Consider the following 60,948-nt stretch of genomic DNA (forward strand, 5'->3'; position numbering starts at 1 on the left):
AACAAGAGCTCGTGCGCGACAATTAAATTTAGAGGTGAGCTCGTTCCTATGTTCTTCTTTATATGAATTCGAGAATAGATTGCTACCTAATGATTATATTGTGATTAGGAACAAATGGAGGGGATAAGGAGACACTTGGAGAAGGACTTAGAGCCATAGAGGATCATCGAGGACATCTAAGTCAAGGTGGAGACCCAAACCAAGTCGATGTCGGGTGCAATTCGGAATCCAGGACCAGTCTGCACTAAAACGGACGCCTAGGTCGCATACGTGCTCGGATTGGGGCGTTCTTTATATGTATGGAAAGCTAAGAAGATAACCTTTCCAATGATTTTGGTCCCACGTCCAAATTCTTTCCGAGTCAATGGGAATTGACCAAACAAGTTGACGTCCAGAATCTGTTCCGGTGTTGCGTCACCGTATTTGGGCCTTTGGCCCGTGTATCGTGTTGGAACCCATTAAGGTTGCGTTGAGAAGGGGTTGCACGACGCTAAACTTTATATATAAGTACCCACCGCTATCTTTAGGTTTTTGGGTTTTGCTTGGATTAATCTGTCGAGAACAGTTTCGCCGCTAGATCGGTTTGTAAGACCCCAACTCGTGAGCTTAATCATTCATCTGCAATTTTGGTTGTTTTCTATCTTGTTCTTGTTTGTGTTCTTCGATTGGCAAACAGGGATTAGCCTTCTCGGCGAGGTCATCCGCGTTTCGGCACGGGTGATAACCAGAGGAGACGTGGTGCTGCGATTGCGAGGCTCAAGAGCGTACGCGTTCAAGAAGCCGGATCGATTTGTGTCGCGACTCCGCCCAAATCGTTGTTTATCAGAACCTTTCGGAAGATCAGGAACACTAGTGCACATCAGTGTATGTGAATGAATGTATATGAATGAGGGATGTTGTAGTGTGACATCCTGGCGTAGGACTTAATAGGATTAATAGAATACTCATACCAACAAGTCACTACTACTCTTCCGGAAGCCGATCTCCAAAGAACTTTGATGTTAATCGTGCTTGGCCTGGAGCAACTTCCCGATGGGTGACCAATCGGGAAGTTCTTCCCGGGTGCACACGAGTAAGGGCAAAAAAGGCCCTCCTGAGAGAGGCGGGACGTCATCTATGACGGGCATTAACTGGCATTAACTTAGGCCCGATTGAGATGACTCATATGTGACGGGCATTAACTTAGGCCCGATTGAGATGACTCATCTGTAACGGGCTATAGTTAATGCCCTATCCCGGGTGCACACGAGTAAGGGCAAAAAAGGCCCTCCTGAGAGAGGCGGGACGTCATCTATGACGGGCATTAACTGGCATTAACTTAGGCCCGATTGAGATGACTCATATGTGACGGGCATTAACTTAGGCCCGATTGAGATGACTCATCTGTAACGGGCTATAACGGGCTATAGTTAATGCCCGTCATAGGTAAGGGTCATCTGTGACGGGCTATAGTTTAGGCCCGATTGAGATAGGTCATCCGTGACGGGCTATAGTTGGACTGATCGTCTGGGTCAAAGCTATCGGTGACAAGCTTTAATTATGGCCCGATTGAGATAGGTTCATCCGTGACGGCCGTTTGCCCGATTGAGATAACTTTTCACATCAGTGACTTCTAGCCTGTGACGGACGTCATGCCCGATTGAGATGGGGGTTGCCACCCGATTGAGATGATGGTATCTGTTCTAGTGGTAGTTTCAATGAGATCGGTCGTTGCACCCAAAAAAAAATACTGGCTGCAACTCAACTGGGACAAGAAAAGAAGGGTTTGGAAGCATGAGCTGTCGTACATCAATATTCAGTAGGGAAATATGAGAGACATCTATGGCTAACTACAAAGGAAGAAAGATGGCCATGGAAAGTTGGAAACTGATGAACGATGTTAGGTCCCGATCTTCCGATAGGTATTGATAAACAACAATTTGGGCGAAGTCGCGATACAACTGGATCCGGCTTCTGAACGAACATGCTACTGAGCCCCGCAATCGCAGCACCACGTCTCCTCTGATTATCAACCGTGCCGAAACCCGGTTGACCTCGCCGAGAAGGCTAATCCCTTATTACGAATCGAAGAACACAAGCAAGAACAAGATAGATTGCAACCAAATTACATATGAATGATTAAGTACATGAATTTGGGGTTTCACAAACCGATCTAGCGGCGAAACTATTTTTGACAGAATAATCTAAGCAAAACACAACTCTAAACGATGAAGGCTACTGAATTAATATGATTAGGGACGTCCTAGGGTTGCCCTAGGGCTCACACCCCCTGAGGCTAAGCCCAAAACACAATTACAAGGCCCAACACATTTACATGGCTTGTTTTGCAGATTCCCGGCAGCTCAGTAGGAATTTTGATGTGGGACCAAAACCATATGAAATTTGCCTCCATAAGCTTTTCAACAAGTACTCATGGGCCCCGAAATTCCTTCTATATCAGTGGCTAGGTCCGTTTGAAGTTGATGCTGTCAGGAGGCCCGAATCCGAATCCAAAACGTGTGGAACTTTATCTCTTGTCTTCTATGGACCAAAAGTGACGTGGTGAGATGAAAGAAACTTGGAGAAGGTCTTGGTTTGGTCCCCAATCAACTTCTTCAATCATCCATGCTTTCCTTACGCTCGGTCTCTTTTTCTTTCGTCCAAGCAAGTATCTCTGCAAACGAAAATAGCAACGTTTGTTCAAATATATAACAAGTAAATTTAATGTAGAACATATACACCTTTGGTTTGTTAATACATAAGGTAGTCATGGTTATATCCGAGCTAGTTGTGTCCTCATCAGAAACAGAAGCTTTGACCACATATCTAACGACAAAATACTGAGGAGTAGGTAAGAAGTATGTATATATAAGAAGGCGACATACTATCATCGCAAGATAAAGTCGAGAAGAAAGCTATGCACACCCATCGACTTAACAGATAGTAAAAGGAATTGTTATAACAATTGGTAGTTATAACAATTGTGACCATTGTAACTTGTAACGTCTCTCTTTTCCTACTAATACCCAAAACTATAGGGGGAAGGAGGGATCACTTTCACTATATGCACACAGCACCCAGAACCATCTAATTATATAACAAAATGACAAAGCTAGGGAGGAACTGCAGTTGCACACACATAAACTTACAGGGGTACACATATACCATATAATATCATGCAAAGAATTAAACTACCAGAGAAAAATAGGAATGCACAAAAATAAAGAAGAAGAAAATACCTTCAGCACAAAGGCAGACCGAACTAACAGGGAGGGGAAAAAGCAGGGAAACCTGAGCAATATCAACTCCTAATTAAACAATAGACTAAAACAGCAAGCTTCACAGCAAGGAAAGAGAGCCAACACTGTCGTGCACGAATAAACAACCAGAGCTGCATGGTACATACATCATGGTTAGACACTAACAAGTTTAAATCTAACGCGTAACAGTAGAAGAACTCCTCAGAGAAATGCCAGACTGAACAGAAGGATGAACTGAAATTACCTGCCAAGTATTTCCAGCAGCTCTTGCACATCTGACTAAAAATAATTAAGAACCTTTGAAGCTCCGATGCAACCCATGCAGATCTTAACAAAATAGGAAAGATCAAAACAAGTCAATAAGCAATCAAGATTGAACACCATTGAAAGGAAGAGCAGCAATGAATCTTAATTTTTGAGGATTTTACTTTAAAAAAATATGCTCCTATAGACTTCCAAGTCTCCACTGCTAGCATGGAGCCTCATCTCGTCGGCCCTCTCTTCCACGTCCACTGGGCCTGCGCCGATCTGGACCCGCCTTTTTCCCTAACGTCACTCTAGCCTCCTGATTCGCCTCGTCTCTTGATTTTCGCCGCCGCCTGGGCTGCTACTACCTTCGTCTGCAGGCCTTCACCCCGCCGCCGAGGGGATGGCGCCAGCTCCTCGCCGTTGGCCGGGGAACGCGCCTTCTTTCTCATCGCTACTGGTCGAGACCCACCTCATACAGGCGTCACCATCAAATCGACTCCGCCGCCAGAAACCATGTCCCCTTCGCTGCCTCACTCCCAGTGGCAAGCACTCCAGGCCAGACACCTCGAGCGAACAGGCCTCCTGCCGTCCTGCCTCGTTGGTTCCTATGCTATGAGATCTTTTTTTTCTCTGTTTATCTGGTAAGAATGAGGAGGAAGAGAGGGTCTAGCAGCCTAGCACGGTGAGAACTGAGAAGGGGTTGACCTGTTTGTGTGGTTATGCTAGCTTGGAACCTGCTATGCGTTGGACATATATCAAAGTATTGCTAATGTATCAGCTTTTTTTCTTGCTCAGAGAGCGTTAAGTCACCCATGGTCTCATGGACCTCTACACGTCAACAATATCGTCGGCACGCAGCAGGACAAATAAGCTGATTTCTATTGGTAGCTTTACATCGGACTCACTTTTTGGTTGTAGGGATTTAATCTTACCTAATCTCTTGGAGGAATAAAAAATTTTACACACTAAATTTCATTTAGGATTCCCAAGATCAGTTTTTTTGGATGGAATTTAGCAAAACTTTTGGTGATGCATATGTACAACAATGAAAAGAACACACATCGAACCAGCTTTTACCTTGCCATGATGGATGGACGATTGAGTAGAGGCAAAATGGATAGAGCTTTGGCACGAAATAAACGGAGAACAGCAAATGTGAAGAAACCAACGAGACTGGAAAAGCGAAAGGGAAGGAAAAAAATGAAAAGCAAGCAACAATTTTCTAGTGCCGTGGAGCAAGGGAAAAAAATTAATTCAGACCCTACAAATTTACACCCACCAATAAGCAACAAGCACCTAAGCGTCCAATGGCTGACCGGCCCACCAATCAGCCAAACAGCTGTGTCTACTCAACTGTAGCACCGAATAAAATCGATAACGTAAACTGTAGCATATATCGTCCCTAGACCAACACCAATAGAGTAGAACACAGTTCAGGCCCACAATACAGAGACGAAGGATGTATAGGCAATGTCCACCGTATAGGAACGATATGACTGAGAAGACCAGGAGTAATCCAGCCAATAGCATCTTGCATACTCTTGCAGTAGTGGAGTGGGCGCACAGTGCTTCCACTACAAACGTGGTCTTCGAAGCACCCATTAAAATCCACCCATATACAAAAAAAAAATGCTGTCACACAAGGACAAGGGAACGGCATGGACATATTCTATCACTGTGTGCATCAAACACTGGCTGGCTGTACACAGCAACAGCGAGAGCGAGCCATACACCACGCCCACCCAAAAACAAAGCAACAACTTATTAGCTGCTTGTGTTTTTGGTCGCCTGCTTGCGTGCTCTTTCGTCAACCATTCGCCTGCCATGGTGGGCCTTGCTGAGTACGTCTGCCATTGGTCAATTGCGCTGCCTGTATCGATGATTGCCAGAGCCACACGATGATGATCGAACGGCGTATGAACCAAGCAACCACATGACTCGAAACCCAGCCAAAAAAATTGTGCTCTAGGTTGATCTCGAGGGAGCACGTGCACGGATATCTCGATGAGAGACCCATCATTCAAGGCAGTAGGGTAAGAAAGTCTCGATGACTATGACTAGCTTCACCCAGCATTCATATTTAACTTTAATGTTTTAATTTTTATGGTGATGGTATAATTTTAATGGTGTATCCTTTTATATGGAACTGGGACTAGGTGTGAAAATGGTACGGAAACGGACGGAAACCATCTTTATCGTTTTTGTTTTCATATTTTTTTCGGAATCGGAAACCCCGGATATGATGGAGGTGCCTCGACTTTGAGTATGAACAATGGGACTAACGGCTCTTTCATGTCTCTCTCCTCCTTGTTGCAGTTGTTCACTTCCTGCAAAATATTAGTAATAGGAGGTACGTGCACAACTTGTTTCTTGTTCACATCCTCAATTTGTTTTTCCGCATGGCAAGCAAGTTGTAACAAATGAGCAAAAGAGCTATAACTTTGACAAACAAGCATGTCCTGAATTTCTTTATTAAGCCCACGTAAAAACCTCAACTATGTAGCTTCTTCGCACTCATCTAAACCACAACGTAATAAATAAGCATGCATATCATGATAGTATGAAGTAACAGTTCTGGTATCTTGTTTTAGACATTGCAGTTTGTTGAACAAAATGTCAGCATAATACATGGGAACATAAACATCTCTCAAATATCGTTTCAGGTCTTTCCAAGATTGAGGTATTTCATTATGCCTACAGAGATGTTTCCAATTATTAGAAGCTTGATTAATTAAAACACTAGAGGCACAGATAACCTTTTGTTTCTCAGACAACACATGCTTTTGAAATTCACTATCAACCGCTAGCTCCCAATTAATGTAAGCATGAGGATCATAGTTTCCCTCGAAATAAGGCAGTGCAGATTTGATCTTACCTAGAACATCGTCACTTACCTCATAAAGGTCATGTTGATCACTCCTCATGTCTCGACGAAGATGTCGATGTTGAGCACAGCTATCCCAATTATCTTGCGTATCCCTGCCATTGTTAGTAGAAAATAAGAAACATACACAAAAATATGCGCGTTCCTATTAACTACTAAGTAGTGGCAGCTCAAAAATCACACACACCCAAGCTTTTAACCAAGCTCTTACAAGATCTTACCAATACAAGCGGAATGGTGACATACACCGACTCAACCAAGCACCCCAATGGAGGTTGGATGTATCGATGCCTTCGCGAACACCTGCTGTACGGCTGCAATCAAATCTGTGGAGCTCTAGGTAGGCTTAAATATGTAGCAAATGAATAGCAAATGCTCAAATCAGAGAATGCAAAGTTGAATAATTGTTCGAAGTCAAGCACCGTGCTGGTCCTAGGCTAGAACGTACTAGAGACGCGAGCCTAGACACAAACGATACCATAAGATAGCACTAGGAACAACTCATGCACAACTCTGATCGATATATGAAGTTCAGCTCAAACATAACAATATTTTCTCTTTTCTTTCTTTCTTCTTTCTCTTTTTTTTTCTTTCCTTTCCTTTTCTTTTCTTTTTTTTTGGGGGCGGCTTTTCTTTTCTTTTTTTATGCACCTTTCTGCCTTTTTTTTTCTTTCTTTTTTTTTTGATTTTATTTTACAAAAACAGATTTAAGGACCTCAATGTAAGATTACAGGGACTCAAACGTAAATACAAAATTTACAGGGACTCAAATGTAAAAGTTCAAACCCAAAATTAGAACTATACAAAAATGGAATCCTCTCGTCCTGTAGGTTCCATTTTTGCAAATGGATTTTCAATCCGATACTCGAAAAATTTTCACCAAGCAGTATGCAAGATCACGGTATGTGTTGAAACTGAGAGTAGAGAGGGAGGGAGTCGGACTCGACCCTGTAGCGGTAGTGGTGGGCAGTGGTGGAAGGATAGAGTCCGGATCTAGAGAAAAATAAAAGGAAAACTGATCCAATCTACTATTTTCTTTCCAAACCCAACAAATAACAATCTAATCTAATCTCCTCCTTCCATCTTTCTCACACATCTTCCTTGTGCGCAACAGCACGGACATGACCACGGCACATGGCAGAACCACACGGCACATGACAGAAACCTAGGTGCAACTCCAAACTTGACCAACAAAAACATCCGAAAACTAGAAAAATGGAACCCGGGCGGAAAGACGATTCCGTTTTTTAGGTCCCGACGATAACAAAGACACGACAGCAGCGGCGACAGTGGTACTAAACGTGACCATAACTCGAAACTCTAAACGGACTAAACGCTAAGACCAGCAACATGACTAGACGATGCAACTCAAACTCAACAAAGCAAAAACTGAAATGAACAATGCAATGGCACAAATATGGCTAGGTAAATGATGCAAATTTTTTTGTATGGCTATTTTCTGGTTATGGGTAGATAAAAACTCACCGAGCAACGAAAGCTCTGATACCACCTGATGAACCCTGAGTTCCTCTCGACACTCAAGGTTGTTGTTGGCCCGATCTTTCGGTGAGTTGTGATAACTACGATTTGGGAAAAACGTTGACGATCCGACTACAACCGTACGAGACGTTGTGTTGCGCCTTAGCGATCGATACACCTCTCCGTGGGTTGTTGATCTTGCCGGTGCAGATCAACCCTATTCCTGCAAGCAAATCGAAGAAACAAGTAAGAACAAGATAAAAGCAATCTGATATTGCAAATAGGAATTTAATACAAATGATAAGTTGGGTTCCGAAGAACAAGCAGACGGACGGTCTAGCCGACACGCGCGCTGCAAACAAGTAGCAATGGCTAAACTTTAATTTATCAAAACCCAAGAAACCCTGAAGGGGTACCTAGCTATATATAGGGGTGGGAGGACGACCTAGGGGTGCCTAGGGTCGTGCTCCACCTGGTTGGGGCACACCCCACATGGGCCCCACCTGGGCCGGGGTCCCAAATGAAGTTACAAGCCCATAGGCCCATTATAGGTGACGCAGCACCTTGTGCCTGTGATTCTGGCCACATGAGATGGAATTCGGAGATGAGGCTGGATCCGTTGGAAAGAGGCCTCCGAGAGCTTTCCATCGAGTACTCATGGGCCAAAAACGGAGGTCGTTTGCAGATTCGGCGGCCGTTTGAAATCAGCAATGTAGCAGGTGGCCGAATCGGATTCTAGCACTTGGAGGACTTGAACTTGATATCGTGCTGTTCATCCATGATGTGAGCAATGGTTGTGTCCGTAGTAGTCATGGTCACATCAGGATACGAAAACGGAATCGAATATTATCGAAACCGAAAACGGAGCGAAAACGAACCGGCACGAATACGGCAACGAAAATTTATCGGAATAAAAAACCCCTCAAACTGATAAATCCAATTGAATAAATTATCTATGTTTAAAAGAGTAATGTTGTTGATAAATCCCAATGTAAGACAAAAAATTATTATGTAATTTTAGATTTGCATAACAAATATTTTTTTAACAAAATAATAGCCAAACACTATGGTATTCGCTAATTAGTGCTTAAAAAACGAATCCAAGGTATTTCAGTCACAAATTTTTTGGTAATTCCGAGAAAATTTCCGGAAACTCCGAGAACATTTCCAGAAAGTTTCCGACCATTTCCGAGTTCCGACGGAAACTGCCCTTATCATTTCCGATTCCGTTTCCGAGAAAATATTTTCGAATTCGTTTCCGTTTCCGAAAAATCCGAAAAAATTCTGACCGACAGATTCCGTTTCCGAAAATAGGTCCGGAATCCGGAAAGTTTCCGTACCGTTTTCACCCCTAACTGGGACAAAATGATTATTTTAGTCTAACATACATTGTTAAGTATATTAAAGTCTACGGTCTATCTCACAGCTTACAAATGGTGAGATATGATATCTTTTAACATTATTTCATAAAACAGTAAATAAGATGCCCGGCATCAAGGGGTGAAAACGATATTGAAATTTCCCGACCATACCGATACCGTTTTCGGAAATCTAATATAATAATAATATTTTTACCAATGGCTACCATTTTCAAAATTTAGTTTTTTTCTAATTTCTATCAGCGTGGCATTGAAGTTAACACTAAATATATGAATTCGTAAACATTAAAATTTTCCGACCGTTTCGGTTCGTTTTCGAAAAAATAATAAAATAATGATATCGTTTCCGACCATTTCTGATAGTTTTCATCCCTAACGGCATCCACGTGGGCTTTCTTCCTAGTTGAGTAAAAAGTGGAGTATTGAGAGTTTACACGAGAGAATTATTAGTGAGATTAAGATGGAAATTTGATTTTTAGTCCTAATATCTTGTTTAGTAAATATGGCGGAAATTGACAGGGAGTTTCGTTGGAGATTATGTCATTAATAAAAACGGATGGCTGAGATTTGTTTATGCAAATTAAAGGAGGAATTCCCCCTATCCACGTATTGAAAGAGGTGTTCCTTACTCAATTCTCCATTCCCATCTCATTAAAATTATCGTGTTTTCCAACTAAACAAAACAAACAAAACAGATAACTTATCCATCTAAAGTTCTAAACACCTAATCACTCCTCAAAAACTACCTCCAACCAAAACAGGGCCGTAAAGGAAAATCTTCCGTGTCGTCGTCTCCTCCGCTCCTTGCGCCAAGACGAGTCGCGGCTCAACAGCGGAGAGGCGGCGATCTCCCATCTGGCGAGCAGAGCAGGGGAGGGGAAGGGATCTTGGTGAGCATCCACATCCTCTTCCTGACTCATCTCTCTCCCACCGGGAGTACTTCTGTCTGGAATTTGCTTGCGTTAACCCTAGCTTCTGTTCTAGGTTTGGAAGAAGCTCTTCTCTTAATTTCAGAGCCTTAATCTTAATACAAGTGACAGTTTGTTTGTTCCCCAAAAAGCTGAATCCGCCCCTGTCCAGTGGTACGAATTCAGTTTCTGTAGCTGCCAGAAGAAGTAAATTAAATTTCATGTTATACCATGTTCTGAAACTCTCAAGAATGTTGATGGAAGTTGATGGGGTTCTAGTGTATAAAACTGGATCAGTATTTCTGGTTATTGATTGGGTTTCACAAACTGTGGAAGTATAAATTGGATATTATAGAGTACAAGGAGCAGAGATGGGGCCTAACACATGACACGTGCGTTACAAAGGAGAACTGGAGAAGAGGTGGATTCCTTCTCAAATTCCCCGCCCACAGATTCCCATCTCCAACCTCCATCTCCGTCTCCTCAGAGATCCACATAGCGACTCCCGATCCAGACTAAGCTTGCAAAACTCCCTTGCCCCAGCAGCGTCGACAGTGTGGTGCTGACCGGCGGCTTCTGATCAAAATAGTCAGTTGGATTGGTCCTGTCCTGTCCTGTCCTGGTCCTGAACCTCTAATCTCTTCATTTCAAAACGAATAGATGACTGGATTCATTTTCCTGCATTTTAAACTACTGGTTTTTCTTTTTGTTGTTTTTGACATTGTTCATTGCTGATATAAGTATCAGGGGTATAAGATTATGATGGATTTATGGCATTATGGGTTCATCTGAGTTGATTTTTTTCTATCTGCAGTTAGAGTGGCATGGCTGCTGAATGTGGAAGTGGCAACTGTGATGCTTGGGCAGCGAGAGATCCTTCAGGGATCCTCTCCCCGTACAAGTTCAACCGCAGGTTAAATCACACTACACTCCCTTGTGTATTGATTTTCCTTTTTATTTTCTTGATATGAATGTCTTTCCAGCACTGTTAAGAAATCTTCCTTGTTTCCAAGTGTTTTCTCTAACTGCAGAATGCACTATTCTGGCAACTAGAATCATCACGATTGCAGTTTCAGTTAGCTGTGTGCTTATCTGGAACAAGAATGTGAACTTGTCAAGTTACCTGTTTTGAATTTTCTAACTTTTGCGCAACATGATAAACTGGATTACAAAATCTCTATAGTACTTTGCTGAATGTTGTGATTAACTACTCACAGACAAGATTTTAAAATGATCTTTTCCATTTTTAGTACCTATTCTTATGAATTGTTAATAACCTGGTTTATTATTACCAGGGCTGTACAAAGTGACGATGTTTCCTTGAGGATCACACACTGTGGTGTTTGTTATGCTGATGTTGCATGGACAAGGAATATACTCAACAATTCGATGTACCCTTTAGTCCCTGGGTAAAATTATTAACTTTGTTACTTGAATTTTAACAAAAGTATGGAAAAGAATAAACTTCTGTTACAGACTATAAATTCATCCATTTAGCTACTGTATTTGTTGTAAAGATAAAAGTTCATGAAATTGTGTCTAAATTTCAATATGAGTAGGCATGAGATAGCAGGAGTTGTAACTGAGGTTGGTGCAGACGTCAAGAGCTTCAAAGTGGGTGACCATGTAGGTGTTGGCACATACGTGAATTCATGCCGGGACTGTGAGAACTGCAATAGCTCTCTAGAGAACTACTGCTCACAACATGTCTTCACTTTCAATGGTGTTGACACTGATGGGACTGTCACAAAGGGAGGATATTCTACTCACATAGTAGTACATGAGAGGTATGGATTTTGACCATGTTTTCTTCTGAAAGTTTTCTGACAAGACAACGAAAAATTTCATATACTTATTTCTAATGGTTGCTCAACAATGTTGTCACAAAATCATCCTACATTCTGCTATGTAAATTTTATATAGGAAACAAATCCCATGATGTTCTGCTAATGTCTCTCTTATGAATATAGCAGCTATTAGTTATTCCTGTTTACTTAATTCAAAAAAGAACCTATGAGAAAATTGCATCTTCCTTTGGAATGGCAGGTATTGCTTTAAAATACCTGATGGCTACCCTTTGGAAAAGGCAGCACCTTTACTTTGTGCTGGCATCACTGTATATAGTCCGATGATGCGGCATAATATGAACCAGCCAGGGAAGTCACTCGGCGTCATTGGACTTGGTGGCTTGGGTCACATGGCAGTAAAATTTGGGAAAGCCTTTGGACTGAAAGTCACAGTTATTAGTACTAGTGAATCAAAGAGAAAAGAAGCTATTGACCTTCTTGGTGCAGATAATTTCGTGGTGTCATCGGATGAAAATCAGATGGAGGTAATACACATTCTACATTATGTTTTACCCCATTGTTCACAGTTATCTACTATGACCATACCATGAGTCTTATCAGTCAAATGCCATTTGGTAAAGATAGCTAACCTGTACTTCTCATTTATCTTACGTACTGAAAGTGGTAATGACAGATTCTTCATTGTTGCAGACCTTGAAAAGCTCTCTGAACTTCATTATTGACACAGCCTCCGGCGATCACCCATTCGATCCTTATCTCACGCTTCTGAAAGTTGGTGGTGTAATGGCACTACTTAGCTTCCCAAGTGAAATCAAAGTGCATCCTGCAAACCTTAATCTCGGTAATGCACGTTTCTCATACCAAAATATATATGGCTTTTTCCAGAGAGGAAATATATCTGTCTGCTAGGATGGGGAGAAAATTAATTAATTACAACTAATCTGGACTCATGTAGGTGGGCGGAGTTTATCTGGTAGTGTAACTGGAGGTACGAAGGACATCCAGGAGATGATAAACTTCTGTGCGGCAAACAAAATCTACCCAGATATCGAGATGATCAAGATAGATTACATCAACGAGGCTCTTCAGAGGCTTGTTGACCGGGATGTCAGATTTCGCTTTGTAATCGACATTGAGAACTCGTTCAAGTAGTATCTTGATATCTTCAGTACACCATTAATGATAGAAGTGTATGCAATAATAATAAGTTTAAATGTCCTACAAGATGATGAGACCATGAGACAGTTCCAGAACAAAATGTTCCATTTTAAGAAGCAATTTGGTTCTGTTTTCAGTTATTTTCAGGAGTAAATTGTATTGGTGGTACACAAACTTATTTGGTGGGTGTAATTTAATACATAAACTTGTTTGTTGGGTGTAATTTAGTATATAAATTTGTTTGTTGGGTGTAGTTTAGTACATAAACTAAACTTGTGAAGTACTTATTTTGGTACATGAACTTATCTAATTCGTATGAATCACAATCAAAATGGCTTGGCAAAGTTGATCCTTCAAAGTTGATTTTGATTAGGATATAGCATGCACAAGTGGTGAGTACGCATAAGATATGCTATATTTATAAACTTTGTTTCTACTTTTCATCATCATTAAAATGATGAATTTCCTATGTTTCTATCTCTTGTTAAATGGTTTTCATATATTTTTCTATAATCATTATGTCTCGATCTATCTTTTTATTGAACATACTAGAGAAAATGCCTGTGCGTTGCAACGGGTGAAAATGTTTGTGGATCGCTATATATTATACTTCTTTTAGGTTTTGGGTCGAAAGCTCATCCCATCGGCCCCAACCCAGGCTTTGAGCCGAAAGCTCATCTCATTGAGCCCAACCCAATCCAATATTTCCCTTTGGGCCTCATCGGGCCGAAAGCTCATCTCATCGGTCCCTACCCAGGCTTTGGGCCGAAAGCTCATCTCATCGGTCCCTACCTAGGCTTTGGGCCGAAAGCTCATCTCATCGGGCCCAACCCAGTCCGATATTTCCCTTTGCTCGACTTCTCTCTTCGGCTGATATTTCCCTTTGTTCGACTTCGGTTCAAACCTGGAGCTACTGGCCCGACTATTTCCATTTGTTCGACTTCGGTTCAAACCTGGAGCTGCAGGCCCGACTACGTCCATCAATACCCATCTCTTCCTTCTTTTTCAACCCAACCCGCGATATTTTCGCTGACTATTGTCCATCAATACCCATCTCTTCCTTCTTTTTTAAGCACAACCCAGTCCGTCTCATTCCTTCCTTTTTCAACCCAATCTAGTCCGATATTTCCTTTTGCTCGACCTTTTTCAGCCGAACCCAGTTCGATATTTTCCTCTACTCAACCTTTCTCTTCCTCCCCTCCAGGCCCGACTACGTCCATCAATACCCATCTCTTCCTTCTTTTTCAACCCAACCCGCGATATTTTCCCCGACTATTGTCCATCAATACCCATCTCTTCCTTCTTTTTTAAGCACAACCCAGTCCGTCTCATCCCTTCCTTTTTCAACCCAATCTAGTCCGATATTAATACCCATCTCTTCCTTCTTTTTCAACCCAACCCGCGATATTTTCCCCGACTATTGTCCATCAATACCCATCTCTTCCTTCTTTTTTAAGCACAACCCAGTCCGTCTCATCCCTTCCTTTTTCAACCCAATATAGTCCGATATTTCCTTTTGCTCGACCTTTTTCAGCCGAACCCAGTTCCATATTTTCCTCTACTCAACCTTTCTCTTCCTCCCATCGTTAACCCAGTCCGATACTTTCCTCTGCTCGACCTTTCTCTTCCTCCCATCATTCGATCGAGCCCATCTCTCCCTTTATTTTCAGTCCAATCCAGTCCGATATTTCTGCTTGCTCAACCTTTTTCAGCCCAATCCAGTCCAATATTTCCGTCTGCTTGACCTGTTTCTTGCTCCCATCATTTGATCAAGCCCATCTATTACTTTATTTTCAGCCCAACCCAGTCCGATATTTCCCTCTACTCGACTATTTTCAACCCAGTTCGATATGTCCCTTTGCTCAGACCTTTTTCAGCCCAACCCAGTTCACTATCTCTCTTCGGCTCAAACCACAAGTGGAGCTACAGGTCTAGCGACTGTCATCTTCAACCTACGAAAGACATTCCCGTGCACATACGATGTCGAAGTCGTTCCTCACCTCAATAATTCCATGTCTTACCGTGCACATGCGATGTTGGAGCCGATCCTCCCATCAATTACGATAAAATATTTCTTGATCTCCCAAAATTGGTCTCTCTTCGGCTCAAACCACAAGCCCGTGCACATACGATGTCGGAGCCAATCCTCCCATCAATTACGATAGAATATTTCTCGATCTCAAAATTTTACAATTGAATATTTCTCGATCTCCAAAATTGGTTGAGGGACTGTGATCCACTCGATCTCCTCTTTTTGTTTTTATCAAAATTACAGTAAATCCATCGATATCCCAAAATTGGTTTTCCGTTTTTATCAAAATCATAGCAAATCCATAAAACTTGGGATAAAAACAGTGACTGTTAGATGGATTGTGATCCACTCGATCTTCTCTTTTTGTTTTTATCAAAATCATAGCGAATCGATAAAACTCAGGATAAAAATAGTGACGGTTAGATGAAGAATAAATCCGATGAATTAAATTTGAATTGAGAGGGGAAATCATAGGTAAAATGACGAGGGAGTAGTAAGGAATCAATTTTTATTGAAGGAAAAGCATGGAAGTCATATTGAAGTGGTGGAAGCACTACCTTTGGTCCGGTTCAAAAAAAATGACGATGAAAAAAAGCGGATAAAATAAACCCAAAAAAAGGCGAAATACGCGAAAAAACGGTGAGAAAAAGACAGACCAAAATATCACCCGGAAGCTTTATGTATTTTTTATTAGATATAGATGTATATGTAAATAGCAACCTTCTCAAATATATATTGACGTAATATCCTAACCAACACTTAAATCAACAAGATTAGCCCTGCAGTATCATTTTTTTCTTAGTTTGCATGCACTACACAATTTCATGCAACAAAACGAACATTTTACAAATTCATGTACCAGATTGCATCCATCTAAAAAGTCCATATACCACCAATGCAATGTACTTTAATTTTTAGTCACAGTTTTCTCCCTATCCACCCTATTTTCTGCTTCTAGCCTTGTGGGTTGCATAAAGAGCCAATGCCAGTTCTATTACTACTACTTCTAGTATTATTATTTGCTTACTTTCTTTTGTTTCGTTTTTACAGTTTAGTGGCGACCCAGCAAAAACTTGCAGGTCCTCAACTGAATATAGTGACACGTTTTATGTCGTTTATGACGCCTAAACTCAGGTAGCCATCACACGTCTCCACACCAGCTAAACTGTTAAACAAATATTTATATTAGATACATGGTTAAATTCAAATGGTTAGCACTCTTCAAAGTAACTAGATTAACACTGTTAAGAGGATCGAACTTCAGATCAAATGCGAAATCAAAATTAATCTTGAAAACAAAAAAATAATAAGAACCCAGCCATCCTCCACAGCCACGCTGGCCATCTGCGCTCCCGACCCAGCGCCGGCGCCAGCGTGCGGCATGGAGCGCTGGAGCAGCTGCGAGATGGGAGAGTGGAAAGAATTAAAGGGCAAAATAGTCATTTGATACATTCCTTAATTTTCACAGACATGTCTGCGAGATGGGAGGAATGGGTAATATTTTTCAAAGTGGTGAAGAGTTGAGCCAACAAACTTATAATCAAGAAATCAACAACTAAAAAGTTGTCTAAAGGTCAGATACAAGTGAGTAAACGACATTAACCAATTCATGGCTCAGCCACCTTCCTGTCCTTGAATATTTTCATGGTCCTTTTAATGGGAGATGACCAGCGAGGACCATATTCAAGATCCCCATCACACATCCACTCGAAGATCACTTTGAAGGCTTTTTTCTCGTCGCTGTGGTCATGGAGCTGTTTATTTGTTAAGTTGCTCTGGCTCAGGGTGCACTTCATCCATCGAATTCCTAAATGCCAAGCAGATGCTTTACTGGAATAATAGTACAAAACACAAGTTCAAGTTCAAATAGTAGTAGAGAATAAAGTATGTACAAAACTGTGTAAGCAAAAAGAGTTCATGATTGCAAGACGCTACCTGCTCCAGTTCACCACTTGTAAACAGCCTTTGAGGCTGTGTTAGCATGCACCTTTTCCCATCCCCTCTCCCTCGTTTTCCGCGTGCACGCTTTTCAAACTGCTAAACGGTGCGTTTTTTTAAAAAAAGTTTCTATACGAAAGTTGCTTAAAAAAATCAAATTAATCCATTTTTGAAAAAAAAAATAGCTAATACTTAATTAATCACGCGTTAATGGACTGCTCCGTTTTCCGTGCGCAGAAGTTGGGTTCCCATCTCCCCCATCCGAACTCAGCTCAGTTCAGTTAAACCAGATTCAGTACATCAACAAATAGAAGACTATGAAAGGGGGGAGCGTATCATATACACACAGACCTTCGCGTGTACACACCGTGTACACCAACTAAAAATTATCACAAAAAATTCTAAGAAAATTCATACATGTACTTTCAATAGTATTACATCTACGTGCAAAGTCGCATCTTCAAATTCATTCTACATAGAGAATAACAAAAAAGATAAAATTCTGACAAAATTACAACCTTAGAACTGTCAGATTTTTTGTTTTTTTTGTTACGGCTAAAATATAATGAATTTGACGTTAAGATTTTAACCCTAGGTGTAATACAATTGAAAGTATGTGTATGATTTTTTCTAGATTTTTTGGTGACATTTTTTAGTTGGTGTGCACGTGTGTACACGTGAGGGCCTGTGTGCATAGGATATGTTGCCATGAAAGGGATGGTACTGCTGGCCTAACAAACATCTTTTCTATTAATCTTGACGCTTGAATTTTGACAGCATGCAACAGGTCAAATGTATCTCTAGGCCAGAGCTACAACAGTAACATCATATTGTCTGTGCCTCCTTGGACAAAATCATAAAATACTGAAATCCAAATGAAGTGAATATGCTTCCTATCTATCAATTGGGAAGCAAAAAGGTAAAAAAGAAAATTGTAAGTACATGGATAACATCAGTATCTTGAGCTAGATACGCAACGTTATGGTTGAAAACATATTGTAATCAAAGGATAAGGCGCTACCTTTTTATGTTAGCAAAGATAATAAAAATGGATAATAGAACTTCTGTCCTACGCTGTATAAGAAATCAGCAAAGGATATGTAGACAAACAAACAAAAGAAACAACATTTATCTGAAACATTATTGTCATGATGTTTTGTACATCTAGGTTTGGATTATGTATGTGGTGCTTCATGAATTACAGTGGCTGTCATCGCACCACTGTTGCCAATTAAATAAGTTGTATTGAGTATGTCTGGCATTAGGGAAATCACTTGTAATGGATCCAATGGAGATGACCCAAAATTTCCAGATTTCAATCATGATTTTTTTTGGCCAAAATCCAGAAAGTGTGGCAAGATCATCCCCAGCTGCAACAATGAGACCATAGTTAGGAAAACTAGGAAGGCACCATACGATACAGGTCACCAGGTTGATCTCAGATTGTGGCTTCTGCCCTCAGCGCAGCTGATCCACCAGGCAGCACATCCCTAGTCTTCAGTCTGCTGTAAGCCTGTAACCACCACCATTGGTGTCCCTAACACACGCTTCCGTCAAGTTGTTATAACTCTGCGGTTTTGGAACACAAATACTACTTCCAACTTATCATAAACCTGACTAATATACAATAATTGTTCAATTAATTAAAACAATATGCAATAATTGAAACAAAATGAAAGGACTACAGCAATGGAGAAAAATTAAGGAAAAAGAATTGCCATGGAGGTCCTAGTCATATTTGCTTATTTACATCACTCACCACATATGCTCTAGGGGAGGACATATGGTCCCAAGCCTCGCCTCCCCAGAGCCGTGCTGCTGGTGGATGGTGACAGAAAGAACTGAAGAACAGGGAGGAAGAATATAACCTGATTCTTGCTTGATTTGAATAGGAAATGCCCCCATACTTCTATAGGATGCCACCTTTACATTGATCTAATCTTTGAAACAAACCAGACTTTTGGAAGGGATAAAACTGAAATAAACTAATCTGGAGCATCCTGGAATTGAGCGAACCAATCACGATGTCTGCGCTGGTTCATTTTGGTCGAACAGAGCGTGCCTATTGTGCCGATGCCTCGTTCTGCTTCTTCCCGCGTTTGCTGTATGCAATTCCCCACATAGCATATGCATAATGACTTTCTGTCTAACCTAAAGTTCATCACAACCCAAATCAAAAGGAAACTTTGCTTTTATAGAGCAGAGAACCTTCATTCTAAATTTCTAATTCAAAGATAGTAAGTGAAAGTAATCGTATTCCTGGCTGGTAGCTAATATCAAGATACTGAAAATGGCCAATGAATAAACTATACAGGGGTTCTTGCAATATCAGTTTAAAAACTGCTAATATCACATTTTCATGTGCTCAGGTAACTGATAATTCCCCAGTTTAGGATTAGATGTCGTTTTGGGCCAAACAGAGTATTAATTATGTTACTCTACCAGATCAGACACAGACTTCCTTACTCCTAATTAATATTATTATCTCTAATTACTGAGGCCAGTCCTTTCCAATTATCCAATCCCATTACCGGAGCACACGAAACAAAAGGGCACATTGCTGCATGGCCGAGTAGGATTGTTCAAGCAGCCAGAATCAAGGCCTCCTCAGCCAAAGCCATTTGAAACATGTTAGATTTGTTAGAATCAAATGAGTTAATTTGAGTAGTATCATCAATATGGTCAAGTACTTTCAATATAGGTAAATTGCGAACAAACTACCTGCGAAACCTAAAACGATATCCATTCAAAGGCAAAACCAACATCCTGAAATGGCATGTAGAGAAGAACAGAGGGAGTACTTAAACACAAAATGAAGTGGAACAAAGTCAGTCTTAAACTGCATACAGACTAGTGTTTAGCTTACCTGAATAGAAAGTACTCATCCTCGAAAATTAATCCTCATCGATCAAGGTGCTCTGTCGCCTCGTGTCCAACAAAAATTAATTCACGCTTTAAATGCTGCATGGGTTGAACCAATAGAAGTTAATCTTGGTTGGCCGCATGCGTACAGTTGCATGCATGCAGGGCATTCCGCGATGCACATTTACTCTTTAAACAAATAAATAGACTTTGTTAGATGATGATCATTTTGAGAAAACTTCAAAAATCTTAGGTTATGATCAAACTAGGATAGAGGGAATACTTTGTAAGACAAATCTATATATGTTGTTCTAGTTCCTTTAAACTAAATTTTTTTAAAGTTATTGATAATCAAAGTTATAAAAGTTTGACCTCAATATTGTCCAAAACATCTAGATTTATGGTACCGGAGAGAGTAAATCAGAACCAACTGTTCATCCCAACTAATGTGACAGGTTTGTATTGTAATTGAGAGACAACCAATATAAAGTCTCTTAATCTATCCTGCCATCCAAAAGTACAGATTTGTATGTTTAGGAGCCAAAAGCAAACAGTTGTAAACAAGTGTTGAACTAGATTTTGCTTGTCTAATTTGCAACAAGCTAGAACCCTAATTCAAAAAATAAGTTGGTTTTGGAATCTACCAGAGTGAGTTTTAAGAATCAGATAGCAATACATACCTGTGCCCAATTAGTGGCTCTGGAAGTTAGATCCCTGCCACCTGCTACCAGTTGCACTTGCTCACCATGATCTAGCCAGAAGAACAGGAGGTCTGGATGGCCATCATGCGCATGCACAGCAGCAGCACAATGCAAGAGGAGAAAAGCACATGAAGAAAAGGGTGATGCGTAAGCACATCCAAGTGTGCAACAGGAAGGAGGAAGCTGTGATTTTCCACAATATGGATGACAGAAGGCTCTCCGGTGGCTTCCAGCTCTAATTATGAAATCTCCGGTGTGGGAAGGAGGGCAGGGAAAAAGCAAGAATGAGCCAAGGCTTACATAGACCAATACATGCATGGACCAAAGGTTGAGAAGCTGACAAGGAAATTAACTGAAATTGCAATAATTGAACCAAAAATAATGATAATGTTGCACTAAGAAATTGAATCTGTACTAAATATAAATAGTACCTTATGAAGACCAATGCTACTGTTGATAGAACACCTTACAGTTACAGCCAATTCGACTGATTATAACTCATAACCTAATGGAAAGTTTCGATTATGAGTACCCCAAAGTCCAAATACAGTTATTTCCATTTTTAATAAATATATACATGTAGTTGGATAGTGAGCATAGGTGGCTTTGGCCTTCAGGGCCTGGAAATAATCTTTTTAGTCTAACCAATCTGCCCAGAATGGAAACAACAAAAAATTAGTTTATGTTTTAATAAGATTAGACACGACCTTTTTTTATTGCAGAAAAACCTGTCTTTGTTATAGTTCTGAGCATAGCATTGGCAAATTGGTACGTATTGCACCATAGTTGTATAAAATAACTTGTGAGTGTTGAAAGTAAAAAAATAACTGGTGCAAAGTATTTGATAGATGGTTAGGAAAATATTAATAGTATTTTCTGAAGGCCCATATTCCACAGATGGACTTGAAAAACTCTACAATCTACATCAGGAAGCATCCATTTCATTCATACAATCGATGCTAGAGCAACCCATAGCTCCATGGTCAAAGGTTTGAATGATTCATTTTCAATGCAACCACTTCATCCTTCATTGCCTGACAATATTTTTCAGCAGCTTCTACTTCCTTCTCTAAACTGAATATAGATGAACTAGAAGCTTGATTCTTTGCGTCCAAATGCCACTCCATTGTTTGTATATTGTGTTTCAGTTTACTCAGATGGCTTGACAGTGATTGTAACCTGTTTGCTTCATGCTCTTTTTTCCGAGCATCCTCAAGCCTTGTAATAGAATCTTGAAGCAGCCTAAGACGGCTTTGTGGCTCCTTCAAGCGGGCAATGAGATGTTTCACATTGAACCCTAGTTGCTCCAATTCCTGAGCCTTTTTCATCAAACAAACAATCTCAGAAGCATCTGTATCACATGATGTCTTGAGCACCTCCTTAGCTAAACCAACCAGCAAAAACCATAGTCCACTGTAGGCTAGATCTCCTAGAGCTTCATCATTGTTCAGCAACCCTCGGTAATGTGGTTTCTGCGGAATGAACTCAAAGAACAGAGGGTATTCCCTCCTGGCTGCTTCAGAAAAAGGGTCATCTTTATTATCCTTCAGTATATCTCGGTTTCTTCTATCTTCCTCATCCTCATCAGAACATTCCTCGCGTTGTGACAGAAGCCCAGAGCGCACAAACTCTTCTAGCTCAAGTACAAGCTGCCTATCATGATGTTTGGGATTAGGGACACTTTGTTCCTCCTCATCGTCAAGATTTATTACTTCACAATTCTTAGCAGGTGGTTCAAGAACAATACATTCATCATTATTAAGTTGTGCCAGTTCATCACATCTCTTACTAGAAGAGTTGGAATCTTCCTGTGGTCCAGAGCGCTCCTGAACATCAAGTTGCAATGAATTATTTTCATTGTTACTCACAGTTAGCGGCACCCAATCATAGAATTGGGGACACTCGCCGCCCTCATTAGCAAATACCTTATTTTTCTTCTTCTTCCTATTCACATCGGTTGATTTATCTCGTATTTTTTTAATGGCATCTTTTCTTTTCACTGCATTTTGACTACGGTCAAAATCATATGCACTAAGGCCTAGGACAACTTGATTCCATTCGTTGTTGGGAGCAACATTACCCAGTTGTGTTAACTGCCTTTTTGTCATGCATTTACTGTTCTCTTGCTTGGTGCCTTTTCTAAAATGATCAACAGCCATCTGTACCACACTTATCAGACCTGTATTCAGAGGCAATGCGCTCGTCTTATTTTCCTTGTTTAACATCATCCCACAACCATGTTGATTGCCTTCCTGATGCCTCTCGAAACGTGCATTCCACCATGCAGCATAATCCTTGCTAGCAACCCCATGTCTACCAATACTTGGTACCCAAACCTCAATTCCACTGGAATCAGAACCATGTATAATAGATACAGGAAAATCCTGATCATAACCAAATTGCCTAGCAACAAGGTGTGGATTATACATTACTGAATTGGCCATCCCATCACCAAACCATCCAGTCAACACTGCTTGCGTAATCATTGCACTGTAATCATCCAACCACTTTGGCTTATGTTTACTTTCCGAACTCGCTGTAGTGGTTTTCTCATTGAACCACTCAGGTTGCGTCCAGTTCAGCGAGTTGTACTGGTATGGCCTCCACAGAAAGCATGCCTCATCCTGGAAAACCTGTTGAGCCTCCTCCGATGTGGTTGTCCTCTTCCTCCGGCTCCAAAGGTGCACTCGAGCATTCGAGACAGGGAACGGTGGAGCCTTCAGTGGCGGTGGGCGCAAGCAGTCGAAACGTTCCCATATCCACACCTGAAGAAGCAAGAGAGGGCCCCAGGTTTCAACACGCCCGCTGACCCCCTCCATTACCCCAGAAGCAACAATCCTATCCATATCGGCATACAGATTCGCTACCATTGCCGGGCCAAGGGCAATACGCTCTCCAAGACTAAGACGAGCGGCGAGCGCAAACGTGCAATCCGGCAGCTCCCCGCTCCTTGGCCGCAGCCGCGGAGTAACGAAGAAAGCAAGCCAGTATGCGAGGAACCCAAGCCGCCGCAGCTCATCATCCTCGCCGGGGCGGATGCTGCTGTCGAACCACTCGAGCCACAACTCCGCCGACACGCGGCGGGCGTCGCGGGCGCAGGGGTGGAGCTCCCGAATCTTCTCCTTCTCGATGACGAGGCGGATTCGGAGGTCGTCCTCCTCGGGGGTGAGGGGCCGGTCCAGCGGGGCGCCGGTCGGGGGCAGGCCGGCGAGGAGGAGCGCGTCCTCGAGGGAGAACGTGGCGGCCCCGGCGGGGAGGCGGAAGGCGTGGGAGGCCGGGTCCCAGAACGAGAGCAGCGCCGCTAGGGCGCCGCGGTCGGGATTGACGGTGGCGGCGGACGCCCCGACGGCGTCGGCGATGCCGGCGGAGCGGAGGAGCGGCGCGAACGCGGGGTCGCGGAGGGCGGCGGTGACCCAGGCGGACCACCGCGCGCAGGGGGAGAGGTGGCGGAAGGAGAGCGGCGGGATGGGGTGGGGCGGCGAGGAGGGGGCCGGCGGAGGGAGGGTCGTGACGCGGGAGAGGAGGGGGATGGGGAGGAAGGAGGGGTCTCCTCCGTCGTCGGAGGGTGGCATTCTCGGTTGGGATGCCGTACCGCCGGCGGCGCGGCGGAGGCGGGCGGCGAGGTGGAGGGTTTGGAGGGAGAATGCGAAATTTTGGGGAGTTTTTGCGGGGGTTTGTGGGGGGTTTTTGGACAAATTTTGGAGGGGAGTACGCGGTGGTCAATCGTCGGGGCGCACGGGTGCTGTGGGTTGAAAGTGGTAGATTGCCCGCTGTGAATGATCGATCCAACAGACGCGAAAACAGGAACGCATGCAAGTGGGGGGTATTCTTTCTATTATAATTGTCTTTTTTCCTTAACCCCTCTAATGTATTTATACATATAATTACGTAGAGTCATGTTATATACAAATATTAGGAAAGAACCTAATATCAAATAATTAGAAAGAGTAAAGCTTCGAACCCAGATCGTCTAGTCCACCACTTTATGGGACTAGCCGGAATACCTCTGGGCGTTTCTCCATAGTTATGTTATAATACACAGAATTCCATAATACACACATGTATATTTGCATATATTAGGTATAAGTCCACTCTATCTCTAAGGAAACCGAAAAGGAGGAGGAGGAGGAGGCGGTCAAGCGTCGGGGGTAGGGATGGCATTGGGGCCCTGAACCCCGAACCCCGACGGGGAAATCATCTGTTAGGGGCTTTAAATGGGACAACATAAGCCCCCATGGGGACATTAACGGTAGAAAACATCCCCCGTCGGGTGGAGCGGGGACGGGGACATTCTCCAGCTCCCCGTCCCCGAATCCCCGTGGGTCTCTAAGTACAGCACATGACACATATAAAGCCATCTATCCTACAGGCCATAGCCCATCAACTAAAAGCCCAACCCATTCTGTATGTGCATATGTATAGTATAAAAGGTAAAAACCCTAAGTCAGTTACAATCACACGAGGAGGGAGCATTCTTCTCTATATCCCAGATCCAGATCGATACACCGGGAGGGAGCAGCGACCAGCTGACCACCACAGCGCCGGCGCCGCGTCCCATCCTCCTCCTAGCCGCTGCGTCGCCGCATCCACGTCGGGGTACCACAGCGCGCCGCCGTCGCCACCTACTCCAGGCCGCCGTCGTCGACTCCAAGCAGCGGCGCCATCGCTGACTCCATGCCGCTGCCATCATCGACTCCAAGAAAATTAGTTGCCGCTGTTGCTCCTAAGTTTGATGTGCTCGTATGCATCAGTGCTTTCCCATGTATTGTTGCTCGATACTGATGATTAAATGGTTAATCATTGTTGGTGCATGTCAAAATTGATGTATTCCTTCTGCTTTGCCTTTTCCCTTTGAAGTCTGATTTTCGGGGATGAACACCTGGCGGGTGCCCCGCACCCGCATGGGGACGGGGACGGGGTAGATTCTTCCCCCGTGTGCGGGGATGGGGATGGGGACGGGAGATTTCTTGCATACCGGGGACGGGGACGGGGTGGCTAAACCCGGCGGGTGCAGCCCCGTTGCCACCCCTAGTCGGGGGCGCAGGTGCTGGGAAGAAAATTTGGGAAGACTTCCATCCTACGCTCACCCTGAAGGACTTTGCCTAATGTGCCACACGTGTCCTTCCTTGTAATCATTTCATCCTACTGCTCTCTTCGTACTCGTAAAGGAAGTCGTTTTAGACAGCGACACAGTCTCAAAAACACAACTTTGATTTTTTTTTCTATAAAAATATTTATTGAAAAGTGATATATGTATACTTTTATGAAAGTATTTTTCGAGACAAATCTATTCATATAATTTTTACATTTTAAAACTCAACAACTTGAGAGTTATAAATGATTTATATTCTCAAGGTTTGACTTAAACATTGTCCTAAACGACTTTTTTTACGAGTATGGAGGAAGTATTAATTAATGCCGTTAATTAAATAAACATCTCCGCTATTCCTGGGCAACGAGGTAGGCACCAAGTACGGCGACAACCGGTGGTAGCCGTCGTGGCCTACGACTGCATCTGCCTGAGTGGCGACTGCGGCGGCGGTGGCAGCGGCAACGACGCTAACATGCAAACATGCCCGTGTCATGGATTTCGATGTGTTGCTGTGTTGGTGATTTAGGATGTTATTAATTTTCAAAATCTATCTAAACACATTGAGAAGCTAGTGATGCATGACATGGCTTAAGTAACAGGAGTGCAAACTATTCTTGGATGGCCGAAGCAAACAACATCCTCCTAACTTGGAGATCTTCCTCACGATGTTGTTGATGATTCGCTGGGCTGGGATCAAACAAAATCATCGAAGCTGCATCTACTCGGTACATTGTATATATATTAATTCACCGCCTCGGTGGCTTGCCGCAAGTCGACCAGAACGATGGCAGCACCCGGACGATTAGGAGTGGGCAGATTTAGACCGAACCGAAGAACCGAACCGAAAAGACCGAGACCGAGACCGAAAAAACTGAGACCGAGAAATTCGGTCACCTATTCAGTCTCAGCCATCAAAAGACCGAATTTAGTTCGGTTAATTCGGTTATTGGGCTCGGTTAACCGAATTAACCGAATTGACTGAAAATTTGGCCCAATAGGCCTAGAGCCCAATAAGCCCAGTAGTACTAACCCTAATACAACCCTACCAGCCACCATCTACCTCACTCCTCCTGTCGCGCCGCATCCCTATCCTCTCGCCTCCATCGCGCCGCCTCCACCTCCACCGAGCCGCCGACGCCGCCTCCGCCTCCACCGAGCCGCCGACGCCGCCGCCGCCCTCCACCGCGTCGGCGCCGCCTCCGCCTCCGCCCTTCACCGCGTCGGGCCGCCGCCGCCCTCCACCGCGCCGGCGTTGCCTCCATCTCCGCCATTCACCGCGTCGGGCCGCCGCCGCCCTCCACCGCGCTGTCGCCGCCTCCGCCCGCCGGCGCCGGCGCCGCTTCCGCCCTCCACCGCACCCGTGCCGCCTTCGTCGTCCTCCACCGCGCCCGCGCCGCCTCCACCCTCCACCGCGCCGGCTAGCCTCCTCCATCCTGTCGGCCGCAGCAGTCTCCATCGGGGAGGCAACAATGGTGGGAGACGAGATGGATGGGATTTGGTGCTTCAAGTGGAATGGTGGAGAAATGGAGATCGACGACAAGATCGATTTGCTTTGATTTGCTTTTTTTTTCTGAATCATTCTCTATTTTCTAGTGGCATCATATTGTAGTTCTTCGTCTGAGTTGCTTCGATTCATTCATCTTGTATGGAGCACTTTTTTTGTGATTAATTTTTTTGCTGTTCGTATGGTTTGTTCGGTCTATGACCGAAACCAAACCGAACTAACCGAAGACCGAAGTGCTCGGTCTTGATTTTCCTTGAAGACCGATCGGTCTTGTGATTCGAAAGACCGAATTTTTCAAAAGACTGAGAAACCGAACCGAATTTTTCGGGTAGACCGAATGCCCACCCCTACGGACGATCATCTGCCGAATCGTGTCGGTTCGTCTCTCCGACGCTTGGGACAACTGGACAACGATAACGACATTGGCCACATGACATAAAGAAAATTAAGGTACGTTTGCTTTACGATTGTAACCAGACACGTGTAAGCGAATGGGCAAAGTCTTACGAACAAGGGAAGGACCGCTGTCCTATGAAATTTTCTACCGAGGTGCCGGGGGTTGAAAGTGGTAGATTGCCCACTGTCAACAAGTGATCCAATAGACGCGAAAACAGAAACGCATGGAAATGGAGGGGCAATCTTATTATTGTATTCTCTCTATTATAATTTTCTCTTTTCCTCAACCCCTCTACTGTATTTATATACCTATAATTTCATAAAAGTCCTATTATGATACATACATGTATATTTGGTATAAGACCACTCTATCTCTAAGGAAACCATTTAAAGGAGATGTAGAAGGGTACTGGAATCCCCACGATCATAGGACCAGTCGGTACTAATCTGATCCCTTCGGGTGTTCAATTCCAATATTAATGGGACACATTCAGGGATTTGCTTCTCCTAATTTGTGAACATCTCTCATCCTTCTCAAACCGATGCCATGTACAAAGCATCTCAAAAATACTAGTTGACAAAGACTTAGTAAATAAATCAACAAGATTTTCACTAGTTTTGGTGACATTCACTATGATTTCTTCCTTCTTTAGCAATTCATGCATGTAGAAAGACTTAAGCGATATATGTTTTGTAAGATTCATTTTCAGATAACACATTTATTTGTGCAACACAGCCTAAAATATCTCATAAATAATTGTTAGAGTTGGCATGATATTCAGCCTACATGTATTATGTATATGTTGTATCACCCTCTGTTTATGTGAAAATACGGCGGCCTAGGAGATCTGCTTAACTTCAGTGCAGGTCCAAGGCTAGCCTTGAGTGTGTCAAGGGCGTACCAGCTGATTTGATCCTGCAATCAGCAAGAAAGAATAAAAGCAGAATCAGTCGACCCATAGCCGATCAGCCGATAGGCCGATAGCGTATCGTTGATGGTCTCATCCAATAGAGTTGGACCAAATCAGCTATGGACTGGATATATCAAAGAATAATAAACCCTAAACACGCCCAATCGGCTGTAATACTGTCTGTGAAGTTTAATAGATTGATTTGAGACAATATTATGAAAGTAGCCGATATGACAGTATTGTTGACGGTCGTTACAGGCAAATTTCGACCGCCAATATAACTAAAATAATGGAGAACTAGCTATGCTTACAATGCATGTTTGTTTTCAAATTATATAGTTCCACTTATACTTGGAGAATAACATGTTGCATAAATTTATCAAATAAAATAAAGAGAAAGTGAAGAAACCTCACTCCTAAGCATGCAAATGCATAAGATGGGCCCACAAGTCAGGTGTAACCGTTGGAAACCGACTTTAACTGCCACAACCGCCTAAAGGACCAACCTATCAGTGCCCTGACTAAAGCTGGAGGCCTGCTGGGCCAGCCCGAACCCTAGTGGCGACGGCTCAGCTCGGCCCTCCACGCATACGCTCTAGATGCTCTCCCAATGATAGTTACAAGGGCAAAACCGACATTTCGCGTTTCTACAACCGTCATACCGGCCCTATAAAAGGAGGAGCTCATTCACTCTCTCAACACACTCAAGCAAGCTCAATTCCTCTTCATACATTAGTATTAGTAATATAGTGCTAAGTGGAGTAGTCGGAAGTCCTCGAAATCTTCGGAAGAGTTTTCGGTATGGCTCTAGCAGCTCTTGTAATCTCTTCTGTAATACTTTCCAAATTAATGAAATACTCTTCTTTATATATCTTTGGTACTTTACTTAGTCTAAGTGCTAGTCTTACTTTATATTTGCATTATGTTAATTGTGTGGGTAGCTGTCACGCCCTGAAGTTTCCCCCTTTTCCTTGCTTTAAAAATTCGTTAAATAAATCGTCCGGAGAAAAGGTTCAAATTAACCTAGAGCTAATTCCTTAATTAATAAATGCAATTAATAATTGGAATTGGCATTGTGGGATTTTTCTTGGGTTCCACATGTCACAATATATTAACAGGATTTTTAGTGGAATTTTCAGAGCCTTGGAAATAATTTTAACCAATTAAAAATGAGCAAGCGCAATATTTTAAATCTCAGGAAAATCTTTTTCCTTTTTCTCCATTTCTTTCCCTTATTTTTCTTTGTTGGGACGTCGGCCCAACCTCCCTCCCGCGTGCCCTCCTTGCTGGGCCGGCCTGAGGCCGTGGCCCAGACCGTGCCGCCCTTCCTCCTCTCGGGGACGCCGACAGGTGGGGCCCACCTGTCGGGGTCGTCCCCTTCCTCCAGCCGACCGCGCTCGGCCGGCAACCGCCGCTCCCACGTCGCCGTCCGCGTTTCCCGCGCCCACTCCGCCCCACCCCGCGCGCTGCGCCCACGTCGCCGCCTCTCCCCCGCGTCTCCCGCCCTCGCGCGCCCCGCAAATGGGCGGGATTCGAATTCGAATCCCTCTCTCTCTCCCCCCACCTTCCCACGTCGCCGGCGCAATAGGGTGGGTTCCCGGCCACGTCCGCCTCCCCCTCCGCCTATAAATCGTTCCCCGCGTCCTTCTCTCGCTTTTTCCTCTTTTCACCGCACTCTCCCGTGCCGTCTACCGCCCTCGCGCCGCGCACCCGAGCTCCGCCGCCCGCCGCCCATCTCCGGCCGCGCGCCGCCGCCGCTAGAGCCACCGCCGCGCCGCGTAGCCGCCACCGTCACGCTCACCGAGCCCGCCCGCACCTCGGCCACCATTCGGTTGCCGCCAATCGTCGCCGAAGCGCCGTTTCTCTCGCACGCCGGTGAGCTCTCCATTTCCACCCAACTCCGGCCGGCCGCTCTAGCCGCCGTGGTCGCTCTCCCTACCCCTAACCCCTCTCTGTTTTCTCCTAGCGTGCCGCCGCCGCCCGTCCGCACCTCGGCATCGCCGGTCGTCGCCGCCGCTTTCTTCCTTCGCGCCGGCCGTCGTGCTCGCCGGTGAGGAATCCCCTCTCCTCCTTCCTTTCCTCTCTCTCCCATGAGCGCCGCCGTCCTCCGCGCGTGCGCCGTCGTCTTCGGCCGCCGCCGCCGCCTTCGCGCCGGCCGCCGCCGTCTCCCGCGCCGCCGGTCACCGCCGGTGACCGCGCGTGCCGCCGCCGCCGCCCCATGGCTGGCCGGCCGGCTTGAGCCGTGCCGAGCTGCTAGCCGCCCACTCCCTCCCCCTTGAGCCACTGCCCGTGGGGCCCACATGCCGGCGCCCCCTCCCTCTCTCTTGAGCCGCTGACGTGCGGGGCCCGCCTGTTGCCCCCCCCCTCGCTGACGTCAACCCTGGGTATTATTGCGCAATAATTAATTAAGGACTTTTCTTCATTAGTAAAAACACAGTTTATCTTCTAAAATTCATAAGTAATTCATCCGAGCTCCGTTTAAGTCCACTCAAGTCTCAGTAAATCAAGAAAAATGCAAAGAATCCATTAAAAATGGTTTTGTTTCCTGTTTCTGTAGTCTTATAGCATGTTTTGCTTGTGTGCTTTGTTTGTCGCGTAGATTTCGGTCGTTTCGTCGATCCGCGGTTTCTCGAAGACGTTGCTGAGGTCTCATCAGTTCGAGAGCAAGGCAAGTCATGCAATACGTTTGATCATATTGTACCCAATTTACAAATATCCCGTATTTCTATTAAATGTTGCATTCTTTTACAATGTAACGTGGGATGGGTCCTATTCCTCAGCCACATATTGGTTACATTATGCCATTGATAACTTGGGTATCAAAATGACTAGATGTTGGCTTAGGAAATGCTTAGCCATGCTTAGTTCAACTAGTACACAAATGGGGATCACAGTATTACATAGACTCTGACTTTTGGCATAGCTTTAGATTGGTGCCACCGCAAGGGTGTCAGTTAATTAAAATATTCTGAATGGCGGGCTGTGAGTGCATGGTTTTGCTGGTTGCACCCATGGCAGTTAAGGACCGGTTCACGGGAAACCCTGGGAGACTTACCGTGCTTACCACAAGCGGGAGTGGGTAACTGCTTGATCTGAAGTATAGCTCGACCCTTTCCTAGGCACCGGTGGTGAGGGTGGGCGTGATGGAGTTGGGTCGGCCGAGGTGTTCGGTTGTCCAGCTGCCGGATACACCGCGGCGCAAGAGGGGACCGCCCACTGCCTTTTGAGGGGTGGGGGTGAAACCTTAGCGTGGTGTGGATGGTTAGGGGAGGGTTATGTGGAGGGTCTTGTCACGATTTCCCCCTTTGCAGTATCATGGTGATACTTCGGGGCATGGCGACATGTGTGGAATCGTGTCTTGTGGGTACAGTTGTACACCTCTGGCCAGAGTAAAACTATTCGAATAGCCGTGCCCGCGGTTATGGGCGATCAACCAGATTCACCGTGATTAGTCTCACCCCTAGTTTAACTTAATGAACTGGTGTAGTTCAGGTGGTTGGTTGGGCCTGTTGCAATGTGGTGTAGCGTTGGACAGTGATTGGTTAATATTGATTAATTACTACAGCTGTTTTACTGTTTTCAACTACTGTTTTGAAATGCCTGCTTTATGCAAAAGAACCCCTAGCTTCCTTTGGTTATATCCTGCATCATACCTCCTCTTCCGGTATGACTTGCTGAGTACAGTGGGTAGTACTCAGTCTTGCTCCCTTTTCCCCCACACTAGAGTTGAAGTTCTTCTCAGTTGGAGCCGTCTCAGAGAGGTTGGTCTCGTCGCTGCCGTCAAGGTTTGCCTGTGGAGTGGAGTCGCCCGCTGCTGAAGTCAAGCTTCCCGGTTTAGCTCGCTTTCTTCTTTCCCGCTGCATTTGTAATCTTTTATATTTTTGTAAGACGTGGGTCTGTATGTCAATAATTGTCGTTTGTGTACCCTGGCTGGTCCTGGACAGGGATTTAATGCACATTCAGCTTAGAAATTCTGGTTCGAGAATTTCTGGGTGTGACAGTAGCCTACCAGAGAAGTGTAATGGTGCGGGTTTAATGTCTGATTTATCAGTTGCTCTATGTCGGGTGCATGGGTATAGAGTAGTATTTAGTAATATAAGCATGGTGCTTAGATTATTAAATATCATTAATTGGGCATATATGATGTGGTACAGTAGAGGTGGGCCGCTGATGGTGACAGCTCAGTACGGGTATTCCTCCACGTTAGTATATATTTCTAAGACAAATTCATGGGGAGGGTACTCCTCCGTATTTAGCCCCTCTTGGACGGCCATGACAGGTTGTCGTAAGGAACTCGGCTACCCAGGGTGGTCTCTCGAAGTAACAGGAGGACACTGTTAGGGGGTATTGGCCACATGATTGTGCATTAGCAGATGTAAACTAGGATTTGAGTGTATACTAGAAGTATAGGAATTGAATGCTTTCTATTTCTTCTTCCACTTAGTTAGAATTATTTCATTATGAGGATTGAATAGCTTTGCTTCGTGTCACTCTACCCTTATATTACATTTAACCCTTGCTTAGGCTTTGACAATTATAAGTAATATAGGTATAAAGTGCATTAGTAAAGTTCACTGTTATTATCTTCCCTTGGGATTAAAAATACGATACCTTGGAATACTTCCGGGTGAAATGCTACAATGGTATATCCGTGCGCTTGCAGATTACTTCTGTAACTATAAATATACCAGGACTATTTCTGGCGCCATTGTTGGGAATGAATATTTCTAGTAATGTCGTTAAGAAATACCAACAAATATTTAGAGCAAGAAAGATAACGTACTAGCTAATACTCTAGTACAAACTTATATAGACATATTGATCCATATAAACATATCAAACAGAAATCAAGCATGAAGGTGTAGGAATCTAACCGATACTGATTAAAGCTTGTTATGCTTATATAAAATGATATATCTATATAAGTGGCGAATATACATGAGATAGGGGATGAAACATACATATTAGGTAAGATCGGCTGAAACTCCGATACTATCCTTATTATACCTAATTGCAGGCTAGATTGCATGGTTCTAAGCACGACTAGGGATGATGCATCTCAAAGTATGAAAAGAAACATGCAGTCTAGACAATCAAGCAATTAGACACTTTTTAGGATGGTAGATGCCTTAGCTAATCTAATCTAGCAAGACAATTTAACCGAAACCAGCATAAACCCTAAAGCGAGCAGCAGCTGATAGAGCTAAATTGAGAAGCTAAAAATAGATTAACCAAGACATATGATAGCAATGACTTGCGATATCGAGCCTAACATGTCTGAAAAGACATGTTAGCACCGATAGCGCGGGCCATTGAGTCGGGTTACCTCTTGCGAAGAACTTGCCGGAAAACGAGAAAAGTAAAAGGGTGGTGATGCGCCGAAGTTGTATTGGAGTTGCTCCCATATTACAATGCTATGGGGCTCATATTTATACCCTGGGTACAAACTTAGTCCATTATGGACACAACTCAAGCCTTTCTAAAGTTAAGATACAAACAAGACCATATACGGCAGTCTCTCGCCAAATCTCTAGCAAACCGACTTAATATCGTAATTAATAGATACAATTGCCTTAATCGAGCTCTATCTCTAATTGGCAATGGCAGTTATCCCAATTTAGGCCCATGCCGAGCCCAAGTCACGTTATATCGGCTTTATCGGCCATCAGCTTCATCAACTTTGACCAACTTGATACTCTGTTTTCAGCCGATACAGTATTCAGCCGATGCGCAGTCTGACTCCAAATTCGGTTCGATTCAACACTAAATCCGCTTCTATCTTCTTCCTCCTTTTCCAAATCTGATGCCAAATTCCGTTGTTAGCACATGCCGCCCAATTCCATTGTATTATATAATGCGGCAGAATTTGCTTTGGCAGAGCCCGCAAGATCCTAGGGTTTTCTGTTTTGACTGTTGTGCTTTATAAGCAAAGGCCCACGGTTCCCAAAATCTTCTCTCTCCAGTGAGATCTTCTCAAGCCTTCTTGCCACAGAACTCTTTCATCTCCAGTGATCTTTCTGGTGATCCGTTCCCGGCGGCAGGCTCTTCTGACTCAACATCCCTAAAGCAGCAATGGCGTATACGACGGAAATTCCTGAGGTATGTCCATCAATCTCTTTCCATCAGCTTTCTACATCCTTCTTGTTTCAGCAACATCTTGATTTTGTTTATCTTTTACCAGCACTTTAGAGACCAAATCTTGATTCCCTCCTCTCAAGACCCTACAAACTTCTTTCGTGGGCCGATGGGCAATCTTGATTCTATAGAATTCATCAATGCTGAAACCAATAGGATTCCCTTCAGGCATACCTAACTCCGATTTCGCAAAATGGAAATCAAGTTTCAGATCTTGGCCATCCCTTTTGAAAAGATTCAAAACTTGGTATAAAAGGGTATCGGCTGCTAAACAAGGACATTGGGAAGACATGGGAATAGCTCGATGCTTATCTCTTTCTTTAGCTGATATTAAGAAAATTGAGCCGATGATGTCTGCTGTTGCATATTTTTGGTCAGATACACTGAGCTGTTTCCTATTTCAGCAAGGTCCTATGACCCCAACTCTGTTGGATGTGAAGATGTTGACAGGCTTGGACATTACTTCTTCCATGAGTCCTTTCAGTTGGACATCAAATGTGACAATATTCTTAATACAAAAAAGATCCATGGAGGTTGAAAGGGATATATATATAGCAGAACATCAAGGCACAGGCTATGTTTCTGAGAGGGAACATGTTGCATTATTAGCCATGTGGTTAGAAAGAGATGAATTCTGTGGAACAACTTGTGGCCCAGTGGCGGATGTATTGTTGAGGCTTGTTGGGACTGGAGCCGATGCGCGCACGCTGGACCTGGCCCAATGGCCTGTTAACTGCATAAATGACGGAAACCGAACAGCCACAGTGATGATTAGGGCACGACGAGGAGTCCAGGCGGCGGCGGCATCGACACAATACGGCGGAAGTCCTGGGTGACGAGTTGCTTGCTACTGCCCGGCCGGTGCGACGTCCTGCTTGCACGATCTACTGCCCGGCTGGCATGACGTCCACTCATTCAATTTCAGCACAACACCACAGCTAAACAGCACATGTAAATCAATCTCTTTGCTCTCTAACACTAGTTTGTTCATTTATTTGATTATTATCACCGCAGCAAATTTACAGTAAATCAATTCTTTATTTTAGGCATACAAAGGACAACTAATTTCTAAGGATGGAGAATCAAACATTGCGTATTTTTTACCCATGAAGGAATCTAACAAAAGAGAACATTGCATGCCAAGTGAAATTGTTTTAGATCCTAGTGAAATTGTTTATTTGTGTTTATAATTGGAATTATAATGCTAACCTCTATATTTAATTTGATCCGCACGTCACTCATGGATTTTTATGTGTTTATGTCATCGTATTTGATTAACAAGGTACTGTAAGTTGATTCAATTCCTTAGTTTATTTTTTCTTTTCTATGTACAAAATTTAAATTATATTTGCATGAGACCGACAAATGTATATTTTTAGTGCGTTTTTATTGTATTATGGGTTAGACATAGGATATTATAAGCACCCCCTCTATTTTCATCCTTGATTTGCCACTGTTGTGGCCCAACTGCAAATTACCAGGATCTTGCCCAATTTCTAGTTCAAAAGAAACATACCCCTTTGGGAAAATATCTGCTTGGATCAGTTTATCAAATGCTTCAGTCTGCAACTTGCAACATCTTGAAAGATGAGGTAATAAACTATGGAGGCCCTTGGTGGTTTATGCAATTATGGCTAAACATGTACACAAGGCTAGCAGTAGACAAACCATCATTAGCCTTATCAGCCTTTCCAACCACTTATGCTGATGATGAAAAAGCCAATACAAGAAGATGTATGTCCTTTGGAGAAGCAACCATTGTATATTCTGGAGAGAACCAATCAGTTGATGGCTTCAAAGGCTGGTTCTTCATATTCTACGATGGTTCTGCCTTGGCTGCCAGGATGTGGTTTGCATATGATACATTCTCAAACTTCGATCTGCCAGAGAACCTGAGATTAAATTATCAAAACAACCCAATTGATTCAAGGTCCAGGGATAACTTTATACTCGTAACATTCTTGCGTAACATTCTTTTTACTCGTTATACCTACTGCAGCTACGAGGATGTCGAGTGGAGTAGTGGTGGAGGGAGTTGTCATGGCGTCCACCACTAAAGTGATGTCAACTGCAACCAGATGCTCCTCTGTGGGTTCTTTGGACTTCCACGTTGCCTATAGGCCTGGTATGTGTCGATGACGTACTTGGGCTTGTTAGTATTTCTTAACGACATTACTAGAAATATAATTCCCAGCAATGGCGCAGAAATACTTGTTGACAGTCGTTACAGACAAATTTCGACCGTCAATATAACTAAAATAATGGTGAACTAGCTATGCTTGCAATGCATATTTATTTCAGAATAATATAGTTCCGCTTGTACTTGGAGAATAATATGATTGCAGGAATTTAGCAAATAAAATAAAGAGAAAATGAAGAAACCTCACACTCAAGCAAGCTCAAGATTCCTCTCATACTTTATATTAGTAGTAGTTTAGTGCTAAGTGGAAGTAGTATAGAATAGTTCTCGGAGTCCTCGGAGCTTTCAGAGGAGTTTCGGTATGGCTCTAGTAGCTTTTCTATTCTCGTCTGTAATACTTTCGGAATTAATGAAATACTCTTCTTTATATATTCTCGGTACTTTATTTAGCATGAGTACTGCTCTTACTTTACATATGTGTTGGTACGATTGTGTGGGTAGCCTACCAGAGAGGTGCAATGGTGTGGGTTTAATGTCCGATTTATCAATTGCTCTATATCATCTGCAGAGGTGTAGAGTAGTATTTATTAATATAAGCATAGTGTTTAGATTAGTAAGTATCATTATCTGGACATATATGCTGCAGGACAGTAGAGGTGGACCGCTGATGGTGACAGCTTAGAACGGGTATTCCTCCACGTTAGTATATATTCCCAAGACAATTTCCTAGGGAGGGTACTCCTCCGTATTTAGCTCGGTTGGACGGCCATGACAGGTTATCGTAAGAAACTCGGCAACCCGGGGTGGTCTCTCGAAACACCAGGAGGGCAATGTTAGGGGGTAATGGCCACATGATTGTATACTAGCAAGTGTAGAGTAAAGTTGAATGTATATTAGAAGTGTAGGAAATAAGTTCTTTCTATCTCTTCTTCCACTTAGTTAGGATTATTTATATGAGAAAATCTATAATCTTCGCTTCGTGTCACTCTACCCACATATTAAATTAACCCCTGACTAGGCTTTGATAAAGGCAAGTAATATATATGTGTATATATTAGCATAGTTCTCTCTTTCACAATCTTCCCTTTGGATTAAATAAATACGATACCTTGGAATACTCCCGGGTGAAGGGATCTTTTTGGTGGAAGGATGTTTTTCGGCTTTCTCCAATTTTTAGAGGGTTAAGTTCAATTCAAGTCAACACAGGAGACTCAATTCTTTTCTGGAAAGACCCATGGATGAATGTTATACCACAAAATGCTTTCCCAACAATTTTCTCCTTTGCCATCAATGAAGATTTCTCTGTCCAATCCTTTTTCCAGAATGAGGTAACACATAATTTCAGTTTACCTCTATCAACTCAGGCTTTGCAGGAATTCCAAGATCTTTCAAACCTTTTGGATAATATCAATATCACAAATCAAAAGGACACCTGGACTTTCCTTTGGGGAATAATTTTCAAGTCAAAAAAGGTTTATGACCTGTTTTTTGCACACCTCTCCCCCCCATCCAGCAATCATTTCTATATGGAACCGTAGGTGCACAATGAAGATCAAAGCCTTTCTCTGGCTGCTTTTCATGGGCAGGCTGAATACACGAGATATATTGCAAAGAAGACCAGCTTCACATCCAAGATGGCCCATCCTGTAAAAATGTGTATGACAGGGGTTTTGAAAGATATGGTTCACTTGTTTTTTGGTTGCCCTTATGCCAAGGCGTGCTGGAGTTTCATTGGTATCAACTGGGATGAGGATCTGGATTTTTTCCAGATGATCTAAACAACTTATATTATCTTTAACAAGCCGTTCTTTGTCGAAGTGGTGGGCACGACCTGCTGGCAGATATGGACAAAAAGAAATGTGCTCATCTTTGACAATATTCATTCATCTTTAAAAGATTGAAAGTATGCTTTCAGAGAGGATTTCACTCTTCTTATGCAAAGAGTGAAGGAGGAGGATAAATATTCCTATCAATCATGGATAGACTCTATTTACTAGATCTTCTGTAAATTCTTTTAATATATCTAATATCTAACACAGTAGGAGCCTCTCCTACTGTTTTCCTGTCAAAAAAAAAAACACTCCCGGGTGAAATGCTACAATGGTATATCCACACGCTTGCGGATTACTTCTGTAACCATAAATATAGCAGGACTATTTCTACGACATTATTGGGAATGAATATTTCTAGTAATGTCGTTAAGAAATACCAACAATACTTATGGTATATTATGGTTACAAATCATATCCGCAAGCGCACGGATATATCATGGCAAAATTTACTACAGGGCACTCAAAAATTGTGTAATTAGCTGGGGTCACCCGAAAGACGTGAATTTGCCTAAGGACACTCTAAAAGTGTGGAAATGTGCTGCAGGACACTGGGCGCATTAAAATATAATATCCACTGAATTGATGAGAGAGAAACCATGTAAAATGACAGTTTTGCCCCTTCTCTTCTTCCCTTTCTGCTTGGCACTTCCATCGATTGATCCATCGCCATTGCAGGTGTTGGAGACCTGGTGGTGGTCGGCGTCGCCGCCTGGTACAAGGAATTGTCCGTGCTTGAAGTGCGGTTGCGGGATGAAGAAGTGCCCCTCCGGTGGCATCGGCCTCACGTCGGCGGATCTCTCCGGTGGCGGTGGGTCGGGCTAGCGGCTGAGCTCGCCGGGGAGGTGGCGGTGGCATGAGATGAGGAGGTGGGCGGGCGCTTCTGCGGGGTAGACGTCGCCTGTGCCCCATCCGCGCCGCTCGGCCCGTGGCCTAGCGGTCGGTGAGCCTGGCGGCAACGGCTTCGACGACAGCGGTGGCGGTGGAGCTAGGCTACGGCGGTGACTTCGACTATGGTCGACAAGCCTAGCAAGTGGCTTCAACGATGGCAGTGGCAGCAGCGAGCGACGGCGGTGACTTCGACAATGGTCGATGAGCCCGGCGGTGGTGGCCTCGATGGCAGTTGCGACGGAGGCAACAACGAGAAACGATGGTGACTTCGACGACGGTTGATGAGCCCAGCAACAGCGGCTGCGATGGCAGCGGTGCCGATGGAGGTGGCTACGGCCAGGCAGCAGCGAGCAACAGCGGCAGCGTCGACGACGGTCGGTGAGCGCGGTGGCAGCAGCTTCGACGGCGGCAGATGGCGAGCGACGCTGAGATGCAGGTGCCGGCAGTGGGGATTAGATAGGATTGAGGGCAATTTTGTCTTTTTGGAATTTCTCTCCCATCTTTTTTATCAGAAATGATAAAATATTGTCTCGGGTATCCTACAGCAAATTACATAAATTTTGTGGTGTCCATCAGCAACGACACGATTTTACAGTGTCTCACAGCCAATTACATAATTTTTGGGTGTCCTAGAGAAAATTTTGCCATATATTATTGTTGCATTTCACCCGAGAGTATTCCAAGGGTATCGTATTTGTTTAATTCTGTGGGAAGATTATAATAGAGAGAACCAAGCTAATATTTATATGTTACATGTAATAATCAAAGTCTAAGCAGGGGTTAATTCAATTCAAGGGTAGAGTGACACAAAGCAGAAACACTCAATATTCCCATACATACTAATTCTAGGATAAGTGGAAAGAATGAGAAAAGAATCATTTCCTACACTTCTAATGTACATACATACAACTCTGGTCAATATTATCTACTATATAATTATATACCCAATACCCCCCTTACGATGTTCTCCTGGTGTTTCGAGAGACCACCCGTGGTTGCCGAGTTCCTTACGACAACCCGTCATGGCCATCCAACCGGGGCTAAATACGGAGGAGTACCCTCCCTAGGAAAGTAACTTAGGATTATATACTAACGTGGATGAATACCCGTACTGAGCTGTCACCATCAGTGGCCCAGCTCTACTGTCCCGCAACATATAACCCCAAATAATGATATTCAATAGCCTAAGCACCTCGCTTATGCTACCAAATACTACTCTACAATCATCGTCTTGACATAGAGTAATCATATAAATGAACATCATACCCACACCATTGCATCTCCAGAGTAAGCTAGCTAGACAATTATATCTCGAATAATATATCAGAAAGTCGATACTCAAATGATCAGAGTGAAGTAAAGTACCATAAATATATTGAGAAGAATATTCTATAAATAGTACGAGTCTTACAAAAGATGGAAAAGCTACTAGAGCCATACCCGAACTCTTCCGAAGACTCCGATGACTAAAGACTCTATTCTATTTCTATTCAACTATACTCTAGAGACTAAACTAAACTTGAGAAAATGTATGAAGCTTATTGCCTGAGTGTGTGGAAGAGTGAAGGATGAGAGCTCCTTAAATAGCCTCCCAATGACGGTTATGACGATTGGAATGGTCGGAAATGCTCTCCAACCGTCATTGGGATGTAATCCTAGACGTCCACGCTAAGCCCTGCATCCAACGACGCTGGTGGGGGTTCGGCCGAACCATGGGCTGGCCCAATCCTATCCATTATCTGCTGGCAGCCTATTTGACTTCTTCTCTCCGCAGACTTTTGAATTTTGGTCCAGTTTGGTTGTGTCATTTCTGAGTTCTTGGCCCATCTTTCGATAAGTCTTATTCTCGACAATGTCCGATTGATTTATCGTCTGCTTTGCTGTCGATTCTCCTCCATTTTGTATTGTATTCTCTGCAAGAGGTTAGAATCCTAGTGCTAGTGGAAAACAACTTATTCTAACACAAATATGCATTGCAAGCATAACTAGTTCTCTTTTATTTTGGTGATATTGACGGGCGAAACTGATCGATAACGACTATCAATAGGGCTCCTCACAGATACGGTTCCAGTAGCCCTGTGCCACACTTGTAGCATGTCTGGTCCTGCGGGTCGTATGACTTGTCATTGCGGGCGGCTTGGTTTCCTGCTTGTCGTTGCGTCTCTAGGCATCTGGAGCTCTTTCCTATGCCTTCTCGGCTGCCTTTCTCCCACCTTGCTTGCCCCTCTTCTTTTGGATGGGCTTGCAGACCTTGTAACTGCTAGCATTGACATCAAGGCCAATGCTCTTGCCAAGTGCCTAGGAGACAAAGTTCTCGTGGAGAACCTTGTGATGAGACTTGGACACCTATATGATGTCGATCATCCCATCAAACTTCTTGTATGCTACATGCCTATAGTTACGAGAGCTCTGCGTTACGTTAGGGTGGAAGGTGGAGAGCATCTTCTCAATCTTGTCCAATTTTGTGACTACTTTTCCACAAAGGGAGAGGTAGGTACAGATCAGGTGCAAGGTAGAGTTGTAGTCGGCGAGCCTCAAGCGAGCTCTCTGCTGATTTTCTTGGGGTAGGATGGTGTACTTTGACTTCTCAAACCGCTTCTTGAGCGTGGTCCATATCTGAACACCTATATGGGAGGTAATGAGGAAATGTCTAATGCATATACAATATCTAAATCTAATACAAGTGTTGTTGACATTGTTGGTCCAATTATTAGAAGCATGTATAGAAACTAGAGAAGAAAATGCAAACACAGTGACCTAATATTTATTCCTTCTTTCTATAAAGTTAAGGCCAAAAGTTTAAAACTCGTGCTTCCACGTCATCATCAAATTGTGAACCGTTGGATGAATGCATTAGATCGCTTCTCAGACGTTGGATGCTATGCAGCATAGAGCCCAACCCATTAGTCACCGGGTGAGTCTCTTCGCCTCCTCAGTGACATGTAGCCCACATGAACACATTGGCCCATCTCCGTACACATCTACATGTATCAAGCCCGTTAATCCGTATAAAAGAGCTTTATGACTGAACGCCCCTTCAGTTGACATGTGCTACCTAAATTATCTACAAATTTTGGATAGGGCTGCTAAAAATAATTTCTCCAAGAAAGCTATTTGTTTCTTCTGTTTCTTCTTAAGATTATACCTCCTATCTAACAAATTGATGTTAACCAAGTCCCGCAGCAACGCGCGGGGCATCCTCTAGTTTACTTAATACCGATGTTTTAGAAAATATTGTGCTTTCATTCGTGTGTTTTATAATTCTCATAAATGATGGATTATTCAAAGGCATTCAACATGTGAAGGAGAGAAGCCAACATCTAATGAAGTCCATTTAGCACTGTGGCTGTTACATGGAGTTAATAAATCAGAATAAACGTTATGTCTTAATTATCTTTCTCATCACCACTTGCATGCGTGGACATGTCCAGAACATGCATGTCAGTTTCTTGGATAACGCCTATGGACCATCACTTAAATAGCTAAGTACAGAGAAGTTTGCATTCTGATTTCAGAACTGAACACTTATAAAAATTGAATTATAGTGAGTCTAGAGGGATTTACAAGCTTTGTTCTTTTGATTCTTGAGGGAGTTGTAGAATGTTGAACTGCGGTTCATCTGTTCATCTCACGTCTATACGACATGATTGTGTGGGCTAGTTTCATCGGTACTTGGAAGGGCGACTGCCTTTGTAGTTCGTCCCGTGTGCAAAATCTCGTGGTGCATTGCCTTTTTGTCATGTCACGTGGTGATAACAATTATATCAAGTGTTTTGGTCCATCGTGAAGATCGGGCCACAAAATTGGCTCACATGTTTCTTCATACGCATGTGCATACGAGGAGGCCACCAGATCCTATCCAACAATAGCCCACTATTGCATTGGCCAATCTATGGAATCTATGGAATGACAACTAAGCTTTGCCACTATCGGAGCTTCCTAATTCGGGCATTCGCACCAGGGGTGCAAGTCGCACCTCCTCCTTCCTCCGGCGAGCTTCTTCCGATGGAGAAGAGGAGATGTAGACGAGTGGCCTTCCTCCGCCGACGACGACAACGAAGACCTCTCCGGCGAGCCCCCTCATCCTCCCTCCAGCAATTAGGTCAGCTCCTTTTCTTCGTCGCCGACACCAACCACGCAGGCACTGAGCCTCGCCAGCACCGAAAGGCATCAACGTGCCGATGTGGCCTTGTCTGGTCAGCCTCCTCTCCCTCCCCTTCACCTCGCTTTGCCCTTGGCTGGCCCACTGCACGTTGCCATCCCCACAGCTCTAGTGGCACCATCGCCGCTGCGCAGCCCGCTCTTGTTTGCCATCTACCATCGGTCCACCGCTTCTCAAACCATCATCGCTCTAACCCGATCCCGCACTTCCCCTTCCCAGCGACACCCTCCCCCACCCTACTCCCGAAACCCTAACCCTACCCCGATGCTTGTCGTCACATGGTCGGGAAGCCGCATGCGAGATGACTAGGTTGTATAGCTCGCGAATTAGGATTCCTGGCCGCTGCCTACCTTTGGTCACTTGGAAAATGAAACACTTCCTTTAATTGCACATTGGCATTGCTACTTCCTATTAATATCAAGTAAATGACACCCAAACGCACAATAGCATTGCCGTTTTGCTTTCAATTAATATCAAGTAATTCTGGCCAAATAATGTGCAATGAAACTGCCGACTCCACTATATATGTTTTAATGCTTTTTGGTCATCCACACAACGATCACAGGAGCTTCCTTTTTTCCTTTTTTGCGAGAGATCAGGGGAGCTTCTGTTAGGCCACCTAATATTGATCAACATCACCTCAAAGATTGTGAGACACCTACCGCTTGATCGACATCACCTGTTCAATTTACAATTTTATTGTATGCTCAGCAATCATATTTGGGAGAGAAATTGCCCCTCATATATATGATTGAAGGAAAGAGTCTTGGTCTGTCATATTTTATTGCTACGGGATAAAACATTCCCATATGTCTCTTGGCAGGTGATTTCTCACACTCTCTCTCATACACAAGCTAGATAAATTTTGTTGGTCTCTTTTCTAAAAAGAATGATTGATATATACAGATTGTTGCAATTTTGTCTATGCATCCCTATATACCCTTGAAATTTTACCTAATCCTAATCAATTATATGCTCTTAAATTTTGCTCATTCCCCATATGTAACCCCGAATTTTAGTTTGGATCCCTTTCATATCCTTTTCATTAGTTGACCGTGATTTAATCGTTAAATTCCTATAAAAAAGTGTACCTTGCCCTTTAGTATAAAGAAACATATAAATTTGTAAAGTATATTGTTAGAGGGTAGAAATTTATTGTATAAGACTATTATATTATGAGTTTGTTATGGGAGATATTTTTTATGAAAAGATTATCTCTAGATATGACATAAATAATATTTATTTATTAGTTATTAAAAAAATGTTTATGTAGCATATAAATAGATTTGACCTATACACTGCTATCATAGAAAAAATGCTACATATACATTTTTAATAATTAAAAGTAAATATTATTCCTTTTATGCCATATGTAAAGATAAATTTTTTCGTAAATAATATATCCCATAAATATAAGAGTCGCATACAATGAATATCAATATTCCCATAATATACTTTATAAATGTATATGATTCTCCGTACACAGGAAAAAAATATGGCCAACTAATAAAAAGGTATGGAAGTGATCCAAACTAAATATTGAGGTATGCAAAGGAATTAGTAAAATCAGGGACATACAAGAGATTAGGCAAAGTTTTAGAGGTATACATGGGATTTCCTCATATAACTACTAACTTATCCTGAACCTTTGGGATATTTGGCCATTCATGACTTGTTGAGGTCATGTACTACTGTGATAAATATTATACACACACTTCTTCCTCCTCCCTTCTCCTTCTATATCAATAGTGATCCAGCGTGATGGGGGCTTGAACACCCAGCACTCACGCTATATCTGCCCGTGCACACTTATAATCTTATATGGCAGCTCAAAGGCAAACAAAGCTATATTTATTTATATAGATTTAACTAAGAACTCAATGACCATACTCCTTCCGTACTCGTAAAGGAAGTCGTTTAGGATCATGTTTAAGTCAAACCTTGGGAATATAAATCATGAATAACTCTCAAGTTGTTCAGTTTGAAAATGTAAAAATTATATGAATAGATTTCTCTTGAAAAATACTTTCATAAAAGTATACATATATCACTTTTCAATAAATATTGAGTTTGAAAATATAAAAATTATATGAATAGACTTGTCTTGAAAAATACTTTCATAAAGGTATACATATATCACTTTTCAATAAATATTTTTATAGAAACAAGAAATCAAAATTGTGTTTTGGAGACCGTATCGTTGTCTAAAACGACTTCCTTTATAATTACATAGGGAGTATCTTATTTAGCGCTACTGCTAATCGTTTGTTAAGGCTCCACTAAATGTTACAAAAATGCTATACGTCTGACCATTATGTCCGACTCTTGTACGACCGTAACACTAGCGAATGCATGGCGTCGATCTCTACAGGACTTTGCCTCACGGCGTTACGTGCCCAGCTGATTTCCCGTTTAGTCGTACACCGGTCGAACAAACAAGTCGGACATATAGCATGGTTCTAAATGTTATGTGTAAAAGGAGGCTTATTTACTTCATCCTTTTGAGCGTAGACTTATCTATCAAAAGGTGATGAAGGGACCACGCGAAGAATATGGCATTCAATATTAAGGTAATTAAATAATTTGTCTATCACTTTTCCTACTCTTTGCACTTACATTTGTAGTTTTATGTTTATTCTTTCGTCATCGAGTATCACAATCATAGTTACTGTATGCTATAATTATTTGTCGACTAAATCTGCCTTTCATCTTTCTGTTCTTGGAGATTCATGGTTTGCACCAATTTGATTGATACCAATTTGCTTTAATTTCGTCGTGATTATGTAACTCCTTTTCAGTTGGTACTTAAACCATCGATCCATCGATCATAGTACAATTCCGGAGCAACGCGGGGTAATCTAGTAAATTAGTTATAAAATGAAAGGGCGTTGCATTTAGCATTATCATCCGGTGCTGTCCAGTTTTCGGTGGCCCATGCTATAAAATGGTCATTCAATATGCTCTGCTGGAAGATGAGCTGCAAACCTCTTACTGTTTCTGATAATCTTCCTATGATATTTTATCCATTATCTGACAATAATTTGTCTGCGGAAGCTAGCTAGGACCACGGCCATTTCCCAACAAACTCATCACATGCTCTCCTTGTTTGTTGCAAGATGCAGATGGTGGTAAAGCTGTAAATAATAGTGGTGGTATACGTGGTACGGTGAGCATGGAGGGGCAAGGTCTTGTGAGCCGGAGCTGGCAGGAGTCGAAGCTGCTGTGGCGCGTCGCCTTCCCGGCCGTGCTCGTCGAGTTGCTCCAGTTCTCCATCGGCTTCGTCACGGCCAGCTTCGTCGGCCACCTCGGCGTGGTCGAGCTCGCCGCGGTCACCGCCGTCGAGAGCATCCTGGAGGGCTTCGCCTACGGCGTCCTGGTACGTAGCCTCGAGCTTTCTTTCGGCATTGTTCATTCCGGCCGGCCGCCGCCGCTAGCCGTCGCGGACGGTACCGATGACGTGAGATGCGCGTCCATGGCAGTTTGGCATGGGGTGCGCGCTGGACACGCTGTGCGGGCAGGCGGTGGGCGCCGGGCGGCTGGACGTGCTCGGCCTCTACGTGCAGCAGTCGTGGATCGTGTGCGGCGCCACCGCGGTGGCGCTCACGCCGACGTACGCCTTCGCCGAGCCGATCCTGCGGTCGCTCCTCCGGCAGCCGGCCGACGTCGCCGCCGTGGCGGGGCCGTACGCGCTGTGGTCGCTGCCGCGGCTGTTCGCGCACGCCGCCAACTTCCCGCTCCAGAAGTTCTTCCAGACGCAGAGCAGGGTCTGGGCGCTCGCCGCCATCTCCGCCGCGGTGCTCGCCGTGCACGCCGCGCTCACCTACGCCGCCGTGGTCAGGCTCCGGTACGGCCTGCGCGGTGCGGCCGTCGCCGGCAACCTGTCCTACTGGCTCATCGACGCCGCGCAGTTCGTCTACCTTGTCTCCGGCCGCTTCCCGGACGCGTGGAAGGGGTTCACCATGACGGCGTTCAGCAACCTCGCCGCGTTCGTCAAGCTGTCACTTGTGTCGGCCATCATGATCTGGTCGGTAACAATTAATTCAACCCTTCGCCTCGGATTTGTTTACGGAATTGCTAAAAAAAACCTTGGCAAGTTTCTTTCCCCTAAAACTTTCTAATTGGTAGCGAATCATCTAAAGATTTGTGCATGAAGAGAAAAATTGCTACAAAGAAATTTTCACACATATCACGCGTAATATCCCAGTGCTAACCAACCAAACTATATAATTAAATATAATTTATATATAAATTATATTATAGTTACATGTAGTTCAGTGAAAGTACAGTTTAGTTGTATTGTAATTATAGTTCAATTATCCTATAGTTATTTCTGAAAGTTTTTCGCTCAAAATTTTATTACTCTACTAGTAATTAATAATTTGCCATATGTCATTATTATTATTGTAATTTTTTTACTATTTTTATTGTTATTAATTATTATTATAAGGAAATTATGATACAAATAATTTAATGATACTGTTTTTTTAATTTATTAAGCTTGGAGTTTTGGTACTACGCTGCACTACTCATTCTTGTGGGTCTCCTTAAGAATGCCAGACTCCAGCTTGATATCATGTCAATTTGGTAAGTGTTGTTAATTTACAAAGCCCTCCTGCAAACACAAATGCAAGCTTTGGCTATAACTGATTTTTTTTATTTCTATAAAAACAAGAGTGATATTTTAATTTACAGCATCAATTACCAGTTCTGGACCATGATGGTTGCGATGGGCTTCAGCGAAGCAATCAGGTACATACACAATAATGGCCATTAACTCGTATTATATATTTGCACATGCTATCGATATTACATACAAAAGTTTAGCAGATTATTATATATATAAGGATATCATAGTTCTCCTTTTTTAAGATATTACTTAATCGAACTATTCATGCACAGATGAATGGTGATACTCTTAATTGCTTAAATAATATTTTTTATTTTCACAATAAGTCATTTTAAGTCTATTAACAGTTGCATACTTTCGAATTACTTTATGGCTTCCCCGCAAAAAAAGACAATTAGTTTATGGCTTCAAAATTACCTATAAAATCATTCTGAAAGTTTTTTCATTATTTTATTTTCCCCTTAATTTAATAGTTTTAGAACGCTAATTAAAAGTTGCATATTGTGTGAATAATAAGTATAGTTTGTTCTTGACGGAATAAATTATATCTTAACTATTATAAAAATTGAATATAGTTTCGTCGGAATTTTGGTATGTCATCCGTATTTGAGTTGCTTGTACGTCACCTGAATCCAATTTAACGTGAGTCTAAAATAACTATTATACACTACTGTTCTAGCCCAATCCTTCCTGCTCCTGGCCCAATCCAACTAGCCTACAACATTCTGCCACCCTGTCCCACGCTCCTTCACTCGACGCTGGACGCTCCCTTGATCAACGTCTTTTTTTTCCTCTCCCTTTTTTCCCGTTTTCTTTCTCATTTCCTTTTCTCCCAATCATCCTCATCCTCTCCCTCTCCTTCTAATCACCTCTTTTTTCTCCTCCTTTTCTCTTCCAAATTTCTCTCCTCATAGCGAAAGGGCCTATAGCTTAGTGGTTACAAGAGCCTCAGTAGCACTTGAGGTCTTGGGTTTGACTCCCCATGGGAGCGAATTTTCTAGGATTTTACGGCATTGTGCTTTCAGTGGTAAGCGACGTACCCGTCGACACCGAGGCGTCTGTGGTGACTTCGTCAATCTCTATAGAATTTGTCGGCCCAGTCTTCGAGGATCCTCATAAATATTTTCCTTTTGAATTATTGTTTAAGTTGTGTATGCGGCAAGTTTGTTATTTCGCAAATGCTTTCCTTCTACAGTAAAACAACGTTCACTAAGACTTCGTCAATCTCTACAGAATTTGCCGGCCCAGTCTTTGAGGATCCTCATAAATATTTTCCTTTTGAATTATTGTTTAAGTTGTGTATGCGGCAAGTTTGTTATTTTGCAAATGCTTTCTTTCCGCAGTAAAACAACGTTCACTAATTAAATAATCAAAATTTCAATATTTGGTTGACGAGGTATAGAAAAATACCCATGCATAACCTTATAGTATAGACACCTAATCGATTTATGAGGCTATGGAATAGTCTATATAAGAGATTCTTTGTGTGAGAATACATGAATCGAGTGCAACCGGGTTCAATGCTATACGTGATTTCTGACTTTTTTTTGCTATTGTTTTGTTTGTCTTATTTCGGTTTGTCGTTTAAATTGGTAGAGTTTTTATCGATCGTGAAAATTATCTTCACATGTTGTAACGCATATGCATTTTTGCTAGTAATTAATAAATACTTTTACTTGGCTTGGTGTGTCAATTTTATTTCTTTTTATGCAATAGTTTTGAATTTCAAAGAGCACGATGAAAAATATTTGAACCAATTTTTTTCTACATCATCAGCGTCAGAGTATCAAATGAGCTCGGTGCGAGAAGACCAAAGGAGGCAAAGTTCTCAGTGGCAGTGGCATCATTAACATCGGCCATGATTGGTGCCATTTTCATGTCAATCTTCTTCATTTGGAGAACAAGCTTGCCAAGCCTCTTCAGCGACGACAAGGAGGTGGTAGACGGAGCTGCAAGATTGGGGTATCTACTTGCTGTCACCGTCTTTTTTGGCAATATCGGGCCTGTGCTTTCAGGTATTTAACTTATTAAGAAGAAGAAAAAAAAAAGCTCAAGAACTGAACTCTTGTGTTGCTGCTCCTGAACATGCATGAACACCAACAAATTTGAGCAACTATGCAACTAAATTTGCAGGTGTGGCAGTAGGAGCAGGTTGGCAAATTCTGGTGGCATTTGTGAACATCGGTTGCTACTACTTGGTAGGGATCCCATTTGGGGTTCTCTTTGGCTTCAAGCTAAAGCTTGGTGCATTGGTACGATGTTTCTCGCTGTACTCCTGTCTTAGCCCCATTGATCAGCACTTCTATTAAGTACGACTATATGTTTCTTCAACTTTCCAGGGGATATGGATGGGCATGTTGACAGGAACATTACTCCAGATGGCCATACTATTTTTCATTATCATGAGAACAAAGTGGGAGGCACAGGTACCATACTTAATAAATGAAAGTTTATTTGTTTACATGGAAATTAGCTTCATATGGATTAATGAAGGAAGATTATTGCAGGCAATATTGGCGGAAAAAAGGATCAGTGAGTTAGGAGAAACAACGGCCAATGATTGAGAACACATAATTGTACAGATGACCACTGAACTCCCAAATATATGGAAATTGGCAAACAGACGAGCTGGAAAAAAATATATAGAATTTACATGTCTCAAGATCAAGCCCATGACTTTATATATTTTATAAAGGTTTTAGGACATTGTATTTCCTATTTGTTTGCATGGATCGATAATCAGCATAGCATAGAATTGACTTTTGTTCATGTTTAATTTTTAAAGGAACTAGTTTTAAACCCACAATCTCACAATTGAGGATCTTTATTTGTACCTATAAAGGCCCAATATTGAATTAGACTTTTTTCTCAAGTTTAATTTTTGTTTGCACCGGTACAGAAAACATGTGTACAAGCAGTATGTAACCCATTTACATGGGTATTTTTTTGAAACCCTTGCAACCAATAGTAGAAAAACGATTTTCAAAGGCCCCTCCCCCTTAATTTCATGGGCAGACAAGAATAAAAAAAAATGTTGCTTTAAGTAGCTGCCCATGTAAACAAATACTGTGGGGGACAGCTAACAGCAGCCACCCATGAAAATCATTTCAATCTACCCAGGTGGCTGGCTTAAGTGGCCGCTCATAATAACACGATGCGCATAGGCGGTTGCCTTGGGATATCCCCTTAAAAATATATATATTTACATGACGATGTTATGTACACTATTACCCATGTACACTACACCATGTCCCAAAATTGGCAACAATTAATCTGTCGGCGAAGACCACCTTTATCATCAAATAGTCTGTCGGCAAAGGCCTTTGGCGACAGAGAGGGTGTGTCGGTGGAAAGCCTGTCGGGATAAGGCATTACCGACAAATAGAACTTCTACCGACAGACAGTTTGACGTTATTATTTTAGTTCTACCGACAGACAAAGTTTTGTCCACAGACGCCGCACACATCACATGCCCACATATAATCTGTGGTTAATATGCTTCTGCCGACATGCAAGAATACAACCAACTTTTCACATTCCAATTCAATAGCAAATTACTGATAATTGCAACTAGCAAAAGAGTGGAAGTAGACACCAAATTCCAGACATTAGCCCCGAAGATTACATCAACATGTATATTGCTGCCCTGTCATAGGTTCATGTCAACTACGAGTCATTACTCCAAAAGTTCACATGCTTCTAACATCAGTTTGTTGTCACAGGTTCATGTCAACTACAAGTCATTACTCCAAAAGCTTACATGCTTCTAACATCAGTTGTTGAAACGATCAAGGGACAAGCAGTGTTTACTACAAAAGGCATACAAGTTACATGGTTTCTAAAAGTGCACTACCCTAAGTTGGTAATTTTCATCAGCCACCATTTGACCAAAATACTCCCTTTGCAGCCAGCATTTTGTTATCCAGACTAAACAACCCCTGCAAAATAATCCTTACGAAGTTAATAAGGTGGAAAAAGCTCCCATGACTGAAAGGAGTCATAATAGGTGCAAATCAGGACAATCTTCCAAATCTATTTTAGGTCAATCATAATCCATATTTCTCAGGTACTCTAACATTATATTCAAAACTAAAAAAGAAGTTTAACTATTCTTGCAATAGTCTGTACTAGTTAGTTGTACACAAACACATTGCTTTACTCGAGGATTTGAACCTTGCACTAGAGGATTTGAACCATGCAGAAATGTTTAACAAGTGAGGGTTATTACTAACAAGCAGTCCAAGTATTCTGAAATGCATAGGTTATTACTAACAACTCAGTTCATCTATTGGGAAGTAAACACTGGAAGTAAATACCTGCACTTTTGGAGTTAGCACTTTTGGACATAGCAGACCTCTTGCTAACATTCAACTGCCAAAATGAAAGGTGAAAATAGCATACAGTTAGTATTTGATGGCAAGCCATTACAACAAAAATAGAAACAATAAGCACGTAGTAAGGATTTGACAGCAGATTTTTACCCTATTGTTTGGCCATGCAATGGATGTGTACTGAGCATCAGCCATAGTTTGCATATCATCATATGGACGAGGAAGCAATGCATCTCTTTTAAGCACGACATTGACAACAACTTCATAGAATTCAACACCTAGAGGTTGACCTCCCACCAAGGAACTTGGATCAATTGATACAATTGTTGCTTTAGCCACAGGGGTGTCAGATCTCAAGACAGCATATAAGATAACATCTTTACCAACCTAAAGGACACAATTCAGTTCAGTATGTTGACCAATTAATACCAATAGCATTTAAATGACTTAAATAAAAGCTAGGTTTAGAAGGATGAGAAAAATTACAAGATTTTCTCCTTCAGCAATGGTGGCTTCATGGCTTCCTGTGGCTGTGTTTCTTGAGGGCACCCTTGGCGTTATAGCTTTTTTGCGGATAATAAAGTCATCACCCGATAGGATATTATCCAAGTGCCTACTGGTAGGCTCAGCATGAGGCTCCTCCAGCAAGTGCCTATTGGTAGGCTCATTAGGATGCAGCTCTTCAAGTACTGGACTCCTTGGGCTCTACAACCAAATCAACATAATGACATAAGCTTTTGTAGGCAATAAATACAACACATATTTCCAAATAACATGAAATCAAATAGATAAATCTAGATAGGCAAGGCACTTTACCTCAGCATGTCGAGAATTAGAAGCATGATGGGAACTTGTTTCTATATTCTGCACACCTTGAGACATAACCATATGCTCCATTATGTTAAAACGTTGTTGCATGTCGTCCATGCGTTTATTCAGACATACAACTTCTTGTTTGGTCTGTCGATGAGATTCTATTTCTAGCTGAAGTCTTGTTGGCATTCTGCTACGTGTTCCTGGTGTGCCCACATCCTGAGGAGTTGGTCCCTTTCCTAAAACACGAACACGGCCTCTTGGTTCCTTAGTTCCACAAACACGTGAATACAAATCGCCCTCCTGGATTGTTTTGTTCTTCAACTCTGGGTTAACTTCTGCAGCCTCTTTTAGCATTTCCTATAATGTTGGAAAAACATATTAGCAAGTAGTATTCTTCACATGAAATCTGTTTTAGAAAATGAAAGCATACAACTGTTTCTGCAGCCTCTGGAATAATTTCTCCATTTTTTCGTTTGTGCGTTTCAACAAAGACTTCATCCCTTCTAGGAGGACGCCCAGTTTTCACACCCTAAAACAAGAAGTTAGAGTACACAAAGCTTTGTAAGTCATACATCTAATGAACTAACATGATATACTTATGTTACCATGTCATGGCCAACACGAGCGTGGCTCTTGCTACCAGCTGTATGTAACATGCGCAACATTCCGCGATTTGCCTTGCCTCTTATGGAGCGGGCCTACACAACAGTTATGAACACAATATGTAGGCTATTTTAATGTAAAGTACAGCAAATAACACTGGATGCCTTACCACAGCTTCTGGAGATCTCCAATGGTTAATAAGCCACTTCCATTGTGCCTCGTTGACTCTTAAGTCACGTCTGTCCATAAGTTCCTCATCAGTCAGATTTGCATCAAAATGTTTCTTCTTCAAATCAGCCTTATAATCCTTCCATATCATATGTGATGTCTCCAACACAAAATGTAAACCATATTCATTGATCTCATAATGTTTCTGTTTTAATATAAAAAATATTGAATTAGTAGGATATACAAAATTAATGGAACAAGACAAATAACAGTCAATCTACCTGTACATCTTCCCATACTTTCAGCTTGTCTTTGACGTCAACATCTCTCCAATCACCACATGCAACAGGTATTTTCTTTCTCACAAATGTCCCAACAGTAGTGGCAAATTCCTCAGAATCAAGCCCCACCGGCTGACCAAATTCGTTGAGAGTAATTTTGATTTTAGCTTCACCCACCCTTGAAATTATGTTGAGCTTTTGAGTGATACCCCTTCCTTCCTTCTTTTTCTGCTGAACTTTTTCAAGTTCAAGAATTTCTTCTACATCTACTGAACAAAACAGAAACAAGCATAAGCATGTATAACACTAGCACGATCTGAATTGCCATAAATAGCACAGCTCAGTTTCTTTAATACCTTCATTGTCATCCATGGCATCTTCTTCTGGTTGGTATTCAGGATCATCGCCAACATTTTCATCTACATTTTCCTCTAGGTTATTTCTTGACCTAGACCGCAAGTTATGATCTCCACATGGCACCATGTTTCTACCATCAGTTACCTAACAGAAGTTTGATGTCAAATAAAAGGTACATATTGGATACTAAAAAATTAGAACCAGAAGTTCAAGACACATAACCTTAGGTATTTTCTTGGGTCGTTGTTGAACATGCGTATTGCTGCCCATGGGCGGGAGGTTTAGAGATTGTAACATTTCATTGTTTGCTGCTATGACACCTTTGCGACGTATTTCATAATCAGTAAGAGTGTTTTCCTTATTCTTTCCAACTGCCATTCCATTGATAACCTTTTCTTTAGACCTTCCTCTTGCCTTTTCCATTGTTTTTCCTGCGCCATGATAAAAAAAAATTACCAACCAGTAAAGAGTGCTTCAACGAACATCAGTACAGTAGAAGGAACAGGAAAAGTACTAAGATTACTTGGTGTACAAGCAGAAATGAGCAGCAACAATAATATATATACAAAAATGCTTACGTCTTAGGTTTGTTTGCTTCAACAATTATTCCATCTATGTCTGTCCTAACAAAAACAGTTTCTTCAACAGAGATATTCATAGTTGAATTGGGATGCACATCAGGCAAAATGATGGATACTTCAGTGTCATTCCCCAAATCATCTTTTTCAGTTTCACTCATATTATATAAGTCACGTGGTTTTGATTGCCTAACAGCAAACCATTCAGTATCAACAGGATCTTGAACATAGTAAACCTGAATAGCTTGAGATGCTAAAATGAAAGGCTCATCTGATATATTGTCACCGGTATTGAATAAATGCTTGAAATTCACAGTAGTTATCCCAAACTGATCAGTCTTTACCCACTTGTCCTGTATGCGATTATCAACCCAATCACACTTGAAGAGCACTATATTACCTCTGTTGCTATAATTCAACTCAATAATTTCTTTTATAATACCATAATAGATCTTGTTTCCTACTACGCGGCAATCATTATTGCCTCTTTCAAAACATGTGGTCTCAGCCATTAGAGACACTCCACTACTTTGAACAGGCCTTCCCTCATCATAAGACTGTGTATGAAAGTTAAAACCATTTATGGTGTAGCTGTTATATTTATTGGCAGCCATGATGGGCTCTTTAGCTAAAATTTTTATCTCTTCTGGTTCATCATCACCCATCTCAGTGACCTGTTATTGAGATAATATTTGTCAAGATAAAGCTACAATTTAGTAAAAATCACACATTACTTGGGCCATTTGCCTACTTACATGCAATCTAAACCACTCATGAAAGGTTTCATGGTGCACACGGTCAATTTCACGTTTGTTTTGAAGGCCAGTTGAGGAAAGATAGTCAATGTGTTTGCTGCAAGTGTTCAAAAGCCAATTCAATAATAAAAAAACGAAAATTTCTCAATGTTAAAATAAAGAAAATAGCTCACTTCAAATAAGGATCGATATTGTCATAGTTGAATAAGACATATCTGTGTGCCTGCAACCAATTTTTGTGGTCTAAAGCCACGCAACATTTGCCAGCTAACCCTCGCCCAATGTTGCGAAAGAAAGGAGTGGTACTCTGAACTTCCATGGGCAGGCCTTCGTCATTCCTAACTCGCCGAGTAAAACGAGTAACACCATGTAAATAACGAGAACAGAATGTAAGACTCTCATCAAATAAATAGCTCTCCGCAATTGATCCTTCGGGATGACTTCTAGTGCGAACATACCCCTTACATCTCATCAAAAACCTATACATATATAAATAGGGAGTGAAAGTGAGTTTATTTGTGCTAAGGCATGGCTGCAGTTATTTTACTGGTTTTTTTAGAAAATTACCTCTCTCCAGGGTACATGTTGCGAAAATGTACCGGACCAGCTATTCTTGCTTGAGCAGGTAGATGGACCATCAAGTGTATCATAATAGTAAAAAATGAGGGTAGGAATATTTTCTCAAGAAGACATATGGTCTCAGCTATTTCTGCCTCTAGTTTTTGCATATCACTTACACGGATAACAGGCGAATATATTTGCTTAAAAAAATTGCTCACACGAATCAGTGCTGCACTAACATTTTCTGGTAATATCCTTCTAACAGCAAGTGGAAGCAATTGTTGAAGGATAACATGATTATCATGGCTCTTAAGTCCGATTATCTTTTTCTCATTAACCTGGACATTGCGCCGTATATCAGAGGCATAACCATCAGGGAACTTAACTCCATTTAACACTTTGCAAAACAATTTCTTCTCTTCAGAATTCATTGAGTATGGGGCTGGAGGTAAATAAAATTTATCTTCTACTTCAATAGGATGAAGATCACTTCTTATGCCTAGAGCTTGAAGGTCTAACCAAGAATTTAAGTTGTCTTTTGACTTCTTGTCAGTACCCAAGAGTGTATTGATTATGTTATCACATACATTTTTCTCAATGTGCATTACATCAAGATTATGACGCAAAAGCAAGTCCTTCCAATATGGAAGTTTGAACCAAATAGACCTTCTTTTCCAAATATTAATTGGCTCCCCCTCCTTACGCTTTCTCTTTTTCGTTACCTTCTTTCCAGATGGATCCTTCCCAAAAGATGTTTGCATCCCTTCTGTCTGCTTCAAAATTTCCTTTCCAGAAAGTGGAACAGGTGCTGACTCAAGCTCAACAACACCATCAAAAGAATCAGCATCAAATCTAAATGGGTGGTTTGCATGTAGAAACCTACGGTGTCCCATGTAAGAAGTCTTGCTGCCATTTTTCAATCGAAGAGAGCGTGTAAATTGATGGCACTCAATGCATGCTCCCTCACCTGAGGTAGTACAACCAGCCACATACCCAAGACCAGGATAATCTGAAATGGTGCATAATATAGCAGCACGCAACTGGAAATACTCACCCTTGGAGGCATCAAAAGTTCTAACACCATGGACAAACATATCGTACATATCATCGACTAGTGGCTCCATAAAGACATCCATGTCACTACCAGGAGCATATCGACCAGGAATTAACAAAGAAATTATGAAGTTTGGTTGCTTCATACAGATCCATGGTGGAAAGTTGTATGGAATTATAATAACAGGCCAAATGCTATAAGAAATATTCATGGATCTGAATGGATTAAACCCATCGGTAGCTAATGCACATCTAATATTGCGAGGATCAGAGGCAAATTCTGGGTGCTTATGGTCAAAATCCTTCCAAAGAGGAGAATCTGCTGGATGTCTAACCAAACCATCTTGTGTGCGCTCTTCATCATGCCATCTTGTTAGAGCTGCTGTTCTAGAGCATGCAAACAACCTCTGAAACCTTCTCTTTATTGGAAAATAGCGAAGAACTTTATTAGGAACCTTGTGTATGCGTTTGCCATTTAGACTCTTGTTTTCTGACTTCCATCTTGAGGTTTCACATTTTGGACAAGAGTTGGCATTAGCATCATCCTTCCAATAAAGGATGCAATCATTTTTACATGCATGAATACTAACATATCCAAGCCGTAAGCATTTCACTGTTTTCTTAGCTTCATTGTAGTTCTTTGGTAGTGCTGACCCTTTAGGGAAAGCTTCAATAAGTAGATTTAGTAATAGATCAAAACTCTTATCAGACCATCCCCCAAGCAATTTGATGTGTAGTAGTTTAACTATGAAATGCAGCTTTGAGAATTTATCACACCCTGGGTACAGTTCTTGCCCATAATCATCTGACAGCATTTTAAGAGCATTCAGATCTTCATTTGTTACATCTGAATTACCCTCATCCTCAAATTCCCCCCTATCATCTAAGCCACATGCCAAGTCTCGAAGCAAATCAGAGATGTCATCATGTTCACTTGACTCCACATCCCCAACCTCATCATACTCAGCAGAATTCACAAAGGAGCTACCTTCTCCATGAAACATCAATGGTTTGTACCCTCGTAGAAAGCCCTCACATATCAAATGCTCATGAACTTCGCTTTCATCTCTCCAGAATGAACCAGCACATTTTTTACAGGGGCATTGTATTTTGTTGCCTACTGCTGAACTAAATTCATGTTGTAGGAATATGTCCAGCCCTTCTGAATATTCTCTAGAGTGCCTACGTGCAATACATCCATGAGTGGCCAGGTTAGATAAAAAAAGGGTATGGACCATAGAGACCTAAAATAGTTGAAAGTATTTGTTGTACCTAGGCTTATCCATCCACTGTTTATCCATGGTGCACCTCTGTTAATTTTCACAGATCAGCTATACAGACCCATAATGCATGTTTTAAGTGTTTAAACAATTGCAAATATACAACATTCACATTCAGGCAATTCAGTAAACATAGTTCCCAATTAAAATTATGGCAATCTTGCCAAAATAACCACTACTGCTGCAATCAATTATTTTCATCACACAAAATATGAAGCCTATTCAAACAACTATAATTTTTTTCCCAAGCATTCAGTACCAAGCATGCAGATAATATTCAATAGTAGAACATAATATATATAGAAAGCATCTCATTACTAACCTGGTGTTTGCTTGTTGCCAGCTATATGGCTGTTTTCCTCAAGTAAAGTTCAAACTTCTACCATGGAGATCCCCTTGGTCCTCTGATGCTTGCCTTGTTGATGACCTACAATATTTCATTGTAAACTGCCTCAAAATTTAATATTCAGAGAGTGCTATATTCACTGCCACTTGTACACCCTGGAAAATTCTAAATATCAATATCAAAATGATCCAAATACCTTGGTTAATAAATTCAGCCCATGTACTTCCGCGACACCAACTGGTTCATTCGAACAGCACTCAAGCCCAAGGGATAGCTGCATCCAGAACAAAGAGCGAAATTTCTCATCTCCAAAACGTAAAAATATATATATATATATATCACCAGTAGCAAAAGGGAAATCAATTGTTATTTACACAAAAATATCACCTAATATATCTCAATGGACAGAAACCCACAAACATACACACAGATTCACAATACGGCTATAAAAATCCCCTTTTTGCAAGACACACGCAATGGAGGAGCTGTCGACCAAGAGGTGAGCAGCTGTCCACCTATCCACCCTACTGGTTCCTTGGCAAAGTGGAAATCAGTGATGGCAGCAGCTCATAGACTGCGGCAACATATTAGTGGCTGTGGTGGATACAGCCTAAAATTTCAAAAATACAGTTGTTTCTAAATCTACATGCCATCAAACCACTGTAATTTGTAATTTAGGAACAGAACATTAGCACCACCCCGAATTGAACCAAGCAATACCAGATTTATCCCATATTATCACCAACCTCAGCAATTACTCCCAATCGTGACACATCAAACCACCATACAAATGTAACAGAAATCCAAGAACGTACACGCAAGAACAGAAAACGCAAGAAAGCAAATTGCATCAATGAGGCATGGGTAAAGAATCGATACCAAGAAGAGTGACAGCGGAGTGGACACGCGAGCGTGGGAGGGTGCGTGGGCGCTGGTTCCTGGAGCTACGAGCCCTAGGAGTCACGGAGTGGTGGTGGAATTGACAGGGCCGAAGGGGACATCTATTCCTCCTGACCTGGAGAGCTGCAGGGTTGATGCGATGGGTGGAGCGATGCGGCGGCGCGATGGGGAATGGCGGAGGTGCTACGGGAGGCAGGGAGCGCGGCGCGATGGGAGGGGAGCAGCGGTGAGATGGGGAGGGCTGGCGGCGCGACGGGAGGAGGGGACTAGCGGCGCGACGGGAGGAGGGGAGCAGCGGCGGCGCGATTGGAGGCGTGCGTGGGGGAGGCTGGGGATGGGTAGATCGATAGTTGTGTGATTTTTAGGGTTTATTTGGCTCTCTGACTCGGCCAGCCCAGCCCGCGCGGCAAATTTTAGCCCAACCCGCGCGCGGCAAATTTTCGCTCGCGCGCAAGCAAACTCATTGACCCAATTTTTTGGCGGGCCCCGAGAAATGCCCACAGACGATTTGACGGTAGTTATAGAACTACCAACAGACCATCTGTTCCCATAAATTAGTATCATTGCCGACAGACAGTCTGTCTTTTTAAAATGA

The 60,948-nt window shown here is 42.5% G+C and overlaps 4 protein-coding genes and 2 long non-coding RNA genes across 18 annotated transcripts; 2 read left to right on the top strand and 4 right to left on the bottom strand.

The window, feature by feature from the left end:
- Positions 1-9,989: 9,989 nt before the first annotated feature.
- LOC4348242 (probable cinnamyl alcohol dehydrogenase 1) lies at positions 9,990-13,327 on the top strand. Of its 2 annotated transcripts, XM_015757313.3 has the most exons (8): positions 9,998-10,120; positions 10,215-10,312; positions 10,953-11,051; positions 11,434-11,547; positions 11,698-11,925; positions 12,185-12,470; positions 12,637-12,787; positions 12,902-13,327. In XM_015757313.3, exons 3-8 carry the CDS (start codon positions 10,963-10,965, stop codon positions 13,096-13,098), a joined length of 1,065 nt encoding a protein of 354 aa, XP_015612799.1. In that variant the 5' UTR covers positions 9,998-10,120; positions 10,215-10,312; positions 10,953-10,962; the 3' UTR covers positions 13,099-13,327. The 2 variants fall into 2 exon arrangements, with proteins under 2 accessions (NP_001406095.1, XP_015612799.1); NM_001419166.1 differs by lacking the exon at positions 10,215-10,312 and having other exon boundaries at positions 9,990-10,120.
- A 3,251-nt stretch (positions 13,328-16,578) lies between these two features.
- Positions 16,579-17,389, bottom strand: LOC136353795 (uncharacterized). The gene is made up of 2 exons (XR_010737227.1): positions 17,072-17,389; positions 16,579-16,966 (listed from the first exon to the last, which is right to left on the bottom strand). It is a non-coding gene; the product is annotated as an uncharacterized lncRNA (long non-coding RNA).
- A 1,270-nt stretch (positions 17,390-18,659) lies between these two features.
- On the bottom strand, positions 18,660-20,979 carry LOC136353794 (uncharacterized). Its single transcript, XR_010737226.1, has 3 exons — positions 20,617-20,979; positions 19,941-20,035; positions 18,660-19,840 (listed from the first exon to the last, which is right to left on the bottom strand). It is a non-coding gene; the product is annotated as an uncharacterized lncRNA (long non-coding RNA).
- Positions 20,980-21,489: 510 nt separating this feature from the next.
- On the bottom strand, positions 21,490-24,305 carry LOC107275879 (uncharacterized). Its single transcript, XM_015757698.3, has one exon. The coding sequence runs from the start codon at positions 24,207-24,209 to the stop codon at positions 21,621-21,623; it is 2,589 nt and encodes an 862-aa protein (XP_015613184.1). The 5' UTR covers positions 24,210-24,305; the 3' UTR covers positions 21,490-21,620.
- Positions 24,306-43,471: 19,166 nt separating this feature from the next.
- On the top strand, positions 43,472-51,202 carry LOC4348245 (protein DETOXIFICATION 29). 4 transcript variants are annotated; one of them, XM_026020685.2, is made up of 11 exons: positions 43,472-43,637; positions 44,297-44,520; positions 46,069-46,267; positions 46,820-47,073; positions 47,177-47,721; positions 48,195-48,281; positions 48,390-48,446; positions 50,101-50,339; positions 50,458-50,576; positions 50,664-50,750; positions 50,832-51,202. In XM_026020685.2, the coding sequence occupies exons 4-11, from the start codon at positions 46,870-46,872 to the stop codon at positions 50,886-50,888; spliced, it is 1,395 nt and encodes a 464-aa protein (XP_025876470.1). In that variant the 5' UTR covers positions 43,472-43,637; positions 44,297-44,520; positions 46,069-46,267; positions 46,820-46,869; the 3' UTR covers positions 50,889-51,202. The 4 variants fall into 4 exon arrangements, with proteins under 4 accessions (XP_025876470.1, XP_015613782.1, XP_015613781.1 ...); XM_015758296.3 differs by having other exon boundaries at positions 46,209-46,267; positions 46,814-47,073; XM_015758295.3 differs by having other exon boundaries at positions 46,209-46,267.
- Positions 51,203-51,912: 710 nt separating this feature from the next.
- On the bottom strand, positions 51,913-60,683 carry LOC4348246 (uncharacterized). 9 transcript variants are annotated; one of them, XR_001540709.3, is made up of 19 exons: positions 60,333-60,683; positions 59,650-59,727; positions 59,430-59,534; positions 59,100-59,137; positions 56,781-59,009; positions 56,387-56,692; positions 56,214-56,310; positions 55,459-56,132; positions 55,103-55,311; positions 54,880-55,024; positions 54,524-54,789; positions 54,244-54,447; positions 54,077-54,169; positions 53,905-54,000; positions 53,472-53,828; positions 53,142-53,360; positions 52,806-53,042; positions 52,641-52,695; positions 51,913-52,262 (listed from the first exon to the last, which is right to left on the bottom strand). XR_001540709.3 is itself a non-coding variant. In XM_066304815.1 (14 exons), exons 4-14 carry the CDS (start codon positions 55,301-55,303, stop codon positions 52,252-52,254), a joined length of 1,887 nt encoding a protein of 628 aa, XP_066160912.1. In that variant the 5' UTR covers positions 55,304-55,311; positions 59,430-59,534; positions 59,650-59,727; positions 60,333-60,683; the 3' UTR covers positions 51,913-52,251. The 9 variants fall into 9 exon arrangements, 7 of the variants coding, with proteins under 7 accessions (XP_066160912.1, XP_066160910.1, XP_015614324.1 ...); XR_010737052.1 differs by having other exon boundaries at positions 59,100-59,158; XM_066304815.1 differs by lacking the exons at positions 55,459-56,132; positions 56,214-56,310; positions 56,387-56,692; positions 56,781-59,009; positions 59,100-59,137 and having other exon boundaries at positions 53,902-54,000.
- Positions 60,684-60,948: the final 265 nt, after the last annotated feature.

This window comes from Oryza sativa, chromosome 10 (genome assembly GCF_034140825.1).
Source record: "Oryza sativa Japonica Group chromosome 10, ASM3414082v1".
Lineage (NCBI taxonomy): Eukaryota > Viridiplantae > Streptophyta > Magnoliopsida > Poales > Poaceae > Oryza > Oryza sativa.

What these genes read in the sequence shown, in the direction of transcription:
- LOC4348246 (XM_015758838.3), bottom strand. Translation starts at nt 55,303, where the DNA reads ATGGAAAAGGCAAGAGGAAGGTCTAAAGAAAAGGTTATCAATGGAATG. An exon ending in GACCCAAGAAAATACCTAAG is followed by an intron (nt 55,025 to 55,102) that starts GTTATGTGTCTT and finishes AACTTCTGTTAG; the next exon opens with GTAACTGATGGTAGAAACAT. An exon ending in TGCCATGGATGACAATGAAG is followed by an intron (nt 54,793 to 54,879) that starts GTATTAAAGAAA and finishes TGTTTTGTTCAG; the next exon opens with TAGATGTAGAAGAAATTCTT.
- LOC4348242 (NM_001419166.1), top strand. Translation starts at nt 10,963, where the DNA reads ATGGCTGCTGAATGTGGAAGTGGCAACTGTGATGCTTGGGCAGCGAGA. An exon ending in CGGATGAAAATCAGATGGAG is followed by an intron (nt 12,471 to 12,636) that starts GTAATACACATT and finishes TCATTGTTGCAG; the next exon opens with ACCTTGAAAAGCTCTCTGAA. An exon ending in TCCTGCAAACCTTAATCTCG is followed by an intron (nt 12,788 to 12,901) that starts GTAATGCACGTT and finishes GGACTCATGTAG; the next exon opens with GTGGGCGGAGTTTATCTGGT.
- LOC4348245 (XM_026020685.2), top strand. Translation starts at nt 46,870, where the DNA reads ATGGAGGGGCAAGGTCTTGTGAGCCGGAGCTGGCAGGAGTCGAAGCTG. An exon ending in GCTTCGCCTACGGCGTCCTG is followed by an intron (nt 47,074 to 47,176) that starts GTACGTAGCCTC and finishes CGTCCATGGCAG; the next exon opens with TTTGGCATGGGGTGCGCGCT. An exon ending in CTTGATATCATGTCAATTTG is followed by an intron (nt 48,282 to 48,389) that starts GTAAGTGTTGTT and finishes TTTAATTTACAG; the next exon opens with CATCAATTACCAGTTCTGGA.
- LOC107275879 (XM_015757698.3), bottom strand. Translation starts at nt 24,209, where the DNA reads ATGCCACCCTCCGACGACGGAGGAGACCCCTCCTTCCTCCCCATCCCC.